At 33.8% G+C, this 66,169-nt stretch overlaps 2 protein-coding genes across 3 annotated transcripts; one reads left to right on the top strand and one right to left on the bottom strand.

Moving 5' to 3' along the window:
- The first annotated feature begins 29,796 nt into the window (after positions 1–29,796).
- LOC133203107 (probable G-protein coupled receptor 45) lies at positions 29,797–37,462 on the top strand. 2 transcript variants are annotated; one of them, XM_061338987.1, is made up of 2 exons: positions 29,797–29,993; positions 36,250–37,462. In XM_061338987.1, the coding sequence occupies exon 2, from the start codon at positions 36,256–36,258 to the stop codon at positions 37,327–37,329; it is 1,074 nt and encodes a 357-aa protein (XP_061194971.1). In that variant the 5' UTR covers positions 29,797–29,993; positions 36,250–36,255; the 3' UTR covers positions 37,330–37,462. The 2 variants fall into 2 exon arrangements, with proteins under 2 accessions (XP_061194971.1, XP_061195027.1); XM_061339043.1 differs by lacking the exon at positions 29,797–29,993 and adding an exon at positions 32,283–32,392.
- A 2,935-nt stretch (positions 37,463–40,397) lies between these two features.
- LOC133187540 (cytochrome b-c1 complex subunit 7-like) lies at positions 40,398–62,643 on the bottom strand. Its single transcript, XM_061322943.1, has 4 exons — positions 62,559–62,643; positions 59,287–59,361; positions 47,972–48,138; positions 40,398–40,571 (listed from the first exon to the last, which is right to left on the bottom strand). Exons 1-4 carry the CDS (start codon positions 62,566–62,568, stop codon positions 40,491–40,493), a joined length of 333 nt encoding a protein of 110 aa, XP_061178927.1. The 5' UTR covers positions 62,569–62,643; the 3' UTR covers positions 40,398–40,490.
- Positions 62,644–66,169: the final 3,526 nt, after the last annotated feature.

Here is a 66,169-nt window from a genome sequence, read left to right as displayed (position 1 = left end):
TTCAAGGTCAGAGGTCACAAAATCTATTGCAGTTGGTCCCATGTCTTTACGACTTATCGTTTAGAGAATTTTGTCATTATTCGTAAACATCAAAAACTCTCAGGGGCAGTAATTTACTAAAGGGCTCGACAAATCGTTTCGCAATGAAAAGATTGAAAAGTCCTCTCGAGTAGTCGAAAACATTGGTGAAGGTTCTGTATCTCTACGGTTTATGGTTTCGAAGGAGTAGCGATAACAGGCTATTCTTCCGAAAGGGGCAATAACTTCGTAAGAGGTCATGGGTCAAACACGGGGGGTCGTTTTTCGAAATAACTTTTAATGTCCAGTATCATGAACTATAAAGTTTTTCGATAAGTCTTACGGTTTCAAAAGTCCGGGAAGAAAAAGAAGAAGAATAATAACTAGTAGACTAATTGTTCTCGAACAATTAGAGGTCTTTCCACCTTCTTTAAATTTCATATATATTTCTTTTTTTTTACTCTCTGGAGTTAATTTTTATACAAAAAGAATCCATAAATGGCTTGAAAGATAGAAAAAAAATGAAATTTTTTAAAAATTTTGAATGACCTTGACCTTTGACCTTGAACAAATATTCAAGGTCAACAATCAATGGTCACATTGCACTTGACCCCATGCTTCTACAACCTTAAGTTTTTAAGTTAGAAGGTTTAACAGTAAGCGCAAAGACGTTAATGGGCGATAACTCATATAAGGGGTCACCGGATACTTTTGCACTGAATAGTTTGAAGTTGTGTCTAAAGACCCTGAATACATCAGTGAAGGTTTCGTGTCTCTGCGGTTTACGGTTTCAGAGGAGTAGCGATAACAAGGTTTTTCACACAAGGGGCAATAACTTTTAAAAGGGTTAAGCTTAGGGGACAAGATTGAAATCTTTGAAATAGTTTTAAAAGTACATATTAAAGATGTTAAGATATACTGTATATGTTGAAAGACAAAAGAGCTATAAAAAGAGCTTTATTTCTCATATTTGGAATGACCTTGACCTTTGACCTTGACATAAATTTCAAGGTCCAAGGTCAAAGATTCTAATGCAGTTAGTTTCATGTCTCTACGGCTTATCGTTTTGAAAATTTTTCATTTTTTGTAAACTTCAAAAACTTTCAGGGGCAATAACTCAGTAATGGGGTTGACGAATACTTTTTCAGTGAATAGATTGGAGAGAGTACTCAGTTAGTTGAAGACATTGGTGAAGGTTTCCTACCTCTACGGTTTAAGGTTTCGGAGGAGTAGCGATAACAAGGTTTCTAGCGAAAGGGGCAATAACTGTGAAAGGGGTCATAGGTTATATGCGTTGGGTCAAATTTGTTCATAACTTTTTATGACTTTTACGACGAACAAAAAATCTTTTCGATAAACCTTGAAACAAAAAATCAGCGGAAGAAAAATAATAATAACTAGTAGACTAATTGTTCTCGAACAATTAGAGGTCTTTCCACCTTTAAATTTCATATATTCTTCATATTTAACTCTCTACTCTTTATTTTTATACAAAAGAAACCAGAAATGGCTTGAGAGATGGAAAAAATGAAAATTTAAAAATTTTGAAATGACCTTGACCTTTGACCTTGAACAAATATTCAAGGTCAAAGGCCAAGGGTCACATTACAATTAACCCCATGCTTCTACCACTTTTAGCTTTAAAGTTATAAGGTTTACTAGTAAGCGCAAAGACATTAAAGGGCGATAACTCATATAAGGTGTCATCGGATACTTTCGCACTGAATAGATTGAAGTTGTGTCTAAAGACACTGAATACATTAGTGAAGGTTTCGTGTCTCTGCGGTTTACGGTTTCAGAAAAGTAGCGATAACAAGGTTTTTTGCACAAGGGGAAATAACTTTTAAAAGGGTTAAGCTAAGGGGACAAGATTGAAATCTTTGAAATAGTTTTAAAAGTACATATTAAAGATGCAAAGATATACTGTATATGTTGAAAGATAAAAGAGCTATAAAAAGAGCTTTATTTCTCTTTTTTGGAATGACCCTGACCTTTGACCTTGACATAAACTTCAAGGTCTAGGGTTAAGGAATCTAATGCAGTTAGTTTCATGTCTCTACGACTTATCGTTTTGAAAATTTTTCATTAATTGTAAACTTCAAAAATTTTCAGGGGCTATAACTCATAAAAGGGCTCAACGAATCCTTTCGTAATGAATAGATTGAAGAGTCTCCTCAATTAGTCGAAGACATTGGTGAAGGTTTCGTACCTCTACGGTTTACGGTTTCAGAGGAGTAGCGATAACAAGGTTTCTAGCGAAAGGGGCAATAACTGCGAAAGAGGTCATAGGTTATACGCGTTGGGTCAAATTTGTTCCTAACTTTTTATGACCTTTACGGTCAATGAATAATCTTTTCGATAAACATCGAAACAAAAAATCAGCGGAAGAATAATAATAATAACTAGGAGACTAATTGTTCAGAGAACAATTAGAGGCCTTTCCACCTTTTTAAGTGTTTCCGTGTCATTTGGGTTGAAAAAAAGAAGAAAAATGCAAAAAATGCAAAAAAAAAAAAAAAAAAAAAAAAAAATTGCTCCTCCTGCAGGGATCGAACCCAAAACCCTTGGATTGAAAGGCAGGTGTGCTAACCATTAGGCCATGCATTCCGATGAAGATGGAGGTAGTAAATATATCGTTTAGGAATAAATAGGAATCTAAAAGCACGTGGCGATTTGTTTGTTATGGAATGTAGTAATCAGTATTAGATAGTTTTGAGAAACACGATTGGTGTATAATACGAATGCAGATTTTCGGTTTAAAAAAATTATTTGAGTTGGTGTATAATTTGAATGCATTGAGTTAATCATTTAGAGCCTATGATGCATTAGTACTGCAGTGCCGTGACTTTGTTTACAAATATATGAAAATATCGGATCGGGTTCGGATATGACTGAATATCCTGAAATACTAGGTAAGATTGAAATAAGCATCTCTGTGTGGACTGAATTAAATGTAAGTAGCATAAATTAAAATCTCAGATATGCATTTTAGATAGAAAAAGGTGTCAATGAGAGCGTGAAAATTTATTTGCTCTGAAAAATCGCTGTTTTCGACATTCATTCGATTAATATTAATTCTAAATAAAATTGAAATAAATTCCACATACTAAATAAATCAAGAATGCTTGGTATTAAAATATCATATCATATCAAGAGAATCGACTGCTATTCATAACAACTGAAGAAATAACCGATAAAAGCTTCAATTCATTTTTATGTTCATCGGCACCTAAATTTCAGATACGAGAAAAAATGTAGTGTTTGCCGTTAACATTCATAATTTCTATATACTTCAGAGATTCAGCGTAAAACTTTCAGGAAAGTTTCTTTCAGGTCTGTTCTGCAGTTCCCCCGAAATTTTATGTCGATCCAAGGTGTTGAACGAGTTTTTGAGAAATATTCTACGTTGCTATTGGTTTGATTTTTTTTTTTTTTTTTTTTTTTTTTTTTTTTGAGAAGAGGAGTAATTTAATTACTGATTCTGACCTTTTGGTCAAAGGCCAAGGTCATCAAAGTTCAAGGTCAAAGGTCAAGGTCAAAGTTCAAGGTCAAGGTCATTTAGTTGATTGTTACATTTTTACATACATATAAGGAATTTCTTATGGTTTTAAATGACCTTGACCTTTGACCTTGACCTACATTTCAAGGTCAAAGGTCAAACATGCCCATGCAGTTGGTCCCATGTCTCTAGGATAGACCCTTTGAAAAAAAGCTCATTAAATGTAAGCAGCGAAAACTTTCAGGGACATTAACTCATACAAGGGGCCGAAGTATCCTTTCGCACTACATAGATTGAAGAGTGTACTAAATGAGTCAAAGACACTGATGAAGGTTTGGAATCTCTACGGTTTACGGTTTCGGAAGAGTAGCGATAACAAGGTTTTATTGCGAAAGGGGTGACAACTTTTGAATGGGTCAAACTTGGGGGACAAGAATGAAATCCTTAAAATAGTTTTAGAAGGACATATTATAGATGCAAAGGTATTCAGTATATGTCGAAAGACAAAAGAGATATTTAAAAAGCTAATTTTCTCATATTTTGAATGACCTTGACCTTTGACCTCTATATAAATTTCAAGGTCAAATGTCAAAGAATTTAATGCAGTTGGTCCCATGTCTTTACGACTTGTCGTTTTGAAAAATATTTCATTATTCGTAAACATCGAAAACTCTCAGGGGCGATAACTTAATAAAGGGCTCCACAAATCATTTCGCAATGAAAGATTGAAAAGTCCTCTCAAGTAGTCGAAAACATTGGTAACGGTTTCGTACCTCTGGGGTTTATGGTTTCGAAGGAGTAGCGATAACAAGGTTTTTCGTTCAAAGGGCAAGAACTCCGAAAGGGGTCGTAGGTCATACTCGTTGGGTAGTTTTTCGAAATAACTTTTGATGTCGAGTATCATGAACTATAAAGTTCTTCGAAAAGTCTTTCGGTTCAAAAGGCGGTAACGGAAAAATAATAATAATAATAATAAACATAAGCATTTCAATAGGTCTTTCCACAGAAAGGTGGAAAGACCTAATAATAATAATAATAATAAACAGAAGAAAATCAATAGGTCTTTCCACAGAAAGGTGGAAAGACCTAATAATAATAACTAGTAAACTAATTGTTCTCGAACAATTAGAGGTCTTTCCACCTTCTTTAAATTTCATATATTTTTCACATTTTACTCTATAAAGTTAATTTTTATACCAAAAGAATCCATAAATGGCTTGAAAGATAGAAAAAATGAAAAATTTAACAAATTTGAAATGATCTTGACCTTTGACCTTGAACAAATTTTCAAGGTCAAAGGTCAAGGGTCACATTGCACTTGACCCCATGCTTCTATGCCTTTTAGTTTTGAAGTTATAAGGTTTAATAGTAAGCGCAAATACATTAAAGGGCAATAACTCATATAAGGGGTCAATGGATACTTTCGCACTGAATAGATTGAAGTTGTGTCTAAAGACCCTGAAGACATTAGTGAAGGTTTTGTGTCTCTACGGTTTACGGTTTCGGAGGAGTAGCGATAACAAGGTTTTCAGTAAAAGGGGCAATAACTTTTAAAGGGGTAAATCTTAGGGGACAAGTACGAAATCTTTGAAATAGTTTTAAGAGGACATATTAATGATGCAAAGATATTTAGTATATGTTGAAAGACAAAAGAGATATAAAAAGAGCTTAATTTCTTATATTTTGAATGACCTTGACCTTTGACCTTTGCATATATTATATGGTCAAAGGTCACTGAATCTTATTCAGTTGGTCCCATGTCTCTATAACTTATTGTTTTGAAAATTTTTAATTATTTGTAAACATCAAAAACTTTCAGGGGCAATAACTCATAAAAGGGGTTGACGAATACTTTCGCAATGAAAAGATTGAAGAGTCCCCTCAATTAGTCGAAGTCATTTGTGAAGGTTCCGTACCTCTACGGTTTATGGTTTCGGAGGAGTAGCGATAACAAGGTTTCTATCAAAAGGGGCAATAACTGCGAAAGGGGTCATAGGTTATACGCGTTGGGTCAAATTTGTTCCTAACTTTTTATGACCTTTACGGTCAATGAATAATCTTTTCGATAAACATCGAAACAAAAAATCAGCGGAAGAATAATAATAATAACTAGGAGACTAATTGTTCAGAGAACAATTAGAGGCCTTTCCACCTTTTTAAGTGTTTCCGTGTCATTTGGGTTGAAAAAAAGAAGAAAAATGCAAAAAATGCAAAAAAAAAAAAAAAAAAAAAAAAAAATTGCTCCTCCTGCAGGGATCGAACCCAAAACCCTTGGATTGAAAGGCAGGTGCGCTAACCATTAGGCCATGCATTCCGATGAAGATGGAGGTAGTAAATATATCGTTTAGGAATAAATAGGAATCTAAAAGCACGTGGCGATTTGTTTGTTATGGAATGTAGTAATCAGTATTAGATAGTTTTGAGAAACACGATTGGTGTATAATACGAATGCAGATTTTCGGTTTAAAAAAATTATTTGAGTTGGTGTATAATTTGAATGCATTGAGTTAATCATTTAGAGCCTATGATGCATTAGTACTGCAGTGCCGTGACTTTGTTTACAAATATATGAAAATATCGGATCGGGTTCGGATATGACTGAATATCCTGAAATACTAGGTAAGATTGAAATAAGCATCTCTGTGTGGACTGAATTAAATGTAAGTAGCATAAATTAAAATCTCAGATATGCATTTTAGATAGAAAAAGGTGTCAATGAGAGCGTGAAAATTTATTTGCTCTGAAAAATCGCTGTTTTCGACATTCATTCGATTAATATTAATTCTAAATAAAATTGAAATAAATTCCACATACTAAATAAATCAAGAATGCTTGGTATTAAAATATCATATCATATCAAGAGAATCGACTGCTATTCATAACAACTGAAGAAATAACCGATAAAAGCTTCAATTCATTTTTATGTTCATCGGCACCTAAATTTCAGATACGAGAAAAAATGTAGTGTTTGCCGTTAACATTCATAATTTCTATATACTTCAGAGATTCAGCGTAAAACTTTCAGGAAAGTTTCTTTCAGGTCTGTTCTGCAGTTCCCCCGAAATTTTATGTCGATCCAAGGTGTTGAACGAGTTTTTGAGAAATATTCTACGTTGCTATTGGTTTGATTTTTTTTTTTTTTTTTTTTTTTTTTTTTTTGAGAAGAGGAGTAATTTAATTACTGATTCTGACCTTTTGGTCAAAGGCCAAGGTCATCAAAGTTCAAGGTCAAAGGTCAAGGTCAAAGTTCAAGGTCAAGGTCATTTAGTTGATTGTTACATTTTTACATACATATAAGGAATTTCTTATGGTTTTAAATGACCTTGACCTTTGACCTTGACCTACATTTCAAGGTCAAAGGTCAAACATGCCCATGCAGTTGGTCCCATGTCTCTAGGATAGACCCTTTGAAAAAAAGCTCATTAAATGTAAGCAGCGAAAACTTTCAGGGACATTAACTCATACAAGGGGCCGAAGTATCCTTTCGCACTACATAGATTGAAGAGTGTACTAAATGAGTCAAAGACACTGATGAAGGTTTGGAATCTCTACGGTTTACGGTTTCGGAAGAGTAGCGATAACAAGGTTTTATTGCGAAAGGGGTGACAACTTTTGAATGGGTCAAACTTGGGGGACAAGAATGAAATCCTTAAAATAGTTTTAGAAGGACATATTATAGATGCAAAGGTATTCAGTATATGTCGAAAGACAAAAGAGATATTTAAAAAGCTAATTTTCTCATATTTTGAATGACCTTGACCTTTGACCTCTATATAAATTTCAAGGTCAAATGTCAAAGAATTTAATGCAGTTGGTCCCATGTCTTTACGACTTGTCGTTTTGAAAAATATTTCATTATTCGTAAACATCGAAAACTCTCAGGGGCGATAACTTAATAAAGGGCTCCACAAATCATTTCGCAATGAAAGATTGAAAAGTCCTCTCAAGTAGTCGAAAACATTGGTAACGGTTTCGTACCTCTGGGGTTTATGGTTTCGAAGGAGTAGCGATAACAAGGTTTTTCCGTTCAAAGGGCAAGAACTCCGAAAGGGGTCGTAGGTCATACTCGTTGGGTAGTTTTTCGAAATAACTTTTGATGTCGAGTATCATGAACTATAAAGTTCTTCGAAAAGTCTTTCGGTTCAAAAGGCGGTAACGGAAAAATAATAATAATAATAATAAACATAAGCATTTCAATAGGTCTTTCCACAGAAAGGTGGAAAGACCTAATAATAATAATAATAATAAACAGAAGAAAATCAATAGGTCTTTCCACAGAAAGGTGGAAAGACCTAATAATAATAACTAGTAAACTAATTGTTCTCGAACAATTAGAGGTCTTTCCACCTTCTTTAAATTTCATATATTTTTCACATTTTACTCTATAAAGTTAATTTTTATACCAAAAGAATCCATAAATGGCTTGAAAGATAGAAAAAATGAAAAATTTAACAAATTTGAAATGATCTTGACCTTTGACCTTGAACAAATTTTCAAGGTCAAAGGTCAAGGGTCACATTGCACTTGACCCCATGCTTCTATGCCTTTTAGTTTTGAAGTTATAAGGTTTAATAGTAAGCGCAAATACATTAAAGGGCAATAACTCATATAAGGGGTCAATGGATACTTTCGCACTGAATAGATTGAAGTTGTGTCTAAAGACCCTGAAGACATTAGTGAAGGTTTTGTGTCTCTACGGTTTACGGTTTCGGAGGAGTAGCGATAACAAGGTTTTCAGTAAAAGGGGCAATAACTTTTAAAGGGGTAAATCTTAGGGGACAAGTACGAAATCTTTGAAATAGTTTTAAGAGGACATATTAATGATGCAAAGATATTTAGTATATGTTGAAAGACAAAAGAGATATAAAAAGAGCTTAATTTCTTATATTTTGAATGACCTTGACCTTTGACCTTTGCATATATTATATGGTCAAAGGTCACTGAATCTTATTCAGTTGGTCCCATGTCTCTATAACTTATTGTTTTGAAAATTTTTAATTATTTGTAAACATCAAAAACTTTCAGGGGCAATAACTCATAAAAGGGGTTGACGAATACTTTCGCAATGAAAAGATTGAAGAGTCCCCTCAATTAGTCGAAGTCATTTGTGAAGGTTCCGTACCTCTACGGTTTATGGTTTCGGAGGAGTAGCGATAACAAGGTTTCTATCAAAAGGGGCAATAACTGCGAAAGGGGTCATAGGTTATACGCGTTGGGTCAAATTTGTTCCTAACTTTTTATGACCTTTACGGTCAATGAATAATCTTTTCGATAAACATCGAAACAAAAAATCAGCGGAAGAATAATAATAATAACTAGGAGACTAATTGTTCAGAGAACAATTAGAGGCCTTTCCACCTTTTTAAGTGTTTCCGTGTCATTTGGGTTGAAAAAAAGAAGAAAAATGCAAAAAATGCAAAAAAAAAAAAAAAAAAAAAAAAAAATTGCTCCTCCTGCAGGGATCGAACCCAAAACCCTTGGATTGAAAGGCAGGTGCGCTAACCATTAGGCCATGCATTCCGATGAAGATGGAGGTAGTAAATATATCGTTTAGGAATAAATAGGAATCTAAAAGCACGTGGCGATTTGTTTGTTATGGAATGTAGTAATCAGTATTAGATAGTTTTGAGAAACACGATTGGTGTATAATACGAATGCAGATTTTCGGTTTAAAAAAATTATTTGAGTTGGTGTATAATTTGAATGCATTGAGTTAATCATTTAGAGCCTATGATGCATTAGTACTGCAGTGCCGTGACTTTGTTTACAAATATATGAAAATATCGGATCGGGTTCGGATATGACTGAATATCCTGAAATACTAGGTAAGATTGAAATAAGCATCTCTGTGTGGACTGAATTAAATGTAAGTAGCATAAATTAAAATCTCAGATATGCATTTTAGATAGAAAAAGGTGTCAATGAGAGCGTGAAAATTTATTTGCTCTGAAAAATCGCTGTTTTCGACATTCATTCGATTAATATTAATTCTAAATAAAATTGAAATAAATTCCACATACTAAATAAATCAAGAATGCTTGGTATTAAAATATCATATCATATCAAGAGAATCGACTGCTATTCATAACAACTGAAGAAATAACCGATAAAAGCTTCAATTCATTTTTATGTTCATCGGCACCTAAATTTCAGATACGAGAAAAAATGTAGTGTTTGCCGTTAACATTCATAATTTCTATATACTTCAGAGATTCAGCGTAAAACTTTCAGGAAAGTTTCTTTCAGGTCTGTTCTGCAGTTCCCCCGAAATTTTATGTCGATCCAAGGTGTTGAACGAGTTTTTGAGAAATATTCTACGTTGCTATTGGTTTGATTTTTTTTTTTTTTTTTTTTTTTTTTTTTTTTGAGAAGAGGAGTAATTTAATTACTGATTCTGACCTTTTGGTCAAAGGCCAAGGTCATCAAAGTTCAAGGTCAAAGGTCAAGGTCAAAGTTCAAGGTCAAGGTCATTTAGTTGATTGTTACATTTTTACATACATATAAGGAATTTCTTATGGTTTTAAATGACCTTGACCTTTGACCTTGACCTACATTTCAAGGTCAAAGGTCAAACATGCCCATGCAGTTGGTCCCATGTCTCTAGGATAGACCCTTTGAAAAAAAGCTCATTAAATGTAAGCAGCGAAAACTTTCAGGGACATTAACTCATACAAGGGGCCGAAGTATCCTTTCGCACTACATAGATTGAAGAGTGTACTAAATGAGTCAAAGACACTGATGAAGGTTTGGAATCTCTACGGTTTACGGTTTCGGAAGAGTAGCGATAACAAGGTTTTATTGCGAAAGGGGTGACAACTTTTGAATGGGTCAAACTTGGGGGACAAGAATGAAATCCTTAAAATAGTTTTAGAAGGACATATTATAGATGCAAAGGTATTCAGTATATGTCGAAAGACAAAAGAGATATTTAAAAAGCTAATTTTCTCATATTTTGAATGACCTTGACCTTTGACCTCTATATAAATTTCAAGGTCAAATGTCAAAGAATTTAATGCAGTTGGTCCCATGTCTTTACGACTTGTCGTTTTGAAAAATATTTCATTATTCGTAAACATCGAAAACTCTCAGGGGCGATAACTTAATAAAGGGCTCCACAAATCATTTCGCAATGAAAGATTGAAAAGTCCTCTCAAGTAGTCGAAAACATTGGTAACGGTTTCGTACCTCTGGGGTTTATGGTTTCGAAGGAGTAGCGATAACAAGGTTTTTCGTTCAAAGGGCAAGAACTCCGAAAGGGGTCGTAGGTCATACTCGTTGGGTAGTTTTTCGAAATAACTTTTGATGTCGAGTATCATGAACTATAAAGTTCTTCGAAAAGTCTTTCGGTTCAAAAGGCGGTAACGGAAAAATAATAATAATAATAATAAACATAAGCATTTCAATAGGTCTTTCCACAGAAAGGTGGAAAGACCTAATAATAATAATAATAATAAACAGAAGAAAATCAATAGGTCTTTCCACAGAAAGGTGGAAAGACCTAATAATAATAACTAGTAAACTAATTGTTCTCGAACAATTAGAGGTCTTTCCACCTTCTTTAAATTTCATATATTTTTCACATTTTACTCTATAAAGTTAATTTTTATACCAAAAGAATCCATAAATGGCTTGAAAGATAGAAAAAATGAAAAATTTAACAAATTTGAAATGATCTTGACCTTTGACCTTGAACAAATTTTCAAGGTCAAAGGTCAAGGGTCACATTGCACTTGACCCCATGCTTCTATGCCTTTTAGTTTTGAAGTTATAAGGTTTAATAGTAAGCGCAAATACATTAAAGGGCAATAACTCATATAAGGGGTCAATGGATACTTTCGCACTGAATAGATTGAAGTTGTGTCTAAAGACCCTGAAGACATTAGTGAAGGTTTTGTGTCTCTACGGTTTACGGTTTCGGAGGAGTAGCGATAACAAGGTTTTCAGTAAAAGGGGCAATAACTTTTAAAGGGGTAAATCTTAGGGGACAAGTACGAAATCTTTGAAATAGTTTTAAGAGGACATATTAATGATGCAAAGATATTTAGTATATGTTGAAAGACAAAAGAGATATAAAAAGAGCTTAATTTCTTATATTTTGAATGACCTTGACCTTTGACCTTTGCATATATTATATGGTCAAAGGTCACTGAATCTTATTCAGTTGGTCCCATGTCTCTATAACTTATTGTTTTGAAAATTTTTAATTATTTGTAAACATCAAAAACTTTCAGGGGCAATAACTCATAAAAGGGGTTGACGAATACTTTCGCAATGAAAAGATTGAAGAGTCCCCTCAATTAGTCGAAGTCATTTGTGAAGGTTCCGTACCTCTACGGTTTATGGTTTCGGAGGAGTAGCGATAACAAGGTTTCTATCAAAAGGGGCAATAACTGCGAAAGGGGTCATAGGTTATACGCGTTGGGTCAAATTTGTTCCTAACTTTTTATGACCTTTACGGTCAATGAATAATCTTTTCGATAAACATCGAAACAAAAAATCAGCGGAAGAATAATAATAATAACTAGGAGACTAATTGTTCAGAGAACAATTAGAGGCCTTTCCACCTTTTTAAGTGTTTCCGTGTCATTTGGGTTGAAAAAAAGAAGAAAAATGCAAAAAATGCAAAAAAAAAAAAAAAAAAAAAAAAAAATTGCTCCTCCTGCAGGGATCGAACCCAAAACCCTTGGATTGAAAGGCAGGTGCGCTAACCATTAGGCCATGCATTCCGATGAAGATGGAGGTAGTAAATATATCGTTTAGGAATAAATAGGAATCTAAAAGCACGTGGCGATTTGTTTGTTATGGAATGTAGTAATCAGTATTAGATAGTTTTGAGAAACACGATTGGTGTATAATACGAATGCAGATTTTCGGTTTAAAAAAATTATTTGAGTTGGTGTATAATTTGAATGCATTGAGTTAATCATTTAGAGCCTATGATGCATTAGTACTGCAGTGCCGTGACTTTGTTTACAAATATATGAAAATATCGGATCGGGTTCGGATATGACTGAATATCCTGAAATACTAGGTAAGATTGAAATAAGCATCTCTGTGTGGACTGAATTAAATGTAAGTAGCATAAATTAAAATCTCAGATATGCATTTTAGATAGAAAAAGGTGTCAATGAGAGCGTGAAAATTTATTTGCTCTGAAAAATCGCTGTTTTCGACATTCATTCGATTAATATTAATTCTAAATAAAATTGAAATAAATTCCACATACTAAATAAATCAAGAATGCTTGGTATTAAAATATCATATCATATCAAGAGAATCGACTGCTATTCATAACAACTGAAGAAATAACCGATAAAAGCTTCAATTCATTTTTATGTTCATCGGCACCTAAATTTCAGATACGAGAAAAAATGTAGTGTTTGCCGTTAACATTCATAATTTCTATATACTTCAGAGATTCAGCGTAAAACTTTCAGGAAAGTTTCTTTCAGGTCTGTTCTGCAGTTCCCCCGAAATTTTATGTCGATCCAAGGTGTTGAACGAGTTTTTGAGAAATATTCTACGTTGCTATTGGTTTGATTTTTTTTTTTTTTTTTTTTTTTTTTTTTTTTGAGAAGAGGAGTAATTTAATTACTGATTCTGACCTTTTGGTCAAAGGCCAAGGTCATCAAAGTTCAAGGTCAAAGGTCAAGGTCAAAGTTCAAGGTCAAGGTCATTTAGTTGATTGTTACATTTTTACATACATATAAGGAATTTCTTATGGTTTTAAATGACCTTGACCTTTGACCTTGACCTACATTTCAAGGTCAAAGGTCAAACATGCCCATGCAGTTGGTCCCATGTCTCTAGGATAGACCCTTTGAAAAAAAGCTCATTAAATGTAAGCAGCGAAAACTTTCAGGGACATTAACTCATACAAGGGGCCGAAGTATCCTTTCGCACTACATAGATTGAAGAGTGTACTAAATGAGTCAAAGACACTGATGAAGGTTTGGAATCTCTACGGTTTACGGTTTCGGAAGAGTAGCGATAACAAGGTTTTATTGCGAAAGGGGTGACAACTTTTGAATGGGTCAAACTTGGGGGACAAGAATGAAATCCTTAAAATAGTTTTAGAAGGACATATTATAGATGCAAAGGTATTCAGTATATGTCGAAAGACAAAAGAGATATTTAAAAAGCTAATTTTCTCATATTTTGAATGACCTTGACCTTTGACCTCTATATAAATTTCAAGGTCAAATGTCAAAGAATTTAATGCAGTTGGTCCCATGTCTTTACGACTTGTCGTTTTGAAAAATATTTCATTATTCGTAAACATCGAAAACTCTCAGGGGCGATAACTTAATAAAGGGCTCCACAAATCATTTCGCAATGAAAGATTGAAAAGTCCTCTCAAGTAGTCGAAAACATTGGTAACGGTTTCGTACCTCTGGGGTTTATGGTTTCGAAGGAGTAGCGATAACAAGGTTTTTCGTTCAAAGGGCAAGAACTCCGAAAGGGGTCGTAGGTCATACTCGTTGGGTAGTTTTTCGAAATAACTTTTGATGTCGAGTATCATGAACTATAAAGTTCTTCGAAAAGTCTTTCGGTTCAAAAGGCGGTAACGGAAAAATAATAATAATAATAATAAACATAAGCATTTCAATAGGTCTTTCCACAGAAAGGTGGAAAGACCTAATAATAATAATAATAATAAACAGAAGAAAATCAATAGGTCTTTCCACAGAAAGGTGGAAAGACCTAATAATAATAACTAGTAAACTAATTGTTCTCGAACAATTAGAGGTCTTTCCACCTTCTTTAAATTTCATATATTTTTCACATTTTACTCTATAAAGTTAATTTTTATACCAAAAGAATCCATAAATGGCTTGAAAGATAGAAAAAATGAAAAATTTAACAAATTTGAAATGATCTTGACCTTTGACCTTGAACAAATTTTCAAGGTCAAAGGTCAAGGGTCACATTGCACTTGACCCCATGCTTCTATGCCTTTTAGTTTTGAAGTTATAAGGTTTAATAGTAAGCGCAAATACATTAAAGGGCAATAACTCATATAAGGGGTCAATGGATACTTTCGCACTGAATAGATTGAAGTTGTGTCTAAAGACCCTGAAGACATTAGTGAAGGTTTTGTGTCTCTACGGTTTACGGTTTCGGAGGAGTAGCGATAACAAGGTTTTCAGTAAAAGGGGCAATAACTTTTAAAGGGGTAAATCTTAGGGGACAAGTACGAAATCTTTGAAATAGTTTTAAGAGGACATATTAATGATGCAAAGATATTTAGTATATGTTGAAAGACAAAAGAGATATAAAAAGAGCTTAATTTCTTATATTTTGAATGACCTTGACCTTTGACCTTTGCATATATTATATGGTCAAAGGTCACTGAATCTTATTCAGTTGGTCCCATGTCTCTATAACTTATTGTTTTGAAAATTTTTAATTATTTGTAAACATCAAAAACTTTCAGGGGCAATAACTCATAAAAGGGGTTGACGAATACTTTCGCAATGAAAAGATTGAAGAGTCCCCTCAATTAGTCGAAGTCATTTGTGAAGGTTCCGTACCTCTACGGTTTATGGTTTCGGAGGAGTAGCGATAACAAGGTTTCTATCAAAAGGGGCAATAACTGCGAAAGGGGTCATAGGTTATACGCGTTGGGTCAAATTTGTTCCTAACTTTTTATGACCTTTACGGTCAATGAATAATCTTTTCGATAAACATCGAAACAAAAAATCAGCGGAAGAATAATAATAATAACTAGGAGACTAATTGTTCAGAGAACAATTAGAGGCCTTTCCACCTTTTTAAGTGTTTCCGTGTCATTTGGGTTGAAAAAAAGAAGAAAAATGCAAAAAATGCAAAAAAAAAAAAAAAAAAAAAAAAAAATTGCTCCTCCTGCAGGGATCGAACCCAAAACCCTTGGATTGAAAGGCAGGTGCGCTAACCATTAGGCCATGCATTCCGATGAAGATGGAGGTAGTAAATATATCGTTTAGGAATAAATAGGAATCTAAAAGCACGTGGCGATTTGTTTGTTATGGAATGTAGTAATCAGTATTAGATAGTTTTGAGAAACACGATTGGTGTATAATACGAATGCAGATTTTCGGTTTAAAAAAATTATTTGAGTTGGTGTATAATTTGAATGCATTGAGTTAATCATTTAGAGCCTATGATGCATTAGTACTGCAGTGCCGTGACTTTGTTTACAAATATATGAAAATATCGGATCGGGTTCGGATATGACTGAATATCCTGAAATACTAGGTAAGATTGAAATAAGCATCTCTGTGTGGACTGAATTAAATGTAAGTAGCATAAATTAAAATCTCAGATATGCATTTTAGATAGAAAAAGGTGTCAATGAGAGCGTGAAAATTTATTTGCTCTGAAAAATCGCTGTTTTCGACATTCATTCGATTAATATTAATTCTAAATAAAATTGAAATAAATTCCACATACTAAATAAATCAAGAATGCTTGGTATTAAAATATCATATCATATCAAGAGAATCGACTGCTATTCATAACAACTGAAGAAATAACCGATAAAAGCTTCAATTCATTTTTATGTTCATCGGCACCTAAATTTCAGATACGAGAAAAAATGTAGTGTTTGCCGTTAACATTCATAATTTCTATATACTTCAGAGATTCAGCGTAAAACTTTCAGGAAAGTTTCTTTCAGGTCTGTTCTGCAGTTCCCCCGAAATTTTATGTCGATCCAAGGTGTTGAACGAGTTTTTGAGAAATATTCTACGTTGCTATTGGTTTGATTTTTTTTTTTTTTTTTTTTTTTTTTTTTTTGAGAAGAGGAGTAATTTAATTACTGATTCTGACCTTTTGGTCAAAGGCCAAGGTCATCAAAGTTCAAGGTCAAAGGTCAAGGTCAAAGTTCAAGGTCAAGGTCATTTAGTTGATTGTTACATTTTTACATACATATAAGGAATTTCTTATGGTTTTAAATGACCTTGACCTTTGACCTTGACCTACATTTCAAGGTCAAAGGTCAAACATGCCCATGCAGTTGGTCCCATGTCTCTAGGATAGACCCTTTGAAAAAAAGCTCATTAAATGTAAGCAGCGAAAACTTTCAGGGACATTAACTCATACAAGGGGCCGAAGTATCCTTTCGCACTACATAGATTGAAGAGTGTACTAAATGAGTCAAAGACACTGATGAAGGTTTGGAATCTCTACGGTTTACGGTTTCGGAAGAGTAGCGATAACAAGGTTTTATTGCGAAAGGGGTGACAACTTTTGAATGGGTCAAACTTGGGGGACAAGAATGAAATCCTTAAAATAGTTTTAGAAGGACATATTATAGATGCAAAGGTATTCAGTATATGTCGAAAGACAAAAGAGATATTTAAAAAGCTAATTTTCTCATATTTTGAATGACCTTGACCTTTGACCTCTATATAAATTTCAAGGTCAAATGTCAAAGAATTTAATGCAGTTGGTCCCATGTCTTTACGACTTGTCGTTTTGAAAAATATTTCATTATTCGTAAACATCGAAAACTCTCAGGGGCGATAACTTAATAAAGGGCTCCACAAATCATTTCGCAATGAAAGATTGAAAAGTCCTCTCAAGTAGTCGAAAACATTGGTAACGGTTTCGTACCTCTGGGGTTTATGGTTTCGAAGGAGTAGCGATAACAAGGTTTTTCGTTCAAAGGGCAAGAACTCCGAAAGGGGTCGTAGGTCATACTCGTTGGGTAGTTTTTCGAAATAACTTTTGATGTCGAGTATCATGAACTATAAAGTTCTTCGAAAAGTCTTTCGGTTCAAAAGGCGGTAACGGAAAAATAATAATAATAATAATAAACATAAGCATTTCAATAGGTCTTTCCACAGAAAGGTGGAAAGACCTAATAATAATAATAATAATAAACAGAAGAAAATCAATAGGTCTTTCCACAGAAAGGTGGAAAGACCTAATAATAATAACTAGTAAACTAATTGTTCTCGAACAATTAGAGGTCTTTCCACCTTCTTTAAATTTCATATATTTTTCACATTTTACTCTATAAAGTTAATTTTTATACCAAAAGAATCCATAAATGGCTTGAAAGATAGAAAAAATGAAAAATTTAACAAATTTGAAATGATCTTGACCTTTGACCTTGAACAAATTTTCAAGGTCAAAGGTCAAGGGTCACATTGCACTTGACCCCATGCTTCTATGCCTTTTAGTTTTGAAGTTATAAGGTTTAATAGTAAGCGCAAATACATTAAAGGGCAATAACTCATATAAGGGGTCAATGGATACTTTCGCACTGAATAGATTGAAGTTGTGTCTAAAGACCCTGAAGACATTAGTGAAGGTTTTGTGTCTCTACGGTTTACGGTTTCGGAGGAGTAGCGATAACAAGGTTTTCAGTAAAAGGGGCAATAACTTTTAAAGGGGTAAATCTTAGGGGACAAGTACGAAATCTTTGAAATAGTTTTAAGAGGACATATTAATGATGCAAAGATATTTAGTATATGTTGAAAGACAAAAGAGATATAAAAAGAGCTTAATTTCTTATATTTTGAATGACCTTGACCTTTGACCTTTGCATATATTATATGGTCAAAGGTCACTGAATCTTATTCAGTTGGTCCCATGTCTCTATAACTTATTGTTTTGAAAATTTTTAATTATTTGTAAACATCAAAAACTTTCAGGGGCAATAACTCATAAAAGGGGTTGACGAATACTTTCGCAATGAAAAGATTGAAGAGTCCCCTCAATTAGTCGAAGTCATTTGTGAAGGTTCCGTACCTCTACGGTTTATGGTTTCGGAGGAGTAGCGATAACAAGGTTTCTATCAAAAGGGGCAATAACTGCGAAAGGGGTCATAGGTTATACGCGTTGGGTCAAATTTGTTCCTAACTTTTTATGACCTTTACGGTCAACGAATAATCTTTTCGATAAACATCGAAACAAAAAATCAGCGGAAGAAGAAGAAGAAGAATAATAATAATAATAATAACTAGTAGACTAATTGTTCTCGAACAATTAGAGGTCTTTCCACCTTCTTTGAATTTCATATATTTTTCATATTTTACTCTCTGAAGTTAATTTTTATACAAAAAGAATCCATAAATGGCTTGAAAGATACAAAAAATGAAAATTTTGAAATGACCTTGACCTTTGACCTTGAACAAATATTCAAGGTCAAAGGTCAGGGGTCACATTGCACTTGACCCCATGCTTCTACGACTTTTAGTTTTAAAGTTATAAGGTTTAATAGTAAGCATAAAGACGTTAAAGGGCGATAACTCATATAAGCGGTCATCGGATACTTTCGCACCGAATAGATTGAAGTTGTGTCTAAAGACCCTGAAGACATTAGTGAAGGTTTTGTGTCTCTACGGTTTACGGTTTCGGAGGAGTAGCAATAACAAGGTTTTCAGTAAAAGGGGCAATAACTTTTAAAGGGGTAAATCTTAGGGGACAAGTATGAAATCTTTGAAATAGTTTAAAGAGGACATATTAATGATGCAAAGATATTTAGGATATGTTGAAAGACAAAAGAGATATAAAAAGAGCTTTTTTTCTCATATTTTGAATGACCTTGACCTTTGACCTTTGTATATATTTTAAGGTCAAAGGTCATTGAATCTTATGCAGTTGGTCCCATGTCTCTACGACTTATCGTTTTGAAAATTTTTAATTATTTGTAAACACCAAAAACTTTCAGGGGCAATAACTCATAAAAGGGGTTGACGAATACTTTCGCAATGAAAAGATTGAAGAGTCCCCTCAATTAGTCGAAGACATTGGTGAAGGTTCCATACCTCTACGGTTTACGGTTTCAAAGGAGTAGCGATAACAAGCTATTCTTGCGAAAGGGGCAATAACTTCGTAAGAGGTCATAGGTCAAACACGGGGGGTCGTTTTTCGGAATAACTTTTGATATCCAGTATCATGACCTATAAAGTTTTTCGATAAGTCTTGCAGTTTCAAAAGTCCGGGAAGAAAAATAATAATAATAATAATAACTAGTAGACTAATTGTTCTCGAACAATTAGAGGTCTTTCCACCTTCTTTAAATTTCATATATTTTTCATATTTTACTCTCTGAAGTTAATTTTTATACAAAAAGAATCCATAAATGGCTTGAAAGATGGAAAAAATGAAAAATTTTAAAATTTTTAAATGACCTTGACCTTTGACCTTGAACAAATATTCAAGGCCAAAAGTCAAGGGTCACATTGCACTTGACCCCATGCTTCTATGACTTTTAGTTTTAAAGTTATAAGGTTTAATAGTAAGCGCAAAGACGTTAAAGGGCGATAACTCATATAAGGGGTCATCGGATACTTTCGCACTGAATAGATTGAAGTTGTGTCTTAAGTCCCTGAAGACATTAGTGAAGGTTTTGTGTCTCTACGGTTTACAGTTTCAGAGGAGTTCGATAACAAGGTTTTCAGTGAAAGGGGCAATAACTTTTAAAGGGGTAAATTTCAGGGGACAAGTATGAAATCTTTGAAATAGTTTTAAGAGGACATATTAATGATGCAAAGATATTTAATATATGTTGAAAGACAAAAGAGATATAAAAAGAGCCTAATTTCTCATATTTTGAATGACCTTGACCTTTGACCTTTGCATATATTTTAAGGTCAGAGGTCAATGAATCTTATGCAGTTGGTCCCATCTCTCTACAACTTATCGTTTTGAAAATTTTTAATTATTCGTAAGTTTCATAAACTTTCAGGGGCAATAACTCATAAAAGGGGTTGACGAATACTTTCGCAATGAAAAGACTGAAGAGTCCCCTCAATTAGTCGAAGACATTGGTGAAGGTTCCATTCCTCTACAGTTTATGGTTTCGAAGGAGTAGCGATAACAAGCTATTCTTGCGAAAGGGGCAATAACTTCGTAAGAGGTCATAGGTCAAACACGGGGGGTCGTTTTTCGGAATAACTTTTGATATCCAGTATCATGAACTATAAAGTTTTTCGATAAGTCTTGCAGTTTCAAAAGTCCGGGAAGAAAAATAATAATAATAATAATAATAATAAACATAAGCATTTCAAGAGGTCTTTCCACAGAAAGGTGGAAAGACCTAATAATAATAATAAACATAAGCATTTCAAGAGGTCTTTCCACAGAAAGGTGGAAAGACCTAATAAACAGAAGAAAATCAATAGGTCTTTCCACAGAAAGGTGGAAAGACCTAATAAACAGAACAATTTCAATAGGTCTTTCCACAGAAAGGTGGAAAGACCTAATAATAATAAACATAAGCATTTCAAGAGGTCTTTCCACAGAAAGGTGGAAAGACCTAATAATGACGTTGTCGGACTTCATAAAAATAAACGGCGACAGCGCCGGGTGATCATATAATGCTCTTTTTATTTGATGATAATTTGGCAAATTATCAACATATCAAGCTGAAATTTTCAACACTTCTTAAACTTTTGTTGTTTTATGTTCCCTACAAATTTTGTAATCATCAACTACATAGTATTAATTTTATCGCATCAGTCCACGAACTTTTTGATAACCCCTCGTATATGAAAAGGGGCATTCATGTAAAACTCTGTCTTATGGCTTTACCTGTAAAAAAAGGAAGAAAACAGTACCATAAGATTTTTTAAAATCTTTTTGGCCAATACTGGAGAAGTGTTATATGTGGTATCAATTTTGGGAGGGCCACAGCTAATGGGATTATTAGGTCACCAGAGTCGCTCAGGTGACCTAATACTATCTGTTTTTGTTCATCGTCTGCCGTGCATCATGCATAGGTCGTAAACTTTTGAACTTTTTCAGCTTCTTCTCTTGAACCACAAAACCAATTTCAACCAATTTTGGCAAGCATCAGTTGGTGAAGGGGTACAAAAATTTCATAGTCTCTGCCCCTTGGGGCCTGAGGGGTAGGGCTAAAACCATCAAAGTTAGTGCTATCTTTAAAAATCTTCCCTTTTACTCCTGGACATCAAACAGTCAAACTGTTGGCATGATTGTAATAAGCATTGAGCCCTCTACCAAACTTTTGAAATTCATGACCCCAGGGTCAGGGGTTCTGGAGTTAGGGTGGGGCTCTAATGATCATAAATTGAAAATGCATAAATTCTTTAAAATCTTCCTTCTCTCACCCTGTATATTTTGAAGATTTACTATGTGCCTGGTTATAATGAGCAAGGGTGCCTCTTTCAAAATTATGAAATTTGTGGCCTCAGGGTCGGGGGTTCTTGAGTTAGGATGGGGCTCTAATGATCATATAGTGAAAATGCATACATTCTTTAAAAATCATCATCTCTCCTCCTGTATAATTATTTAGAAGATAAACTAGGTACCTGGTTATGATGAGCAAGGTTGCCTCTTCCAAAATTGAGAGAACAAAAGACCAATGTGAGAGGGAATGAAAATGGTATTCTAATAGTGCTGAGCACTTCTGTCTTGTTTAGTCATAATGGTGATAGTGACCAATGGGGGTATGTACTGACAAGTAAATAGATCCACTTTAACATTTGTTACTGAGTCATAGACTAAATATTTTAATGATTCCTGATCATCTGATATCTCTTGCTTTTGGGCAACATAGCTTCAATCATCTATCAGTCTATATTTTTTGTTTTATTTCATACTTCTGTGGATCATTTTACAATGTTGTAGTATACTCAGGTGACCGTGAAGGCCTTTCGGCCTCTTGTTTATATGTGCTTACTGTTAGTTGCTAGGAGAATGCATTGCATGTCCTTTTCTTATGAGTGTACAGAAATAAGGTTGCAAAATATATTCTCTTACACTTTGAAGCTGTGTATGCCTCATTTAGCAGGTGTAATTTGGATCTTAAGCACATCCCATTAGCAACTGTTATACCGGTACTAGGTGCTCATTTTGTAGCTGCTGACTTTAAATTTAATAAACACAATCACGGCCTTGATTTATTTTGCATAAAATCAATTTACATTGCATGATGAATAAGCATTGTCAAAATCTTTTCCTGTGAGAATAATGGAGAAAATCTGTTAATGATGTTTTAAGCCAATTTGTCATGACAGTGATCTAGTTGCCCTGGTTGCAAGTTAGCATGACCCAATATTTGTTGCGCTGATTTTGGATGCTACAAAAAGAGAACAGATCTTGAAAGAGATACATGTAATTGGGTTATTATAGTTCAAGTTTAATTTTCTTCCCTTGCTTTTATAAATTCTGGTTTCTGACGACGAATTAATGTACACGAATGTTTTAAAAATAATACCGTAGTGATGACACAAAATCAGCGCGAGAGCATATGTTTCCTCCTCCCTGATAATGGAATTGGTAAAAAATGAAGTTGACTTGTGATCTGTATCACGGGAGAATATCGGTTAGATTAAGAAATAAAAGTGCAAATGTTTTCATTAATGCAATTAAGAAATGAACTTTGTGTATTGGGTGCGTGTCTCTTATGGTAGCAGTAATCGATTTTAACACTACAGGGCCGATGAAGACCTGTTGAATTCATAGAGTTATACCAGTATTGCTCTGAACATGTCTGAGGTACAAAGCAGTCCAGGAGAAGGAGGCATCAACAAGAGAATGCTCTCGGCAATTTAATTTACTAGTTGTATTGTTATCTGCAAAATTGCGTGTCACTTGTTCCGTTCCGATATTAGAAAAAAGAGATGATTCAAAATTGACGAAACGGGGTTAAGTTAAAGTTGCTGTTTAGCACCGATATCTGTCTGTCTATATAGACTGGTTACGGAGTCTGAATATGATTCATTTATCGGCAATAAACAGGTTCTCTTCAAAGAACAAATACTATTACAGTGTAGTTATGTTTCCCCAATAATACAGTCATCCAAGAACATTTGTTAATAGTTGATATCGGTAATTTTCAAATGACTATAGACCCATTATTCTATATCCTTTAATACTTTAACCAGCTGCAAACCTATAGATCACTGGTCTAAAAAAAATGGGATAGGCACTCTAACTTAGAAAACGGACAATATGGCAACGAAAATGGTAGGGACACATTAAATTTATTCCCTTGGTTCGTATAGGATAAATGACTTGTTTGTGTAGGTATAAATCAATATTGATGAAATATCCTTGCATATTGAATGGAGAGACTTTCAAGTTATCTGAAACAGGAAAATCTAACTTACATTTGAGATTTGGAGGTTATTTATTTTATTTATTTAATTTTTTTCTTGGGTTCTCAGACAATTACATTCTCACGATTATAGTACGTGTCGTTCTCTTCATGCTTCCTGATTTTTGAGGGGCAGTAGCATTTGTTTCCCGTGACACTTTTCCATAGATACCCAGGAAACAAGCATTATTCATCGAAAATAAGACAACAGTATTAGCATGCGCTGATCTAGAGAGGGGTCGGGGGGGGGGGTCAGTTATTAAAAGTATACTGTAGCAATGACCATAGAACCCCCCCCCCCCCAAAACAAAACGTGGACCCCACCATCACTACCACAAAATAGGTGTTTTTCACTTCTGGGAAGTGGATTTTACGGGGTTTTTTTGTTTTTGTTTTTGTTTTTTTTTTTGCTTGTCAAGGAAAAAATATTTTTTTGGACTGGGATGGACCCCCCTGGAAAATTTCCTGGATCCGCGCCTGGTATTAGGCTATATAGTATAACATTTGCTTTACAGCTTTGACATAGATAATAGACATGATCGGATTTGTAAGAAAATGTTAGACGATTTGTCTATAGTTCATTCGTTGAAGCTTTGTTAATTGAATTACAATGTTTCTCATTAACCTTGATATCAATTTACCCACTTCTTCCCGTAAGTACACATACGTTGTATTATGTATAAATTAATGAAATGTTTATCCTGGTGGGAATTTTTTTTTTGCATTAATAAACGTTTTAGAATTCCCTACAATATGAATACAATTGAATGTCCATTTTTAAAGCAATTTGTGTTGGTGCATGCGCTTATCCGCCGTATATAAGACTTTGATACTGCATGTATGTACTAGTTTGTCTTCTTCAGCAAGTTATCAGGTCCATTGATAACTGTCTTGGAATTTGTTCTGTGGATGATAGCGGACACAGTCAGGAATCACTTTATAACAGTATATTCGAGAAGTGGTTTAAATCAGATGTGAATACTTAAAAACTCCAAGGAACTTAACAAAATCAATAACATCAAAATGTACCACTTTTTAGCTCACCTGAGCCGAAGGCTCAAGTGAGCTTTTCTGATCACATTTTGTCTGTAGTCCGTCTGTCTGTCTGTCCGTCCGTCCGTCTGTAAACTTTTCACATTTTCGAGTTCTTCTCAAGAACCACTGGGCCAATTTCAACCAAACTTGCCACAAAGTATCCTTGGGTGAAGGGGATTCAAGTTTGTTCAAATGAAGGGCCACGCCCTCTTTCAAGGGGAGATAATAAAGAATTAGTGAAAAATTAATAGCATCTTTTAAAAATCTTCTTCTCAAGAACCACAGGGCCAGGGAAGATGAAACTCATGTGGAAGCATCCTCAGGTAGTGTAGATTCAAGTTTGTTCAAATCATGACCCCCGGGGGTAGGGCGGGGCCACAGTGGAGGATCAAAGTTTTACATAGAAATATATAGGAAAAACCTTTAAAAATCTTCTTCTCAAGAACAGCAAAGCCATGATGAGTCATATTTATCTGGAAGGATCCTCAGGTAGTGTAGATTCAAGTTTGTTCAAATCATGACCCCCGGGGGTAGGGCGGGGCCACAGTGGAGGATCAAAGTTTTACATAGAAATATATAGGAAAAATCTTTAAAAATCTTCTTCTCAATAACAGCAGAGCCATGATGAGTCATATTTATATGGAAGCATCCTCAGGTAGTGTAGATTCAAGTTTGTTCAAATCATGACCCCCCGGGGGTAGGGCGGGGCCACAATGGTGGATCAAAGTTTTAGATAGAAATATATAGGAAAAATCTTTAAAAATCTTCTTCTCAGGAACAGCAAAGCCCTGATTGATCATATTTATGTGGAAGTATCCTCAGGTAGTGTAGATTCAAGTTTGTTCAAATCATAACCCCCTGGGTTAGGGTGGGGCCACAATGGAGGATAAAAGTCTGAAATAGAAATGTATAGGAAGATATCTTCTGATGAAGAACTGCAAAGCCATGATTAGTCATTTTGATATGGAAGCATCCTCAGGTAGTGTAGATTCAGTTTTGTTCAAATGATGACCCCCGAGGGTAGGGTGGGGCCCAATAGGGGGATCGAAAGTTTTACATAAGAACATATAGAAAAAAATTTCTTCTCAAGAACAGAAAAGCTATGTTTAGTCATATTGATATGGAAGCATCCTCAGGTAGTGTAGATTCAAGTTTGTTCAAATGATGACCCCTGGGATAGGGAGGAGCCACAATGGGGGATCAAATTTTTACAAAGGAATATGTGGGAATTTTTTTTAAAAATCATCTCAAGTACAACAAAGCCATTTGTTATATTGACATGGAAGCATCATCAGGTAGTTTAAAATTCAAGCCCCCCCCCCTTCCCCCCGTAATCTTTTCAATACTGAACTGATTTGTGCTTCTGCCTTGCCGGTGTGCTCAGGTGAGCGATGTGGCCCATGGGCCTCTTGTTAACACTATATGCAATCATTCCCCACGATAAATTAAATTCCAAGCTTTTTGACATCATAGAGCTTGCTTTTTCAATAAAAATGGAACTCGTAAAATTACTTACCTTGGTCATTTGCAAAATCATATTGTTAAAAACACTAGAGAAAGACGTAAATGGTAACCTAACAACAAAACATTATGATAAATGTGATGACTTCAACTTTTCTATTGTCATTTCCCTTACTTATGTAGTAATTTTTTACCTGCATATGGGGTTTATATCTCCCAGTTGAGTAGATACGCAAGAGTATGCTCTAAGTACGAACAATTTCTAAAACGAGGCAAACTATTGACAAACAAGTTGATGAAACAGGGATATCTACAGTCTCGTTTAAAGTCATCACTTAGCAATTTCTACGGTCGATACAATGATCTTGTCAGGAAATACAATCTATCATAAATCGAATGCTGATTGACGTTTTTCATACTAATTATTAGGCCATTATTTAAACACTGATTTTTCCGTTTGCCCGATCATGACAATGAGCACACGGTGTGACCGGTCGACAGGGGATGTTTAAACTCCTTCATGCACCTGATCCCAACTCTGATGTTTTTTAGAGGTCTGACTTCGCTCTGCTCCCGATTTGTATTGTTTCAATGGACGTTTGAGCTTGATTACTGTTTTTATCTTCATATTTCAATTTGTCCATGTCCCGTCTGCCCATGTGCTAGAGAAGAGGAACACTTTCACAAAAGACACATATTAGCAACACGTATTTATTCTACTCTTATGCTGAGTTGATTGGTACTTATCCAAATGAGACTGTGCACCAAATTCTCCAAGGATATACTGATTTCCTGTAAATCTTTTATCATGTTGTAAATTTAACACAACACGATAACGCTGTAAAAACATGGTCGAACAAAGTTGGAAAATGCTTAAGCTTCAAGTGACGTGTAAACTATTCAAATCCAGTACATGTATTTATAACAAGTTCTTATTATTGAAAGGCACGAAATTATGACAAACAGAACTTTTCCGCGGAAAATTATCTCAGCAAATATTATTCTATGGTTAAAAAGTGTGCTGATTTCTCGGAATTTGAACCCAAGCGATAACAATTCTGGGTATCAGCTTTTACTATGAGAGGCTGTCAAGTTACACTAGACCACACAACTCACAACAGGTAGTAGTTTTAATCTTGTTTGTGATAGGCCCTTTGAATAACTGGATTTCAAATATTTCTTGGAAAGGTATAAATGTTATGTTATAAAAGTGTAGGTACAGTGGGTCCTTGTTCCATGATTTTGTTTTCAATGAACTGTAATGTAGTCCTGTGGTTTTTAAGAGCTAATTAATTAATACTATCCACAACGGATGGTAAGCATAGAAACCCAACAAAATATATGTATATTTTTACGCATTCTAGTTCTTTAAAGATATACTCAATAAAAAAGGGGAGAAGACCTTCTCTCTTTTGGAAAAATTGTGTTATAGAAGGAAGAAATGATCATTTGTGCCCTCTTCCGTATTTGCATGCTATTTCATAGACAAATAATTTCAATACTTGTATTTGTAAGAGTGTAGCAAATTGAGGACATTTTGTATAAGGTACATGTATAATATATATGTACCTTAATGTTAACTGAAATTTCAAAGAAAATTTCGTTTTTATTGAGATTAATTTTACTTAAAGGGGATGGGACACATATTTTAAACTCAAATTTTCTAAATAATATCATGACATATATGTTGCTAGAGCATTTCACACCGAAATATATTAAAAGCGTGTTAAGAAAATTCTTTTATCTGGGAAGTATTAAAACTTCGATTTTCGGGACGCGTTTAATTGACACATATCCTTGCACTCTCACAAAGTAGACTTTATCCATTATACTAAAGGCCGGTGTACACGACGAGATTTGTCGTATAATACAAGTATTATAATACTTTTGTATTTTAATTCTTTCTTGTACACACGCTAATACATATCTTATAAGATTGTAAATAGACTTTAGGTATTTCCACGTGTTTGCCCCCGCCATATTTCGCTTGATAATAATTAGAAACAGTTTGATTAAACAATATGTTCCCAGAATTTAAATTGAGAAAGATTACTAGAACCTGTGCACTTGATATATTTCACAAATCTTCTTCTCCTTCCCATAAAACTACGAGTTTTTCGATATCTTTACAGCTTAAGTCGGCCATCATTATTTACCATGTGCTTTTTTTTAGTAATGATAAAAATAGGATGACCCCAGTGTGAGTACATTTGATTGGTTGAAAGTGAAATGGAAGTTAAGACTTGTATTAAGAAATAGAGCATTGCTCTATTCTTAATACAGTTTTATAAGATTCGAAAAATCTTATGATTCACTGTATTAAGGGTGTATACACAATAATATAAGATTTTGTATCATAATACAAATCTTATAATACAAATCTTACCGTGTGTACCGGCCTTAAAGGAAAGTAGAAATTTTGTTTTGTATTAATGAAAAATATGAAAACTATAATCCACAAAAGTTCAGAGTGGAAATGGAGAAAGCAAAACCAACTCACAAGTATTATCAGTCAGTGCTTAGTGATGTGTGCAGACGTGATGTTATGAAGAATGTCGTTGTCATTGATTTCTTAGAATATTCTTGTAAATTCAAATCATTAAACATTGAATTTTTTTAAAAATAAAAATAGACCTTTAAAGTTGTCAACAATGCAACTGTACGTGTCCAGGCCCCTTTAATTTGTCGAACTATAGGCATTTTTCTCGCTTATTAAACCATTTTCTTTATATTTACCCCTTCCCCCAATGATGCTTCTAAAATATGGTGTTTAATTTCTCGCTCTGATCGTCAACATCTTTTATTGGTTACTTTGCTTGAAAATGTATAAAAATTAAATGGATACTATCACTCTGTTGGACAAACTTCCTGACATGGTTGAACTTTTTCCTTGAATTCATACTCCAGTATAACTTTATATTCCGGTTAATACAATGACACATTTATCAAAGTATGTTCTACATAGAAGCCTCTTTTAATATAAAACAGCAGTTAAAGATTTCATATTGCTGTCAAAAACTACATTGTATACACGAGTAAATAAGATTTTAAAATTTTATATACATGTACCTGATTACCTGCGATACATATATATAGTGTAATCTTGTAATAATATTAATGAAATAAGCTAATATATTTTTCGGAATTTCGATAAATAAAGTACTGAGAAATAGACCCGTCGCCACTTAATTTCATGTATACATACAGTTACAATTATAAACCGTAAAGAAAAAAAAGAAGAAAATCCAGCCACGGCGATTATACTAATGAGGTCAATCCAACATCCAATTTGTTCAAATAATGATAATTAGAGGAAACGATCAATACAGCCATTAAATCGATATTTATTCCCTGAATTATTTTCTATTTAATCATTGAACTGTTAAAAGAGAGTTCATAATTTATTTGTTTAATTTTTGACAGGTATATGATATTTTAAGATTAGCGACTTCCAGTTCAACTCAAAAGCGAAGTCTTTCTGTTTGTATTTAATGGATTATATTTCATTATTCATATACATCCAGTATCATATGGAATGTCTTTCACCAAATGACAATGAGTAATAACTAACCATGCATGCATTCATCTATAATTAAAAATTCACGAAAGACACTCCATAGAGTTATCCTGCATATGTTCCTTGTTCAGAATAGGAACCAAACTTAAGGATTCTCAGGCGCACAATTGATCGCTGCAGGAATGGGAAGTGCAGAGGCTTGACTTTTTGGTATAGTCTGGTAATGTCAATCAGGCATTCACTGAAATAAAACGCAGAGAAAGTGACGCTTTATGCCTACCTCTCACAATGTGGTGTCAAGAGCAGAAGCATGTTAACACATCTTAGACTTTATGTGATAGGCGGGATCTTTGGATAAACGATACAACATGGAGTGAGGAAATATTGCCAGCTGCTTAAGTTGAAGGGTAAGTGTTTTGCCAGTTATATTTTCTATGTTTAATACTGATGTAAATTTGGATTTTTAAACAATTCTCTCTCTGCAATCATTATTATACTAAAAAAATATACAAAGACAGTTGATTGATAAAATAATTTAAAGGATGAACAAAAAATGAACATATTTAGTGTAACAGAAAGAGGATGCCAGTATTGAAAATATACAATAGAAGATGTGGAACGCACAGCAAAGGGGTAGACAAATTACAATTATAAACTTTTACAATCTTTTTTGAAATTTATGGGCTTTAAAATGGATGTTAAGTTTTGAAATATTTTAACCCTGGAAATAACTTCAATTATTTTGTAAACAGAACTGTAGTCGTAATGTAAATGGTGGGAGAGGGATAATTAGCAACACGTAATCAGCTACAGACTGAAATCTTGAAAGGCAAAAACTGAACCACTATTTATATTGAAGATAAAACCTGTTTGAGTAAACGGTTTACGACTCTTTTGACAGCGCTTTTACATATCATATATTAAAGCTCCGAATACTAGTATATATGAACAACGAATTGGGCGGGGGGGGGGGGGGGGGGGGTTAGAATATTCATAACTTACCGCTATGGAAACCAGTTTTACATATTTTTTGGCAACATGATCAGCTGAAATTCTCACTAAACAAACGGAAAAAGATTAATTGACATTAAACAATAATCGACAACTCCACAGAAATGATAAAACCATTGTTTGATTTTCGTGATTTGTTTTGGCACGGCTTTGTGTACAGATCATCAATTTTCAAACCAAACCCAAACTGTTACGGAAAACTGCAGTACAAGACAGACGCTACACATTCTTCTGCTTTCTCTCTCTCTCTCCTTTTTTTTTTTTTTTGGTTTGGTATGGCACTGGTATTGTGCCTCTGAAAAAATTAAAACATTTTCCTTGCTTGCTCTTTAAATCATATTGAAAGTCGTGTGAAAATAAGGTGCGTTTTTTCTTTCAAATTTTATTTTTGCTTTAAAGTTAAATTTTTGAAGATGTATCTTCTGAATTCAATGAGCAATTTGCGAGATTTAAAAAAAAACAAAAAACAACTCAAGTTATTTTAAGTAAAAAAGAAAAACCCAAAACAGATATATGGAAAATGATTGATCGAAGGTTCTAATGCATATATGTAATTTTTAGCATATTTTGTCAGATTTCAATCTGAGTGAGCTTCCCTTGGTTTATTATTTCGTTTTTTTCTTCAGAAATGAACAATTCTTGGCACATTCCAAATGTCTCGACATTAACATATTTGAAAGAAAACATTGAGACATGAAAATTAAATAATAAATAATGATTAGAAAAGAAGATTGATGATTAAAATCCGAAAATTTCCTTAAAACTGGATAACAGAAAGAAAAATGAGAGATACTATCAAAATGTTAATTAATTAAAGAGATTCTTCTCATTTTTTAAATCAGAAGTATCATAAACAATTCATGTATCTAAGGATTTTAAAGAATGGATGTTAATAATCTGTAATATGCGAATTGTATGAGCAATAAAAAGAGGATCAATAAAAACCTAACTATAACTCATATCATTTACACTGTGATATAAATGTACTCCCACCCCAAAAAAGGGAGGAAATTCGGGGGAAAAATCCTGCTGTAGCTCTACTGGTTTGTATTTTTAATAATCGACCAACAGAAGTTTTACTGAAATCATTCCAAAACTGCAGTAGATGTAACATTTCGAAACAACATATTTTTAGCGGCATTGGTAAAAATGTTCAGCAAAGAAATGTGGACTTCGTGTAGAATATCTGTAAATCATGCTTTCTGGAAATTAAACAAAAACGTGGTCAGATTAGCGTTTTGAAAGAATTTCACAGAAAGTTTGAATTTTAGTAACCATGGCAACAACATTCGCTGAATACAAAAACTGATTTTGCCAATGCATCTTAGTGTAATGTAATCGAGTACCAAGTTCTGTATAAAAATTGGACCAAAAACTGTAGGTGGAATAGCATTTGAAATATTCATTATAGACAGACGTACAAGCCACGAGGACTTTAATACTTGCATCCATCCAGAGTTAAAGGGGATACATATCTTGTTCTCTGTTTAGGAGGAAAATGTATGAAGGCAATGATACTTTGTACATTTACATGTATACAATGAAAACGGATGTTTAAGAAAGAAAAACATTGGAAGTGTTTCATTGATCTTATAATGCAACACATCAAAAACCTGTTAATGTATCACATAATAAATAGTTATACTGTTTGTTTTGATTCGCTGTCTTTGACGATTCAGTTAAGCTAAACACAAAAAGGAAATTGCGGCAATTTGTTTAAGAGCAACAAATGCATCACACATGTTCCTCTATTGAAAGTTAATTGAAAAGGAACTGCGGATCAGCGATGACGTAAGTAATGTCAAAAATCACACAAAAACTTTAAAAAAAACCCAGTTAATCATTTAGCTGGACAAACATATTTAATCAATGTTTAAAATAATGCACAGATTGAAGGATTCCTCTCATACTAAAACGGTCTGAAAGAAGTACAGTGGCGCCTCGTTAATCCGGACGCCTCCGTCCCCAACAAATCGTCCGGATAAATGAATCGTCCGGATAAGTGAATCACTTCTTAAAAGACGTACCCTCTTAAAGCATGTACATATGAACATAGTGGTATCAAATGTGAAGGCAAAGAAAACACTTTTATTTTACCTTGATTTATTGATTTTATTTTTATAGTTTTAAAAGAAATAATAAATATTTAAAAAAGAAAAAAATTAAAATGTAATTTACACGATGAAAAATGGATAGGCAGTTTTATGTTGAGACTTCCTTTTCTATAACACAGGAAACTTTACTCGCCTTCTATTTGACGTGTAGTTACATGTACATGGGCTGACCAAATTTTGATCTGCTACTGTTTTATTTCGGCACTTTTTTTTAATATTTATTCAAGCTCATATTAAGTAGAACTGTTCATTATCACCATTGAGAATGTTCAAATGACTAACCGCGTATATTCACTACATAGGGAAGTAAGTAACTAAATACTGTAATCAGTGTACGTATTGCAAACATTCAACGTAAACACAAGCCATATTCAGGATTATCAGTACTTTTTCTATAAACGCTAAGTTATATAAGTTGAAAAGACGTGATCGGCATTTATAACTAACGCCAGTTACGTATTTCTTAGTGCGTTAATAGAAATATATTTTCTTGAATTATGTATCATAATAAATTGTCTTATGAAAAGAAAAAAAAACGTTTCAAATAATGTACGATCGTATTTTGATAAACTTACGTAACTCGATACCACAACGAAATCTCGTGATTTATTATTCAGTAAACATTTTATTTACAACTCTCCAAAATTCTCATAAATCTATATACCGTTAGGCCAGGTAAAATTAATCTTTAGATTCTCATCCCCGCCCGCCCCTCTCAAAGTGCCCCGCCCCGTTGTTTTTTTATTTTGCTTTTTGAGTGTCAAATGTATTATTTTCATGTATTTTTATTCAGCAAGAATCTGGGTCAAAATTTAAGAGTTATCTCCCGTCTGTATTAAAAGTCGCGTGGCGCTATTTATAGCAAAAAAACTATGTGAAGAATGGAGAAAAATCGGCAATAAAAGCAGTTTAAATATGTAAGGTAAAGATAATTTGTCAGTATAGAGAAGGCAGAAAAGCAAAAAATAACATAAACACATCTAGATACCATCACTGGCATGAACAAGTTTTTAATGAGATTTTAACCAAGTAAAAACAGACGAAGAAAATGACACATGGTCAACCGATCTCCAGTTATATGTGATTTTGCATTAAAAAAAAAAAAATAAACATCGTTCAAAGACTTTAGAGAATGATAGTGCTAAGGAATGTATAAAATCTTAAAACTGTTCAGGCCTAGGCTTTTCAGTAGAATATTTTACACAGATTTACAAAATCCTGTTTTGCAAATATGATATATTTTAATGTCGAACATATCAAGTCTCAAGAACGATTGAATGTATGAGGACAGTGGAAATCTGTGATATATCACACAGAACAGAAGTTGTTGGTAAGACTATAAGGTACTTGGGGAAAGGCCGATGAGAAAACATGCATATGCAATTTATTAAAATCAGCACCTCATTTAATTTGGCGTGTGCCGTATCTGTGTACTTGATAATTTGTTAATAAAACTATAATTAATTTTCTATAACAAGAATCTTCTGTAGATATTTAAAAGAATATGAAAACAATAAAATCTATTCATATTGGCATTAACATAATGTAAAAATTATGTGTACTAATGTTTTGTTGATACTTTCATTTATAAAAAATAAAAAATAAAATCCGCCCACCCGCCCCAATTTTTAAGCAAATTAGGATGAGAATCTAAATTTTAAATTTATGTGGCCTTAGCAATTTAATTAATGCACAGTATAAGCTAAATTCTTCGGGTTTTATGATATAAAAGACGTGTGTTTTAGCTGAGGTAAACACACGCTAATTATAGACGCTATTGTTTAGAGGTCACAGGTAACCGCCTTCAAAATGACTCCACGGACAATGTTTTTACAATAATTATCACCACTGCAAGAAAGGTGTGAAAAGTCGCTCCTCGAAAAATTACCGTCCGGATAAACGAGTCATTTTTCAATGAAAGATTGCGTTTTGTAGTAGAAATTGACCGTCCGGATCCGGAACGCGAATTTCCGGATTAATGAGACAGAATAACGTGGAAAAAATCGGTTCCCAAAAAATATCGTCCGGAAGGTGAAGCGTCCGGATTATTGGCGTCCGGATTACCGCGGCGCCACTGTATTGTATAATTTCATTGGCGGATTTAAAGGGGGAGTATATATTGTATGTATATATTGAGATTAAGAAATCTTTTTTTTCTGTTAGATATTGTATTTATTATACGTCACCCAGACCCTTAACCTTGTGCCCTCCCCTTTTTTTCAAGTATGCTGGATCCGTCACCGAATTTAGCACAAATATAATAGAATAACATTTAATTAAAGAATATAAAGATGAACTTAATACAGTTCATAGCTCAGATTGCCTTAATTTCTCTGTTAGTTTAAGTCCATACTGCCCCCCCCCCCCCTCAAAAATTAAAAAAAAAAATAAATTCTCATCCGCCAAGAAATGAGGAAAGGGGTAATTTTTTCACTCATGTCTGTCTGTTTCTTTTCCAATGTTCCAAAGACCTTTTTTAAGAAAGTTTTTTTTTATATGCAAAATGCATCAAATAGGTTTTGTGGTAAATCAATTACAATATGAGGATGCTGGAAATTTTCCCACGATTTTTTTCTTTACAGAATTGTAACCTGAAAAGAGACAAGTAACTCAAAAATGTATACAACATGCACTTAAAGCTTACAGGAGTTTTTATTTTAAGTACGGTATTCCTGTTATGTATGTTTTGATTGTTAATTATATTTATCTTCTTTTTTTAATTACATTAAGCTATAGCTCGTAAGTCTAAATTTCAGTAAAATATTTATTTTCGTTTAATAAACAGTTATGCTCTTGAAAAGTAATTGAGGGTCAATATCATTTGAACAAAAAAAATTAGCTTAGATTCAGATTAAAATTTTTACAACTCTCATATTCATTCGAAAATAACGCACAATTCTACGGAAGACCGTTTAAGACCTATTAAAAAAATGTTGAATTCGACATAACATTATCGAATTTGTTATAACGAATTAAATTTGATATTTGTTGAATTCTTTATAAGGAATTCAAAAGTTTATTTTAACAGATTAAATTCCTTTAAACGAATTCTTAAATTTGTGATACCGAATTAAATTTGTTTAATCGAATTCGACATTTAGGGCCTGTAGAAAAATATTTATGAATTCGATATAACAAATTTTAGAATTCGTTGAAACGAATATAATTCGTTATAACAAATTTAAGAATTCGTTATAACAAATTCAATAAATTTGTTTAAACAAATTAAATGCGATATAACGAATTAAAAAAAAAATGATATGACGAATTGAATACGTCTTAACAAATTTGACAATTCAACAAAATAAACAAAAATTATGAATTTTGCTTCAAATCATACAATGTTATTTCAAATTTTTCAGTTGTTTTAAAGTAATCGAGTACTTTTTCTTACTTTTCTGTAAAGTTGTTTGTATATTATTTGTTATTTTCAAAAGCGAATTAAGGCCACAAATATTGTGAGATAAACATATTTTAACAGCAAATCTTTCATAGTTTTTACTTGCTCTCTATTCATATATTATACCTTGAATTTTAGGTACCTATGGAGAACTCAACAGAATCCTTAGGGCTCACACAGAAGCAGTGCTTCTCATGGATGAAAGAGACCTTAACAAAACCCAATGTAACTCTTGAAGAAATAAACCAGCAACATATTCGTCGTTTCCATGGAGGCCTCGCTTTACTAGGCTTCGTAATAATGGCCGGGATGATCGGAAATATGCATGTGCTAGTGCTATATTACAAAAAATTCAAAGTGTCCAATTATCGGCTTTTTATCATTTGGTTAACATGCCTAGACATGATAAATTGTTGTGTCAGTGCGCCACTTATAATATTTTACCTGCTCCACCCAATCACCTACCCGTATGAGGGATTTTGTAAAATGACCCGGTTCATTTTGTACTTCTGTGCGATTGCCTCCACTTCCGCTATGGTTGTCATAGCAATAGAAAGGTACAGGAAGGTCATGACGCCCCATTCAACGCAGATATCTCTGAAAATGGCTAAACTTATGTGTTTGGTGAGTTTAGTGGTTGCTGCAGGTCTCTCTTGGCCAGCTCCAATATTGTTCGGACTTACACACGTTCCAACTGGTGTGGACGGTTTGGAGGGAATTCGATGCCTAACAGATGACACATACAAACATACAAACTATATGTCTTTATATCATTTCACTACGCTTGTGTATTTTGTGATTGTGTCGATTTGCCTTATCGTTGTCTATGTATGCATTGCCAAAAGAGTCCTTAAATCTGGAAAATTTAAAGATCGCGTCAGTGGTGTTCCTTTAACTTCAGACACTCGAGCATCAACCAGTAGTTGCGTCTCTAAGACCGTCACCAAGACTGTCACTTTTTTGACAGTGACGTTGGCTTATATCGCATGCGCAACGCCCCATCATGCTTTGGCTTTACTCTTCTTTCTATCGCGTAATCTTGACTGCAGATTGTCGCTTGTTGAGGCCCAGCTCTATTATGCCTTTGTATGGTCGTATTTTCTGAATAGCATGATCAACCCATGTATATACGCATACCGTGACAAAAAGTTTAGAGAAGAGCTGGAGTCTTTCTATAGACGTTGTCGACCTAAGACACTTTACAGTTCTTCTAAATGAGAAACAATCTTCTAAATATAAAAAAACAGCCAAAATTGTATTGATAATTTTTTTTTTTTTTGGTTATGCTTCAACATTGTATATGTTTGTTTGTTTTGCCAGGTCTTTCATTCCAAACTGATTGTTGAAATAAAAGTTCAATGTATTACTTAAATATTTGTATACACAAAAGAAAACGCATGTTGTACTCGGATCCAACCTATAAATGTACAGTATATAATTGATAAAAGGGTGAAATGAAATAGCCAATAATAACGAACAGTAAAGAGGGCATAAAAGTTAAACACAGACCCCCGGAAGTTCCGGAGGTGGAATCAGGTACCTAGGAGGAGTAAGCATCCCTTGTCGACCGGTCACACCCGCCGTGGGCCTTATGTATTGATCAGGTAGACGGAATACTCCGTAGTAAAATTTAGTACAAAAACAAAGGTCTAATAATTGTTGTGTAGTATGTCTGTCAAAATACGGCCCAATGATGGGATGTTTTTGCTAACAAAGGTCATTTCAAAGACCATAGAATTTACGAAATGCTGACTTAAAACGAGGTTGTTTAAATCCCAGTAACATCAACTTATCTGTCAGTAGCCTGCTTCAGTTTAAAAATCGATCGTACACAGAGCATGCTCTTGAGTATAAGTTGGGAGACATAAACATTATGCAGGTGATAGTGGAATATGGTATAACTACATAAATAAGGAAAGTTGACGATGGAAAAGCTGAAGTCATCTCGTTTGTCATACAATTCAGTTGCCAGTTGGTCCTTATCGTCTATAGTCAGTAAAACATCCAATATGAAACAGATGTGGCAGACTCTGTGGTGTCTTTTATTTCAAATCACTGGGATATATCGAGTCGACATATGAATGGAGGTAACTACCGAGCATTTTAATTATATCGTCGACATATCTGAATTTCGAGTTGAAGGCCACAGTGAGTTTTCTTCTCAAGTAGAAGTTTTTGAATAAATTATGCTTCATAGGAATATAAAGACAGGTCGGCTAATAAAGGAGCACAATTAGTGCTCATCGAAATTCCAACGGCTTGTTGGACGACCTGGTCTCCTAATACTACATAGATGTTGTCAATGAAGAACTCCATCATCTTTTTGATATCAACTTCAGAGTACATGTACTTGTGTGCAGAATCAGTGATTTTTTTAATAAAGTAGTTTTGTTGATGACCAATCACAAGATTTGAAAATTTCAGAGTTCCATTTTTATTGAAGCAGTTGTCTATGATAACAAAAAAGCCTAGTATTAATTTATTGTGAGGAATGGTTGTAAAAAGTACAACAGATGCATGTAGCTCTTTCACTTGGTCAATCCATATCTAAACAAACAAGAAAACACATCGACCTTGCACTTAGTGCTTGGCCGATATGCTTATCTGTGAAGTGTATATATCTAGACACGTAGTTTGGATACTAAAATTAGATTTATTGATAATTGAAATAGAAAATCTCCATTATAGAAATATGTGGGAGGCGCAAGTAATGAAAGAAAGGAATGTTGAACTACATGTAAACGTATTAGGTGATAACATTTTAAATCTTGCATGTTATAGTCAAAGAGAAACTGTTTTCTATCATTTGTAAGCATCAGCTCCCTTTGCAAAGCTCATATGATTGAGCAAATTTCCAGTGGTTGCACCTTTGAAAGAAACTATTTATTATTACTCCATAAATAATTTAAAAAAATATCTTTAAAACTTTTCTGTTACTCATAATAATAAATTTCATGTTGCTAGTAGCTACGAATGCGGGACGGTTCGCCCCCAAAAGATCATTCGCTCTAAGACGTTTCGCTCCCTGAGGATTTGTGTCAGATGCACCCAATGATTTCCTCAAATTAAATCGTAATTATCCCTTGTTAGTAGTAATATTACCTTTCCAGTGAGTATTACTTTTAATTATTTTATGACTATTCCGTTTTACTATTTTTGTATATTGTGTCTTTGTTGAATAAAGTATTACCATGTCACAAAATGCATTTTTATATTTTGTTTAATGGATTTACTGATCTGAGATACGTCTGTTTTGAGCAAACGATATTTTATAGTGACATGTGCACTTACATTTTATTCAAATTAACTAAATCAAACAACCGATCCATACACATTTGTTACGCACTTTTTCTCATTATTAAAAACAGCAGTTGGATGTTTTTTCGAATTAAAAAAGTACTTTCTATAAACAACTTAGAAATTAATATGTTTATGAAACATATATTCAGACCCTTAATAACATATTTCCATTTTTTCGGGGGCGGAGGGCAACATAAATATAATTTACACAAAGTCTACACGAACACACTATTCAAATCGTTCTTTCCTTTTTTCTATTCCTCTTCAATCGAAATTATGAAAATAGACGAAAATGTTAATCAGTTAATAGTACGGTGACTATAAAGATGAACAGAAGAAGATTTATATATTGTATTTTTATTTAGGCCTAATATCCCTAGTTGATTTTGTAATACCGATTCATACTTAATACCGTCTCAAATTTTAAACATCATCTTTAATGGAGAGTCTCCATTTTAGTTTTAACACCTTAGGAGACTTAATTAGTCAGTTATGATTGCAGAATAAACATTATTAAATCAGCATGTGGGTATTTTTTTTATTAATGAACTTGAAATAATCTGTAAGCAAAAAATAAGCTGTAATATTTTTTTTATTTCGTTTTTTTCCCAAAATAAAGTCAAAATAAACTTTATATGTAAATAGATATAAACATCGATAATATTATATTAGATTATTATGCAGCGCGAAACGTCTCAGCGAAAAAGGTCTTCAGGGCGAATGGTCTCGGTGTGAATCGTCAACAGGGGGCGAAACATCCCGTACCGTAGCTACATGTACCTACATGCATAATGAAGCCCCTATATACTAATTTTCCCACATAATTAAGGATGTTCGGACAATCCCTCACAACATTATATGTCAGTCTAAAGAAATCCATACATACAGATCTGTAAAAACACTTGATCTTTACTGAGGTGAACATGGTATATCAGTAAAGCAAGAGGGTTAGAATTAAAATGTATCATGAATCAAAACAACAATCATTTACGGATCTCTTTTATTCAGTACAAATGTTTTAATATAAATGTACCAGTATCACTGAATGTAATTTTCACAATGTTCATCCCACATGGACATCATCTAGACTTGGCATAATCCTCTTTTTCCTTGATTTCTTTCTCAATTTTCTTTATAATTGGGTCAAGGTAAAGTCTATCCTACAAGACAAAGTACAAAACAACATAAAAACCGATATATATATATATATATATATTTTTTATTGTAAAGGATATCTTATTCAAACGAGTGTATAACTAGAAAATTGAAGAAGTCATGCAGCACCCAACAGGGTACTTTTGTCTAACTTTTGGTGTTGAACTCTGAGCAAGTGACATTAAAATCAGGAGATGATTTATAAAAATATCTACTGAATTATGCAATCTACTATAAGTTGAAACAAATTTTTTGTTTAATAAAAGGGTATTTATTGAAAGCCCAAGGGCCTTAACAGTCACCTTTACTGTAAAGGATCTATAGAAGTATAACATAAATCAGACTGATAGAAAAAGCTATGTTGCCTAAAAGCAAAATAATTAGTCTTGTACTCCTTAATAAATCTTAAACTAGATTTAAGGACATTGGCAAGTCAGGGTTTTCCGGAGAAAAAAGGTTTAATACATGGGTTTTTTCGCTTATAAAATAGTGATTGAGACTGATCTCCCGTGTAGAATTCTCTAAGCGGTGAAAACCAATAAAGCGTATGTTACAGAGGTGAACATAAGCACGTGTACCTCTTTCAACGGGTAGAATCATCTATACAGCAAGAAAGAAAAGCTGTAATGGCTTTGTTGTACATTGTATTCAGGGACAAAGAGCCAACAGGTCATTATTTACCATAGTTATGCTCAGTTTGCTGGAAAGGGCAAAGATGTGACATATGCTGAAAGGTAGGTCGACCATGCCGACTGAGAACAGTTCTTAGGTCATGTGAAGGAATCGGCATTTAGTAACTACGAATAAAAGTTAAAAATAAATCCATGACAATATTTTTATGACAATGTGTTTCAATTCAGTCAATTACATGATAAAACAATCAACCAGTCTCTTGACCAATTTTAGCTGTTAAGGGACGCAACTCAAAAATAATGATCGGTGCCGGTATATCCATGTCTTGTTTCTAAATATACATTTTTAGCCAAAATATCTAGAAGTCATAGGAAATGAAGATACAATAATGTATATAATACAAAAGCTGTATGAAATAAATGGGTTTTGAAGAAATATTATGGTGAAAAATTAAGTAGGTCCCTTTTATTGACATTTTACATAGGAAATGCATTAAGAATTGTGAAAACACTAATTTGACAAAATCTAAAAAAGAATGATGGATTGGTAGGTAAAACGATCCAGAATATAGCCTGTTTAGTACATTTAAACCTACTCAAAAGTTCTTGAAAAATTCTATACAATAACCAGGAACCTTGCCAATGTCCTTAATTACTTGCCTGTACCTGCCCCCATTTGTCACCATTATCTTATAAACTAAACAAGCAAATCAAAAAATTGTGATCCCCGGCTTTCAGTGTCTTAGTGGTTGGGAAGCAATTACGTATGTCATTTATGGCATATTGTAATGCACATGTCAAATATAAATTCAGTATCTTTTCTCATTCAAAAGATTAGCAGTAATATTAAAATATTTGAAAATTAGGTCAAACTTTAAGATCAAGGTCATGGGGTTAAAATCATAGTAACAGTTTGGAAACATCTTGTCACAGGTAATGCACATGTCAATTATGGATGGCCCATCTTCTCTCAATCAAAAAATATCAGCAATGATAAAACTTTTGAAAATAAAGTCAAACTTAGAGGTCAAGGTCACTGAGTCAAATATCAGCATCTTCGGAAATGTCTTGTCACAGGTAATGCACTTGTCAAATATGAATGCCCTTTCTCCTCTAATTCGAAACTAGCTATCACCATGTTAAAATATTAGGTCAAACTTCATGTCAAGGTCAAGGGGTCAAATTAGGTCAAACTTCATGTCAAGGTCAAGGGGTCAAATACCATAACATGTTTGGAAATGTCTTTTCACAGTTAATGCACAGATCAAATATGAATGCCCTATCTTTTCTTACTGAAAAGTAATAAACCATTTTAAATTTTTTTTAAATTAGGTCAAACTTCAGGGTCAAGGTCACAGAGTCAAAAATCAATGTATATTTGGAAAGGTCTTGTAACAGGTATTGTACAGGTGAAATATGAAAGCTATCTTTCTCATCACTCAAAAGTTATGAACAAGATAAGTTGTGTTGAAATTTTTGAAAATCAGGTCAAACTTCAAGGTTAAGTTCATGGGGTCAAAAATCAGAGTATATTTGGAAAGGTCCTGTCACAGGTAATGTGTGTATGAGATATACAAGGCTTAGCTTTTCTCATTCAAAAGATATGACCAAGTTAATTTTTTTGACAGACTGACAGATGAACAACCTGACTCATGAATGATATTTTATGTCCCCTTGCTTTTGCAAAAGTGGGGAAAGCAAAACAACAGTGCTTAAGCACTAGTGGTAAACCCATCTTATTCCTTCTCACATTGGCTTCTCTTGGTCTATGAAGAACATTTAATGTACAAAGATAAGGTAATTTTGTCTCATTTTTATTTATTTATAATTAACAATTCTTTTTGACCATTAAGAACTATAAAAGTACTTTTTGTATTATATATTATAAAAATTCTTGTATAAATCTCTTATTAAATTGACCTTTCAATTACATTATTTACAGTGATTAATTATCATAGGTGATTTGCAAAGGGGAATAACTTCTACAATACAAATTAATAGAGCCCTGTCCAGCACGAACACACTTGACCAAGTGGTTCACTTTACCCCTGATGACTCTAGGGCTACAAATTTCAAATTCTGAAAGAGGCATCCTTGCCCCTCATGACTATGCATTTAATTTTGTATTAATTTTGCTTAATATCCAGGATCTGAGAAGATGATTTTGAAAGAAATAATGCATTTTCACTATATAATCAATAGAGCCCTGTCTGAACACCAGAACCCTTGACCAAGGGGCCATGACATAGACAATTTTGGAGGAGGCAGCCTTTCTCATGCACTTAGTTTATCTACTAAATATCCAGGCGCAGAGAAAATTTTCAAGGAATTTATGCATTTCACTATATAGTCAATAAAGTCCCACCCTAACACTAGAGCCCCTGACCTTTTGGCCATGATATTCACAACATTGAAAAAGGCACCCTTGTTCATCATAGCCATGCACTTAGTTTGATTGCTTAATACCCAGAAGCTGAGAAGAGATTTTAAAAGAAATAATGCATTTTCACAATATTCTCAAGACCCCCCCCCCCCCCCCCACACACACACACATCAGTACTCCTGAGTGACCGAGGAACCATGAAATTCATAGTTTTGGAAGATGCACCTTGCTCACAGCGACTTTGCTAAATACCTAGCAGCAGAGCAAAAGATTTTCAAAGAAATACCGCATAAGTGGAATTTTTAGTGAGAAGCAAATTTAGCACTTTACCTAAAAATTTTTTATTGAATTTTAGCTAGAACTAATTTTAGCATTTTAATGATGCCTAAAAAGACAACAGTTTCCCCAAATGCAGAATGAATTGTTAGCGGTATTCAATTTTAGCGATCTCAATACCCTCGCTAAAAATGCCAAAATTGAATCCTCGCTAAAATTTCTATTTGTATAGTAATGTCTTTTCACTATAAAATCAAAAGAATCCCCCCAATACAAAAACCCCTGACTCTAGAACCACAAGTTTCATAATTTTGGAAGATAAATGGTTGCTCATTATAACTACATGGATGCACTTCGTTTAACAGCTTAATACCGAGGAGCAGATAAGTTTTTCAAAGAATTTATGCATTTTCACAATATAATAAAACCAGAAGTCTCTGATGAGACTGTAGCTCTACTGGTCTGTTTGTATAACAAAAGAAAAGTAGCACTTGGATTTGAAACATTGCAACATGCAACAATAAATAGAATTATGTATCTTAATGTAGTCTACTTCTGTGCCGAGTTATATTGAAATCAAATGAAAACTGTAGGAGGAGTAGCGTTTTGAAAGTATTTCAGGGAAATTTCTATTTTTAGTAACCATGACAACACCATTCACCCAAATAAAAAGAAACAGAAATACATATTATGTATCGTAGTGCATTCTAACTGTGTGCCAAATTAGATTGAAATCAGACCAAAATTGTAGGAGGAGTAACGTTTAATGGGAATTTCACAAAAATTTCTATTTTAAGTAACCATGGCAACACTGTTCATCGAATTCAAAAACCAATGCAATAAATTATGTATCTTAGTATAGTCTTCTTGTATGCCTAATTATATTAAAAGCAGACTAAAACTGTAGGAGGAGTAGTGTTTTAAAGGAATTTCACAGAAATTTCTATTTTTAGTAACCATGGCATCACCGTCCATCGAAATCAAAAACCGATGCACTAAATTATGTATCTTAGTGTAGTCTACTTGTGTGCCAAGTTATACTGAAATCGGACCAAAACTGTAGGAGGAGTAGCGTTTTAAAGGAATTTCACAGAAATTTCTATTTTTAGTAACCATGGCAACACCGTCCATCAAAATCAAAAACCGATGCACTAAATTATGTATCTTAGTGTAGTCTACTTGTGTGCCAAGTTATATTGAAATCGGACCAAAACTGTAGGAGGAGTAGCGTTTTGAAAAATTGTTTACAGACAGACGGACAGACAGACAGACAGACGGACGACGGACACCTTACTATCGCTTAAGCTCTTCTGGTCTCTGACCAGTAGAGCTAAAAAAAAACACCCTAAAATCAGAACCCCTGACCCAGGGGCCATAAAATTGGTAATTTTCATCATAACTATACATTTAGCTTGTTTGCTTAATACCCAGGAATAAGAAAGATTTTAGATGAAATAATGCATAATCAATAGAGCCCCAACACCACATCCCTGAAGCAGGGGCAATGAAATTCATAGTTTTGGAAGAAGGCCTCAGCTCATTATAACCATGCACTTAAATTATCTATTAACAAGAGGCCCATGGGCCACATTGCTCACCTGAGCACACTGGCTAGACTAAGGCACAAACCAGTTCAGTAATGAACGGTGGGGGGGGGGGGGGGGGGGGGCTTGAATTTTAAACTACCTGATGATGCTTTCATGTCAATATAACAAATGAATTTGTTGTACTTGAGAAGATTTTAAAAGAATTTTCCCATTTATTCCTTTGTAAAAATTTGATCCCCCATTGTAGCTCCTCCCTATCTCAGGGGTCATCATTTGAACAAACTTGAATCTACATTACCTGAGGATGCTTCCATATCAATAAGACTAACATAGCTTTTCTGTTCTTGAGAAGAAATTTTTTTTTCTATATGTTCTTATGTAAAACTTTCGATCCCCCATTGGGCCCCACCCTACCCCCGGGGGTCATCATTTGAACAAAATTGAATCTACACTACCTGAGGATGCTTCCATATAAATTTGACTCATCATGGCTTTGCTGTTCTTGAGAGGAAGATTTTTCCTATATATTTCTATGTAAAACTTTGATCCTCCATTGTGGCCCCGCCCTACCCCCGGGAGCCATGATTTGAACAAAATTGAATCTACACATCCTGAGGATGCTTCCATATAAATATGACTCTTCATGGCTTTACTGTTCTTGAGAAGAAGATTTTTAAAGATTTTTCCTATATATTTCTATGTAAAACTTTAATCCTCCATTGTGACCCCGCCCTACCCCCGGGGGTCATGATTTGAACAAAATTGAATCTACACTTCCTGAGGATGCTTCCATATAAATATGGCTCTTCATGGCTTTGCTGTTCTTGAAAAGAAGATTTTTAAAGATTTTTCCTATATATTTCTATGTAAAACTTTGATCCTCCATTGTGGCCCCGCCCTACCCCCGGGGGTCATGATTTGAACAAACTTGAATCTACACATCCTGAGGATCCATCCATATAAATATGACTCTTCATGGCTTTACTGTTCTTGAGAAGAAGATTTTTAAAGATTTTTCCTATATATTTCTATGTAAAACTTTGATCCTCCATTGTGACCCCGCCCTACCCCCGGGGGTCATGATTTGAACAAATTTGAATCTACACTACCTGGGGATGCTTCCATATGAGTTTCATCTTTCCTGGCCCTGTGGTTCTTGAGAAGAAGATTTTTTAAAGATGCTATTCATTTTTCACTTATTCTTAATTATCTCCCCTTGAAAGAGGGCGTGGCCCTTCATTTGAACAAACTTGAATCCCCTTCACCCAAGGATGCTTTGTGGCAAGTTTGGTTGAAATTGGCCCAGTGGTTCTGGAGAAGAAGTTGAAAATGTGAAAAGTTTACAGACAGACGGATAGATGGACTACAGACAAAATGTGATCAGAAAAGCTCACTTGAGCTTTCAGCTCAGGTGAGCTAAAAAGGTAAGCAGAAAAGAAGATATTCAAAGAATTAATGCATTTTCAGTGTATAATCAATAGAGCACCACACAGACACTAGAACCCTTGACCCACAGGCTATAAAATTCACTATTTTAGAAGAGGCACCCTTCCTCATCATAACCATGCCCTACATTAATTTGCTTAATAAACAGGAGCAGAGAAGAAGATTTTCAAAGAATTAATGCATTTTCACTATATAATCAAATACAGCCCCTCTCCCTACACCAGAAACCCTAACCCTGGGGCCACAAATTTCACAATTTTGGAAGAAGCACCCTTGCTCATCATTGCTTAATAAACAGATGGAGAGGAGATGGTTTTTAAAGAATTTATGCATTTTCACTATATGATCTAAGAGCCCCATCCTAACTCCAGAACCCCTGACCCCAGGGCCATGAATTTCACAATTTTGGTAGGGGGCTCAATGCTTATTACAATCAAGCCAACAGTTCAACTGCTTGATGTCCAGGAGTAAAGATTTTAAAGATTTTGATTTTAATGGTTTTAGCCCCTTCCCCCAGGCCCAAGGGACAGGAACCATGAAATTCATAATTGTTGTTCTCCTTCACTCATATATGATATATGCCAAAAATGACTGGAATTGGTTCAGCAGCTCAAGAGAAGAAGCTGAAAATGTTCAAATGTTAATGGACGATGAAATCACACAACGCACGACAAATGACAAAAACGGATTGCAATAGGTCACCGAGTGACTCAGGTGACTAACAATCGGGATTTCTTTGATTTGGTACAGAATATGTATAGCTGTCTTTAGCATTCTCTAACTTTTGTTCACCTACACAGCTAAAAAATACTTTTTAGGTTAAGAGTTACACATATTAAAGATACAGAATCATCTTAATGTGTAATTGTCATTACAATAACCTTGTGATCTTTGGCTATGGCTTTTGTTCTCAGGTGACACCAAAAGGTAAAATCTTATGCAACATCTGATAAAGAATAAATTGAAATTGCTTCCTACGGGCCTGACCAGAACAGGCTATTACCGTGCCATCTTAGCACACCTACATTGCAAACCTTTGTGATAATTTTCTATACATGGCCACCAAAAGTTACATTTATCAGTAAATGAAAGAAAAAGACATACATGTATAGGAAACTTACATCATCTAATTCTGTCCACTGATCTCTTGGTAACGTCATTTTAGCATTATTTAACACAACAGCTCTGGCAATCCTAAAATTCCTGGCCTCTAAATCAGCCCTGGGAAGCCTTGTCAATGCTTCTCTTAGGACGGCACTCTCTCTTCTCATGTCATCTCTCCATAAACCTTTTCAAATATATGGAAGATTATCTTCTTAAAATAGCATATGAACATACAGGTAATTTTATTCAATTCATTCTTTACCATAACAAATAATTCATTTTAAACACCACGTAAGTCAGATATACAGTCAAACCTCAATATCTTGAACTTTGTAACTTCGAGATATTGAGATTCGAAATACTGTAGTTCACCAGCATTTCATCAGAGACATAAACAACAGAGATTTCAAAATGTTTGAAATCTTGTTATCACTATTGTTTACTTTTTCCCCAAATCTCGCTGTTTAAATCATTTAAAAATCTTTAAAATTATCAAGGATATTATTGAAGTAAAATCTTTTTATTTATGTCAACAAATTATTCAGAATGTTATATTTTCATATATTTACATTTTCCAACGTCTTTCTCTGAGAAAAAACTACAAATAAGGTAATGGCTTTATATCCCCATAAAGCCATTTGCTCAGCACGTGACAGAACTGCATGCTTTTTTTGCTGCGTTGCTTAGTAATACACTTGGCTGGGATGCTGAGATTTCTTATTATTGAATTTTTTTATTGAATCAAGGATCGGGTAAAAATGTAAATATAAGAATTAACTGTCTGGTTTTTTGGTTTTATGATAATGATCAATCAATATGCTCACGTGATAATTTTACGCATAACGCCTTCGGAGTTTATGCAAATTATCAGGCGAGCAAATTGATTGATCACATCATAAAACCAAAAAACTAGACAGTTATTCCTTAAATAAAGTTTTTTTTTCAATACAAATGAGGAATCTAAAGAAACACAAAAGGTGACCTGTGGTCAGACACATCTTTGAGATTTTGCCAACTTTTGATCATCGACTTCTTTATTTGCATAATTTAATATTATTTTATATCAATGTATTGATGTTATTCATTTAAGAAATAAAGTCCCCGTTATCGGGAATGTTGCAGGATAACCTCCGAGGTCGAGAAATGTTGTCTGAGATATAAAAGCTGAGGCTTTTATACCTGGTATTTCAGACAACATTTTGAGACTGAGAAAGTTATCCTGCATCATTCATGACAACAAGGACTTTATTTCTATTCTACTAACAGCTCTAAAATACGGTGGATCATTTCCTTTCTAGTGAAACGAATAAGGTCACCATGTCACTGTTCCATTTAACACCAGAGTCAATTTGTTTGTTTACTTGTGTATTGATTGCATAAAGAGCAGAGGATTTCAGCTTTTGTTGGATTAAAAATATCCTTTAATTATTTATAAATTTGTTTGTAACATATATTGATTAATTTTTATGAAATCAATGTAAAAAAACAAAAGCAGTAGTCTATTTCATTGCTTTATCTGTAAAATCACAGAGTGTAAATGTTGTGGGAAGGTCCCTGGAACAGCCTGCCTTGGCTAAAAAAGGATATTTATCAGCTGTTTCAGGCAATACACACTACTATTTAGACTGCGTAAGACAACATATTGATATGGTCTGTAAATAAGCATTAGATTCTACAGTGAAATATTTATTTCAACTGTACAGTTTTGACATGCGTTTCTGATCTGATAATTTTTTGATGACGTTCGTGATTTATTGGAGAATAATGTCTGCGTCATTTCTTTGATCTCGTCAATAGCTGTGGTAGAATTTTTTAATAATGATGAGAAATACGTAAGTTTATGACGTAATCATAATTTTCAGAATGACAGATTTCAGGCTCATCTCTGACTGATGACAGCGGTGGGGATCTCCATTAGGCCAAAAAAAAATAATAGTCTTGTTTCCTGCTACCCGACCGACCCTATTTTTTTGCGCCTGACCCTAAAGTTTTTTTTTTAGGTTTTGGAAGAAAAAAATCGGGGATTTCCAGAACTTCATTGTTCTGTCACTGTAAATGGTTCCGTGTTAACACAAAACAAACCTTTCATGAAATTCTGTTTTAAATAAGGACTTTCATAAAATACCACTTGAGTTCAGGGATCGACATTAACGGTTGTCCGATTGCCCGGGACAAGTAAATTCTCGGTTTGGGCAAGTGAAACTGTCGAGGTACATGTACTTGTCAGATCGGGCAAGTAAATTTTTCTCATAGAAATGTACATATTTATTAAGTTTACATTAAGTTATAAATAAAACAATAAATTGAACACTTGATTTCCGCCAGGTACCTGACTGACATTGTTTTTGCATTCAGAATTCCTCAGTAGCATTTCTTGATTATACCTTTCATTTAAAAATCGGGTTCATTATTCTGTTTTCTTTCGTGGTAAATACGCTCTATGTCTAACAACTTTGTTAACTTCTTATTAGGAAATTAGATTATTTATCCACTCACAGAATATAAGAACAGTGTATCGTGATCAAGATAAAAAATGTAGGTTAAATAGCAACTATATTCTTTTAGCGCTGCTTCACAGTTATCTCTGAGAATTATGATTCACAAAAGGATCCTACCAAAAATAATTTTTATAAATATGAATTCTATTAAAAGAAAACAGAGGGTTATTAGTACATGGTAGTGTGTGTTAACAGGTCAAATTTACCAGGACAGTAGTATACGTTTATGTACAAATGCCACACCAAATTTTTTTCAGGTAGCTCAGTTTGCCAAATTGACAGTAGTGTATTTGGTCACATTTTTTCTTACATTTACAGTAATAAATAGTTTTCTTCTTAAGTTCTTTCCTTATTTTGGACAACCAAGTTTTGCATTCGGACAAGTCAAAATTTAAAATCACTTGCCCGAAGGGCAAGTCAAATTAGTCAATCTTGAAGTTAATGTCTATCCCTGGAGTTGTGCATCAAAAGACATCAAATTTAATTTTAAAAGACAATATTGACCTACTACATGTTTAATTTGATCTTGTATTAGTTCATATCCAAAAAATGACGTTGGAAAAAAATAGAATTAAAAAATAAAATAATTTTCCTACCTACCTACCCTATTTTTTCATGCTGGTAGCAGGAAACAAGACTATTATTAGGTCTTTCCACCTTTCTGTGGAAAGACCTATTGAAATTGTTCTGTTTATTATTATTAGGTCTTTCCACCTTTCTGTGGAAAGACCTCTTGAAATGCTTATGTTTATTATTAGGTCTTTCCACCTTTCTGTGGAAAGACCTCTTGAAATGCTTATGTTTATTAGGGTCTTCCGTCTTCAGCGGAAGACCCTTCTATTATTCTTAGGTTTCTTTTTTACCTTTATTATTATTATTATTATTATTATTATTATTCTTTTTTCTCCTTACAAAATTTGTGCAGAGGATTTCTCGGAGATGGCTCGTTCGATTTTATTCAAATTTTCAAGGTAGATGCGTTGACATCTGAAGTTAATTCCGGCAAGTCCATTAAGGGATATTTACTTCCGGTCGAGAGTTATCGCCCTTTTATTAAATTTCAGATGACCTCCTTGTCTGCGATGGAACTCAAAAACGGCTTAAGCTAGAGTGCTGAAATTTTCAGTGATGATAGAGGACATGTTGCCATTTTGCACCTGGGTTTGGATATTTTCCGGAAGTGCCTAGTATGGAAGCTCGGTAGGGGTCGAAATTTAGGACACGAATCATGATTGAATTTTTGAGACATTTTGTATCATATCTTTATAAGTATAATTATTTTGTTAAAACATACTGAACAATATTTGTGCAAAATGACAAGATCATTAATATGATATCAAGAAAAAAGGGCTGACTCATCATATGAGGGGCCGAGAGGGGCCAAAAGTCTTTAATCTATAACTCTTAAACAAGCAATATTTTTGTATACATTATTGAAGCAAAAATGTTCATATTTACAATCTGCAACCATATATTTTAAAATTTTTATCAAATATTACGTAATTAGGGGCCATAAGGGGCCAGAATGTTTAATCTTTGACAATTTATATCTCCAAAAGGGGAAACATTTTGAAAAGCATTATTGAACAAAAGTTGTTTAAAATGATGTTCTCAACAATGTGCATCCCTTCAATTTTTCCTAAACAACCCCTATAAGGACTTAAAGGGACGGCCCCTAAAAGTTTCAAGGCTACATATCTTGAAAACGAAACGAAACTTCTCAACAGTTGTTGAACAAAAAGTCTTCAGAATTACAAGACCTTTCATGTGATATCAAGAAAAAGGGGCTGACCCCTCAAATTAGGGGCTCAGAGGGGCCAAAAGTCTTTAATCTATAACTCTTTAACGTTAAATAATTTGATATTAATTATTGAAGCAAAAATGTTCATCTTCACAATCTGCAACTATATATTTTAAAATTTCATCAAATATTACGTAATTAGGGGCCATAAGGGGCCAGAATGTTTAATCTTTGACGATTTATATCTCCAAAAGGGGAAACATTTTGAAAAGCATTATTGAACAAAAGTTGTTTAAAATGATGTTCTCAACAATGTGCATCCCTTCAATTTTTCCTAAACAACCCTTTTAAGGACTTAAAGGGACGGCCCCTAAATATTTCAAGTCTACATATCTCGAAAACGAAACGAAACTTCTGAACAGTTGTTGAACAAAAAGTCTTCAGAATTACAAGACCTTTCATGTGATATCAAGAAAAAGGGGCTGACCCCTCAAATTAGGGGCTCAGAGGGGCCAAAAGTCTTTAATCTATAACTCTTTAACGTTAAATAATTTGATATTAATTATTGAAGCAAAAATGTTCATCTTCACAATCTGCAACTATATATTTTAAAATTTCATCAAATATTACGTAATTAGGGGCCATAAGGGGCCAGAATGCTTAATCTTTGACGATTTATATCTCCAAAAGGGGAAACATTTTGAAAAGCATTATTGAACAAAAGTTGTTTAAAATGATGTTCTCAACAATGTGCATCCCTTCAATTTTTCCTAAACAGCCCCTATAAGGACTTAAAGGGACGGCCCCTAAATATTTCAAGTCTACATATCTCGAAAACGAAACAAAACTTCTGAATACTTGTTGAACAAAAAGTCTTCAGAATTACAAGACCTTTCATTTGGTATCAAGAAAAAGGGGCTGACCCCTCAAATTAGGGGCTCAGACGGGACAAAAGTCTTTCATCTATAACTCTTTAACGCTAAATATTTTGATATTAATTATTGAAGCAAAAATGTTCATCTTCACAATCTGCAACTATATATCTTAAATTTTCTTCAAATATTACGTAATTAGGGGCCATAATGGACCAGAATGCTAAATCTTGGACTCTTTATATCTCGAATAGGGGAAATATTTTGAAAAGCAATATTTAACAAATGTTATTTAGAATGATGTTCTCAACAATGTGCATCCCTTTAATTTTTCCTAAACAGCCCCTATAAGGACTTAAAGAGACGGCCCCTAAATATTTCAAGTCTACATATCTCGAAAACGAAACGAAACTTCTGAACAGTTGTTGAACAAAAAGTCTTCAGAATTACAAGACCTTTCATGTGATATCAAGAAAAAGGGGCTGACCCCTCGAATTAGGTGCTCGAAGGGGCCAAAAATCTTTCATCTATAACCCTTTTACAGTAATGTTCATCTTCACGATCTGCTACTATAAATATTTTAAAATCTTCATCAAATGTGGCGTTTTTAGGTGCCATAATGATCAAAAACATAACAGAAGGAAATTGTACGTTTTCACTATTTATATATTTATGAACGAAAATCTCAGTCAAATTCGTATCTCGTCTTATCAAAAATCGGACGGAAGACCCACTCGTTGCTCGCAACGAGATCGCATCTAGTTATTATTATTATTCTTCTTCTTTTTCTTCCCGGACTTTTGAAACCGCAAGACTTATCAAAAAACTTTATAGTTCATGATACTGGATATCAAAAGTTATTCCGAAAAACGACCCCCCATGTTTGACCTATGACCTCTTACAAAGTTATTGCCCCTTTCGCAAGAATAGCTTGTTATCGCTACTCCTTTGAAACCGTAAACCGTAGAGGTATGGAATCTTCACAAATGTCTTTAACTAATTGAGGGGACTCTTCAATCTTTTCATTGCGAAAGTATTCGTCAACCCCTTTTATGAGTTATTGCCCCTGAAAGTTTTTGATGTTTACGAATAATTAAAAATTTTCAAAACGACAAGTCGTAGAGACATGGGACCAACTGAATAAGATTCATTGACCTTTGACCATATAATATATGCAAAGGTCAAAGGTCAAGGTCATTCAAAATATGAGAAATTAAGCTGTTTTATATCTCTTTTATCTTTCAACATATACTAAATAACTTTGCATCATTAATATGTTCTCTTAAAACTATTTCAAAGATTTCGTACTTGTCCCCTAAGATTTACCCCTTTAAAAGTTATTGCCCCTTTTACTGAAAACCTTGTTATCGCTACTCCTCCGAAACCGTAAACCGTAGAGGCACAAAACCTTCACTAATGTCTTCAGTGTCTTTAGACACAACTTCAATCTATTCAGTGCGAAAGTATCCATTGACCCCTTATATGAGTTACTGCCCTTTAATGTATTTGCGCTTACTATTAAACCTTATAACTTCAAAACTAAAAGGCATAGAAGCATGGGGTCAAGTGCAATGTGACCCTTGACCTTTGACCTTGAAAATTTGTTCAAGGTCAAAGGTCAAGGTCATTTCAAATTTGTTAAATTTTTCATTTTTTCTATCTTTCAAGCCATTTATGGATTCTTTTGGTATAAAAATTAACTTTATAGAGTAAAATGTGAAAAATATATGAAATTTAAAGAAGGTGGAAAGACCTCTAATTGTTCGAGAACAATTAGTTTACTAGTTATTATTATTCTTCTTCTTTTTCTTCCCGGACTTTTGAAACCGTAAGACTTATCGAAAAACTTTATAGTTCATGATACTGGACATTAAAAGTTATTTCGAAAAACGACCCCCCGTGTTTGACCCATGACCTCTTACGAAGTTATTGCCCCTTTCGGAAGAATAGCCTGTTATCGCTACTCCTTCGAAACCATAAACCGTAGAGATACAGAACCTTCACCAATGTTTTCGACTACTCGAGAGGACTTTTCAATCTTTTCATTGCGAAACGATTTGTCGAGCCCTTTAATAAATTACTGCCCCTGAGAGTTTTTGATGTTTACGAATAATGACAAAATTCTCTAAACGATAAGTCGTAAAGACATGGGACCAACTGCATTAGATTTTGTGACCTCTGACCTTGAAATTTTTGTGAAGGTCAAAGGTCAAGGTCATTCAAAACATGAGAAAATTAGCTTTTTTAATATCTCTTTTGTCTTTCAACATATACTGATTATCTTTGCATCTATAATATGTCCTTCTAGAACTATTTCAAAGATTTCATTCTTGTCCCCCGAGCTTGACCCATTCAAAAGTTGTCACCCCTTTTGCAACAAAACCTTGTTATCGCTACTCCTCTGAAACCGTAAACCGTAGAGATTCCAAACCTTCATCAGTGTCTTTGACTCATTTAGTACTCTCTTCATTCTATCATTGCGAAAGCATTCTTTGGTCCCTTGTATGAGTTACTGCCCCTGAAAGTTTACGCTACTTACATTTAATGAACTTATGTTTAAAACGGTGTATCCTAGAGACATGGGACCAACTGCATCGGCATATCTGACCTTTGACCTTGAAATATAGGTCAAGGTCAAAGGTCAAGGTCATTTAAAAAACGTAAGAAATCCCTTATATATGTGTAAAATATAGCAATTCGCCAAATGACCTTGAACTTTGACCTTGACCTTTGACCTTGACATTGGGTCAAATGGAAAAGTTAGGACATGCATCCGGCTCCAGTATCAGGTAAAAATACAGAAAGTAAAGATTTCTTTTTTTTTTTGAATGACCTTGACCTTTGACCTTGACCTTTGACCTTGACTCAAAGGTCACAATAAGGCTTAAGGATGTGGAAGTAGTTACAATTCTTAGTTTGAAAGAGGCATAAAATAAATAATTCAACCCCCCCCCCCCCCTTCTTCAAAAAAAAAAAAAAAAAAAAAAAAAATCACATCAACAACAATGTAGAATATTACTCTAGAATTCAAACCAGACCTCGGATCGACACCAAATTTGGTACAAATGTAGTACAGACCTCAGAGAAACTTTCTGGAGAGTTTTACGGTGAGTCTTGTAAGTTTATAGAAGTCATGAAGTTTCACAGCAAAAACTACAAGTTCTGTTGTGTTTGAAATTTAAGTGCAGGTGAACGAAGAAATGATCTAAACCTTTTATCGGCTATTTCTTCAGATGTCGTTAGTAGCATTTAATTCTCCTGATATGATACGACATTTTAATACCAAGCATTCTCTCTTTCTTTTACATTTGGAATTTATTTGATTTTTATTTAGAATTAATCAGTTTCCAGAAATAGCGATTTTCGGTATAATAAAAACAATTCTCGCTTTCATTGTCGTGTTTCCCTTCTAGAAATGCATGTTGGGAATTTAGTTTGGGCTACACATATTTAATTTAACCCAAAGAAATGCTTATTTAAATGTTTCATATTTATTTCAGGATATTCAGTCAGAAATGTTCAATTCCGAACCCGATCTTTTAAGCTTACAACGAAGCTATTTACAAAAAATTCAGCATGCTCACAATATGGATGAATCGGGCTTACAGTCCATTAATACATTTTCATTAGGGAACAGTGTTAACGTTTTCCCTTGTTATTTTATATACTGCTTGCAAGTTCAGGAACTATTTCCTTTTACGGAACTTCTTTCTTCCGATTCTAAAAATACGCTTGCATTTCTTCTATAGTCTTAAACAATTAACTTACATATGTTATCGGAATGCGTGGCCGAATGGTTAGCGCACCTGCCTTTCAATCCAAGGGTTTTGAGTTCGAGCCTAGCTGGAGGAGCATTTTTTTTTTTTTTTTTTTTTTTTTGCATTATTTGCATTTCTCTCCTTTTCTTCAACCCAAATGACACGGAAACACTTAGAAAGGTGGAAAGGCCTCTAATTGTTCTCTGAACAATTAGTCTCCTAGTTATCATTATTTTTATTATTTTTCCGCCGAATGGTTTTTTTGTTTTAAAAGTTATTGAAAAGATTTATGGTCCATAAGAATGCACTTCGTAAAAGATTTTTACAGTTGACCCTGCGTATATGAACTTTGACCCCTCAAGGAGTTACTACCCCTTTCGCAATAAAAGCTTGTTATCGCTACTCCTTCGGAACCCTAAACCGTAGAGATACGAAACCTTCACTAATGTCTTTGACTAATTTAGTAGACTCTTCAATCTATTCAGTGCGAAAGGTTGCATAAACCCCTTTAATTAGTTATTGCCCCTGAAAGTTTTTGATGGTTACGAATAATTAATTTTTTTCTAAACGATTAATCGTAGAGACATGGGACCAATAGCATTGGCATGTGTGACCTTTGACCTTGAAATTTATATAGAGGTCAAAGGTCAAGGTCATTCAAAATATGAGAAAATTAGCTTTTTTAATATCTCTTTTGTCTTTCAACATATACTGAATATCTTTGCATCTATAATATGTCCTTCTAAAACTATTTCAAAGATTTCATTCTTGTCCCCCGAGCTTGACCCATTCAAAAGTTGTCACCCCTTGTGCAACAAAACCTTGTTATCGCTACTCCTCCGAAACCGTAAACCGTAGAGATTCCAAACTTTCATCAGTGTCTTTGACTCATTTAGTACTCTCTTCATTCTATCATTGCGAAAGCATTCTTTGGTCCCTCGTATGAGTTAAAGCCCCTGAAAGTTTACGCTGCTTACATTTAATGAACTTTTTTTTAAAACGGTGTATCCTAGAGACATGGGATCAGCTGCGTGGGCATGCTCGACCTTTGACCTTGAAATATAGGTCAAGGTCATTTAAAAAACATTAGAAATTCCTTGTATATGTGTAAACTATGGCAATTTACCAAATGACTTTGACCTTTGACCTTGGGTCAAATGGAAAAGTAAGGACATGCATTCAGCTCCAGTATCAGGTAAAAACATAGAAAAGTAAAGATTTCTCTTTTTTTCTTTTTTTTTTTGTAATGACCTTGACCTTTGACCTTGACCCAAGGTCACAATCAGGCTTAAGGATGTGGAAGTAGTTACAATTCTTAGTTTAAAAGAGGCATAAAATAAATAATTAACCTCCCCCCCCCCTTCTTAAAAAAAAAAAAAATCACATCAACAACAACGTAGAATATTTCTGTCAAATTCAAACCAGACCTCGGATCGACACCATATTTGGTACAATTGTAGTATAGACCTCAGAGAAAGTTTCTGGAGAGTTTTACGGTGAGTCCTATAAGTTTATAGAAGTCTTGAAGTTTCACGGCAAAAACTACAAGTTCTGTTGTGTTTGTAATTAAAGTGCAGGTGAACGAAGAAATGATCTAAACCTTTTATCGGCTATTTCTTCAGATGTCTTTAGCAGCATTCGATTCTCCTGATATGATACGACATTTTAATACCAAGCATTCTCTCTTTCTTTTACATTTGGAATTTATTTGATTTTTATTTAGAATTAATCAGTTTCCAGAAATAGCGATTTTCGGTAGATTAAAAACAATTCTCGCTTTCATCGTCGTCTTTCCCTTCTAAAAATGCATGTCGGGAGTTTAATTTGTGATACACATATTTAATTTAACCCAAAGAAATGCTTATTTAAATGTTTCATAGTTATTTCAGGATATTCAGTCAGAAATGTGAAAATCCGAACCCGATCTTTTAAGCTTACAACAAAGCTATTTACAAAAAATTCAGCATGCTCACAATATCGATGAATCGGGCTACAGTCCATTAATACATTTTCATTAGGGAACAGTGTTAATGTTTTCTTACGCAGCCCGTCCCTTATTATTTAATATACTGCTTGCAAATTCAGGAACTATTTCCTTTTACGGAACTTCTTTCTTCCCCTACCGATTCTAAAAATACGCTTGCAATTATTCTATAGTCCTAAACATTTTAACATACTATTGTTATCGGAGTGCATGGCCTAATGGTTAGCGCACCTGCCTTTCAAAGCAAGGAGGAGGTTTTTTTTTTTTTTTTTTTTGATTTATTGCATTTTCCTTCATTTTTTTTCATCCCAAATGACACGGAAACACTTTAAAAGGTGGAAAGACCTCTAATTGTTCTCTGAACAATTAGTTTACTAGTTTTTTTTGGCCTTATTCATGTCTCTAATTTCATAGCTATAGTACATGTATACAGTAAGATTAATACTGAATTTCATTTTTTAAAAATATTTTTTACTTACCAAGGGAAGGAAAATATGACTTGTAATAACAAAACCTCTGTATTTTGTACATAAGGCTTCCTTTCTTAGCCGCTGCTGCAAAGATAAGATTGTTTGTTGGTTAGAACCACATGAAATTCTGCAAATCTACAATTATATATGTACAACATAATTTGTAGCTGTTCCTCTTTTCATGAAGAATTTTCTGGTGCCTCATTTATCTAGGGGCTAAAAAATTCAGAAATTAATCTTTCTAACAATATTTTTTATTTGCTGATTATTCTTACATTACAAAAAGACTCAACAGAAAGGCTTCAGTAATCTTTATGCAAACAATTCAACTAATTGATTTTGTTTGAGATGAAGCTGTCTGAACTCATAATGCTCCTTCAGTATAACAATAACATCCAAGTGAGAATTTTGAAAGTTTTTTTTCATTACGTCAAGTCAAAAATCTCTCTGGAGTTATCCTAAAATGTAATATATTCTTGATGTACTTCTGTTGCTTTTACCTAAGGATTTTACAATTACCGGTAACACACTGACTTTGTTTTATAATTAACTGTGGAGTTCTTATAAGACACTGATTTCATTTAATGGCATATTAATTGATGACAAAAATATACATGTAGAAACAATGTGAACCTGCATTTCAAGTCAAAATGAAATAAAAATGTGTTTTTGAACCCAGGAAGAATCAGAGGGTGCAACATATAAAAATTGTAGTGGTATACCCTTCTTTCTTATTATGCATAGTGGGGTATTTTTATATAGACGGATTATTTCGGGTTTTTCATGATTTTTCCCACGGTATGCATAATAAAAAGAGTGTAATGAATATAATCTGTGAAAAAATGTTGAACAAGCCTTGAGCCTTTTTCATTATAACTTGTAATTTTTTGGTAAAAAGCACACGAATCAGAGCAACTCCATTAATGTGATGACAACAATTGAAAATTAAATCCATAATTTTAAATATTTGCCATGCTTGGCCATAAGTAATGTCCATTCTAACACATATCAGAGAGATGCTTTAGCATCGTGACTAAACATGTCATATTTATACTGGAGACAGCGAAAATTCTTAAAAAATTCTTAATATGAAATTTTTAAAGCTGCAAAAAATGCCAATAGTAAGTACAGTTGTTTGACCAGTTCCGAATTTTGATCAGTTCTGAATAATTAATAATTTAAGACCTGATAATTAATAAATTCAAAAGTGTAAACATAAATTCATACATAAGGTATGAAAGCTTATCTGTGAGTGTTAGAATTATGTGAAGTTTTGATTTTTTGCCGTCAGTTTGTGTTCGCTATCATACTTGAAACAGGTGACATACTTTTACAATGCAACAAATCTGAATCATCACAGCGCATTTGTCTGCAGAAAAACGTCTGTAAAGACATCAATTTTTTCACATAAAACAACATTTCAACTATCAAAAGTAAGTTTCATATGTATTTTAACAAATACCAAAAGCTTGCTGAAAATAAATAGTTAGACTACCGGAAAATATTTGAATATTTTCGTGTTGTCATTTACTAGTTCCGAATACCCATTATAAACACTATATAATATGTTAGTTTTCTGTTATTTCTTCATTGTAAATGTGACTGTTATTTCTCTTTATCCTTTGGAAATACCACTTGCTTACTGGTAAGCATTTATTTTAACTATTCCTAGGCATATCAATACGCAAGTTTCGAGATAGAGGTGCAAAAAGTATCCATATCAGCATGAAAGTGGGACAGGTTATCAATGTCCACAAACGTGCATAAATAAATACGCGATGGCTAGGGCTTTTAAAATGTATTTAATGTTATGGAAAGATTATACATGAATACATAATGTCTAACAGTGATGGTTTTGATGATTGTGTTGATCTATACTTTACATGTTTTACAAAATCTACTTTTAATTAGGATACTTGAAATCAAAAGAACCCTCATAGTTTTTTGTGAAAAAGACGCTTCCTTGATTACAAACCTTTTCTAAAAAAAATGATGGACCTTTTGAAATTATTATAAGGGAAAAAGTCGATGTGTCATTCAGAATGTCGGCGTGCAAAGATCAGATGCACATGTATAGGAGATCCATGTCTCTTCCCTTGTCTGATTTATTATCCAATGATATTTTAGTTTTATTTCCAATTTTTGGGTAGAAAAACAAATTAATGCCATTACTAAAATTCAATTATTTTCGAGTTGATGAGAGCATCCCGATAGACAGTTATGATAGACCGGTATAGATGATGTAACGTATCCAATATAAACAACTGTCCCACCTGCCGGTTTATGCTGAAACAAAAATTCCCCTCTGTAACGAAAAAGGGCACCAAGGGAGATAATCTCGAAACTTGCGTATTGATAATGTGTGGGATGGATATTTTTAATTTAGGGTCGAATTGCATGGGAACCGCTAAGGTATTCGGAACTTGTCAGCTTATTCTTAACTAGTAAAATGAGTACCCATGTTAACTTGCTAAAATTAAAAGTTTTTCTGAAAGGCTGAACTTTTATGAAACTACATTTAATTCTGCAAGTCATTGAACTACTTTGACAAACAAATTAGATTTTGAAATGATGCCGTCATATATTTATAGCACCGCCTAATTGGTTCCCTATTCGCAACTGGTCAAACGACTGTATAGCTATAAACACTACACGCTGTGGTACATTGTTGATATAAAATTTAATAATAAAAATGATTCTTTCATGTTGATTTTTTTTTCAATGTTTTACACAGTTTTTTGATGAGAAATGTACAGTATTTTTACCCAAATTTCAGCATCAACAAGGCTACTGTACAGTATTTGGGTCTAAATATTATCACATAACATGTAAGATACTTTTGTAAATTGAGAACTAAAACCTTAAGGGAAGTGGAAAATAGCTAGAAGATTCAAATTTTGGAGGAAAGGTTACTTTCTTTTTTACCAATAATAGTCAACAGCTGCTCTACATTTATCTCCTTGAAATCTATGACCTTTCAAGGCAGTTTCGACATCAAATCACTGATGAATGTACCTTATTAAGTTATTAAACACAAACTGAGATAGAAATCACAATGATTATGTTGAATTTAAAATGAAGCAGAAACGAACAACAAAAATTAAATAAAAATACAAAAACAAATCTGCTTGTTGAATTTGATTTATGTAATTTCATTTAGAGGAAATTCGCAATTACCAAAAAATGCATATTTTTTCAACATCTGATAATAAAAGAAACTTGAAATAACGAAGAATGTCTTTCATAGTAATATTCATTTCATAATATTTCAACATTCTCACCCCCAGCCATTTTGGAGCGGAAAAAGCCACCACACCGTCAAAACAACGTCGGAACGACCTTGTTATTGGAAGGAGAGAACACCGATCCCGATTACAAGAATATCATAATGCAATCGCGTCTTCTCGGACCTCTCCGGCAAGCTCGGAAAACACGTTCTTTTCCGCTTGCCGGAAAGGCACGAGAAGTTGCGATTGATCAGTTCTATTCGAATCACAGGCACTTGATTTGGTAATAATTTTTAACCCATAGTATAATTATTATATTGGTTAAAAAATGAAATATCGAATGTGCCTGTGTTATTATGGGTAAAAAAATTTATTACCGAATCAAGTTCCCGTGTTATTATTATACTATGGGTTAAAAAAATTATAACCGAATCAAGTGCCTGTGTATCAAGATCATTCTACAATTAGACAGAAATAAAGTATCAATTTGAATTGTTTCAGAATAAAGGATTCTGTACAATCAAGTATATAGTATTACCGGTATATAAGAAATCAATATTGTACAGGACGACAATAATGTAATATTGCTTCAATCAAAGCTTATAAATAATTCTTCCATCGCAAATATGAACAACAGAAGTATATAAACGTTCTTTTTTCTGTCATTGACATTGTTAATTGCAACAAAAATTTCTGACATCAAAGTTGCAGCTCATATTGCTTTAATTCAAAAAATAAAATAAAAATACAAAAGAATTTAGACATCGCGTAAACGACTTACCAAAAACCGTCAGTTGATTGTAAAAATTGCTTGCATAAAAAATATCTTAATTTAAAACTCTTTGTAAAAAGATATTAACTCCATTTTCAAATTAATGTAAAAAGAAAGTTATTCGCATAATAACATTTCGGTCTTCGTTGTAACTTCTTTTGTAAACGGGATCCTAGATAAAACTTTGATCCCATATATTGTGGCTCCTCCTTACCCCAGGGGGTCGTGATTTGAACAAACTTGAAAATAAACCTGAGAATACTTCCATATCAATATGACTAATCATGCCTCTGATGTTCTTTAAAAGATTTTCATCAATTTTTTTATGCCCCCGTTTCGAAAATTCGGGGGTATATAGTTTTTGCCCTGTCCGTCCGTCTGTCTGTCTGTTTGTCTGCAAAAACTTTAACATTGCCCATAACTTTTGATTGGTTGGAGCTATGGCTTTCATATTTCACAGGTGTATTCCTTGTGATAAGACCTTTCTTTGGGTACCATGATATTTGACATTTTGACCTTGACCTTGGAGTTTGACCCAGTTTTGCAAAATTTTACCGAGCTTTAATCTTGGCCATAACTTTTGAACGGTTGGTGCTAGGGCTTTCATACTTCAAATATGTAATCTTTGTGACAAGACCTTTCTTTGGATACCAACAACTTTGACCCTGTGACCTTGACCTTGGAGTTTGACCTCATTTTGGAAAACTATAACCTTTGTTACAACTTTTGAATGGTTGGTGATAGAGCTTTCATGCTTCACATATGTAATCCTTGTGACAAGACCTTCCTTTGGATATCATCAAGTTTGACCTTGACGTTGGAGTTTGGCCTACTTTTGGAAAACTTTAAACTTAGCCATTACTTTTGAACGGTAGGTGCTAGGGCTTTCATACTTCACATATGTAATCATCAACTTTGACCCTTTGACCTTGACGTTGGAGTTTGCCCTTCTTTTGAAAAACTTTTACCTTGGAAATATTTTTTGAACAATTGGTGCTAGGGCTTTCATATTTAATATGTCTATTCCTTGTGACAAGACCTTCCTTTGGATACCAACAATTGTAATCCATTGACCTTGACGTTGGAGTTTAACATACTTTTGAAAAACTTTAACCTTGGTCGTAACTTTTGAACGATGGGTGCTACGGCTTTCATATTTCACATGTTTATTCCTTGTGAAAAGGTCTTTCCTTGGGCACCATTAATTTTGACCATTTGACCTTGATGTTTGACTTACTTTTGAAAAACTTTAACCTTGGACATATCTATTCAATGGTTGCTGCTAGGGTTTTCAAATTTCACAGGTATATTCCTCAAGACAAGACTTTACTTTGGGTACCAACATATTTGATTTGCATTTGAGAAAGTTTAACCTTCGCTATAAGTTGCCATACGGGGGCATCAGTGTTTCACAAACACATCTTGTTTCTATATATCTTCTTATATAAAACTTTGATTCTTCATTGTGGCCCCACCCTACTCCCAGGGGTATGTATCGAACAAACGAATCTACACTTGTAATGAAGTTTTCAACAAGTTTCATCTCTTCTGGCTACATGATTCTTCAAAAGAATTTTTAAAGATATTTTCCTGTATAATCCTATGTAAAACTTTGCCTATTCTGGCCACACCCCACTCTAGGGGGTCATGATTTGAACAAACTTGATTCTACGCTATGCAATAAAGCTCGGCCCAGTGGTTCTTGAGAAGATTTTTATAAAAATGTAAATAATTTTCATCAGAACTTGCGAAATGATGACTTTGAACGAGACTATTGTGACCTTCTTATGGCACCCCCCCCCCCCCCAAAAAAAAACAACAACATATATTTGGGTATTAAAATCCACAGAGGCAATAAAATATTTTCTTGCATCAAGCTTTTTATGACTTAGGTGCTGATCAATTGAGAGTATTGTGTAGCTTAAAATAACGAAATTAAAAGTTGAGACCAGTGAGCGATTTTCAGTCATTATATATTCTTTATGTTTTTGGAAAAGTATGTTAAGTGAACCGTGTGTTCAAAAATATTAATTAAAACCTACATGTAATATTCCTATCATATAATAACAGGAAAAAAAAATATCTGAGTAAAAGATATGTAGTTAAAGTTCCTAAATGTAAATTTAAACAAATGTGTAGATTTGAAAAAATCTTCTTCTAAATGTCCCCAATAAATCTTGTTCTCTACGATTTTGTAAACAGTTTTTAATTAAATTGAAAATTGTACGAGGGATGTCCATAAAGTTTGTAGACAAATACTATAATTTTCTTAATAATGACCACGCTGCCAAATATGTACGATATTTTTTGATATACACATGTACATAGCATGTAGACCATGATTTAATAATGTATAAAAATTAAAATAATACACACTATATAGTCGTAAATAACAAATAATTTGGTATACAGTAAGACATCTTGGACCATTCAGTTTGACAAAAACGTCAGTGTCCACGATTTTTATGAACAACTCTCGTTTAATTTTAATCGTTTAGTTTACATATACAGTGTACTTTCTTTCGGCATGTCAATGTCAACGTCAACACGGCGACGTCATCAACATATTAAGCGTCTTAGCCCGTCTTCGACTTGGTTTTACATGGATTATCTCAAAACATTGTTAAAAAAAAACTAAAATAGTATGAGGCAAATAGGATATCCATAATTGTGTGATTTTATATATCTGCTTTATACATACAACTAATTGAAATTGTGTATATATTCGAGAGGCTTTTTTTAAATGTCTGAGCATGACAGTCCTTAAAGATAGATATTTATTAAATAGATCCAAAATTATTAGTTTGATTTGAAATAATCCTTGAAATGTTGTTTTTTACGTAGTCAAAAATCTTGACGCGAGCCCTGAGGAACGAACGACAACTCTGCTAAG

The sequence above is a fragment of the Saccostrea echinata genome, unplaced genomic scaffold (genome assembly GCF_033153115.1).
Source record: "Saccostrea echinata isolate AGI-Se365-2 ecotype Australia unplaced genomic scaffold, CSIRO_AGI_Sech_v1 ptg000001l, whole genome shotgun sequence".
NCBI lineage: Eukaryota > Metazoa > Mollusca > Bivalvia > Ostreida > Ostreidae > Saccostrea > Saccostrea echinata.
Note: the sequence above shows the minus strand (reverse complement) of the source record. Positions and strands in the feature narration are given on the sequence as shown.

Excerpts from the sequence above, each read along its gene's own strand:
- LOC133203107 (XM_061338987.1), top strand. The coding sequence starts at position 36,256 with ATGGAGAACTCAACAGAATCCTTAGGGCTCACACAGAAGCAGTGCTTC.
- LOC133187540 (XM_061322943.1), bottom strand. Across the intron at positions 48,139-59,286 it reads GTCATATTTTCCTTCCCTTG|GTTTATGGAGAGATGACATG; the intron begins GTAAGTAAAAAA and ends ATATTTGAAAAG. Across the intron at positions 40,572-47,971 it reads AGTGGACAGAATTAGATGAT|GATAGACTTTACCTTGACCC; the intron begins GTAAGTTTCCTA and ends TTTGTCTTGTAG.